At 42.1% G+C, this 63,034-nt stretch overlaps 2 protein-coding genes, 1 long non-coding RNA gene and 1 pseudogene across 3 annotated transcripts; 1 reads left to right on the forward strand and 3 right to left on the reverse strand.

Annotated features, from left to right (window-relative positions):
- The first annotated feature begins 656 nt into the window (after nucleotides 1-656).
- LOC116041254 lies at nucleotides 657-3,805 on the forward strand. The gene is made up of 6 exons (XM_031287143.2): nucleotides 657-941; nucleotides 1,750-1,878; nucleotides 1,965-2,158; nucleotides 2,319-2,466; nucleotides 3,120-3,324; nucleotides 3,412-3,805. Exons 1-6 carry the CDS (start codon nucleotides 657-659, stop codon nucleotides 3,717-3,719), a joined length of 1,269 nt encoding a protein of 422 aa, XP_031143003.1. The 3' UTR covers nucleotides 3,720-3,805.
- Nucleotides 3,806-3,885: 80 nt separating this feature from the next.
- Nucleotides 3,886-6,633, reverse strand: LOC116041242. The gene is made up of 6 exons (XM_031287130.2): nucleotides 6,419-6,633; nucleotides 5,740-5,993; nucleotides 5,203-5,393; nucleotides 4,836-4,929; nucleotides 4,499-4,698; nucleotides 3,886-4,324 (listed from the first exon to the last, which is right to left on the reverse strand). The coding sequence occupies exons 1-6, from the start codon at nucleotides 6,506-6,508 to the stop codon at nucleotides 4,137-4,139; spliced, it is 1,017 nt and encodes a 338-aa protein (XP_031142990.1). The 5' UTR covers nucleotides 6,509-6,633; the 3' UTR covers nucleotides 3,886-4,136.
- Nucleotides 6,634-15,629: 8,996 nt separating this feature from the next.
- On the reverse strand, nucleotides 15,630-19,139 carry LOC116041255 (annotated as a pseudogene).
- Nucleotides 19,140-32,225: 13,086 nt separating this feature from the next.
- On the reverse strand, nucleotides 32,226-49,339 carry LOC118493468. The gene is made up of 4 exons (XR_004895439.1): nucleotides 49,117-49,339; nucleotides 39,112-39,125; nucleotides 35,208-35,216; nucleotides 32,226-32,236 (listed from the first exon to the last, which is right to left on the reverse strand). It is a non-coding gene; the product is annotated as an uncharacterized LOC118493468 (long non-coding RNA).
- Nucleotides 49,340-63,034: the final 13,695 nt, after the last annotated feature.

The following is a 63,034-nucleotide window of genomic DNA, read 5'->3' on the forward strand; positions in this document are numbered from 1 at the left end:
TTTCTTTGATGTATTTGTAGATGGAACTCGGAAATTAAAATGTGTGTTTAAATCTTATTCCTTTGTCAGTACCCGATCTGTACCGCCTGTAAAATCCGTTCTGTGCACTGCCTGATCAGTTCTACGCTTGCGCGAGCACCGGCATACTTCACAGCTCTATGCACGCATTGGCATAAGGATGTTTGGACATTCCCGGTTACCGGAAGAAAACATTAGACAGTGACAGTAGACCGTTATGATGGCAAAGATGAAGTTTACAAGGTGTTTGCTGGAGTTGCCTAAAGTATCTGTTAATGATATACGGAGCGTCGTCTGGCCATCCAGTACAACACCATGTAGCAAATTAAATAAAGGCTTCAAATTTTACGTTTCGTCATTTCTTTACAACTTTGAAGGTAATTTGCTAACGCTAGCTAGCCTGAGCTAGAAGAATCCGTGTACCATTCGTTCATTCGTTTTTCAAAATAAAACCAAAACTCAAAAAACAAATAAATGACTTGTTTCCTCAAAATTCGTTTCCAAAACCAAAAGGAAAGAACGGATAACAACTCGTTTTTTCCCATTTACAATTTTGTGCTCAAATGAAAAATGGAAAAAACGGATAACGAGCGGTTCACCCCGTTTAATCCAATTTTTATATTTTTATTTGACGCAAGATGCATGACCCGGATGTGACCTTTATTAGGACCAGAGTCCGCCAAACAAACAAGAGGTCAAGACAAGAAGACATGGCCGGACTGGATGAATATTCCGACTTAATTCGCCAGCTTTTTGAGGATGGTAGAACGCATGCTGAGATTTCCACCGCGCTGCATCAGATAGATGTCCCGAGATGCTCGGAAATGTCTGTCAGAAGATTCTGTGTTCAACATCAGCTCAGACGAAAAAGACATGTGTCAGACGCAGAACTGGAAACGGCAATCATGTTATCGATAGATAAGGTAAGTGCTCACAAGACGAGGAAAGAAAGTACCCACCATGTTTACGTTAACCAAGTAGCCTATTAAGTTACGTTAACCTATCTAATAAGAGTGTGTAAGCAAATGTTAACCTTACACGGTGAGCACGGCACTCTGTGGCGGTATTACATCAGAGCAATAATAAGTGCAACAGGGTGATCACACTTTTAGCGTACATCATATGGAGATTAGGCCTACACAATAGTATACAGTATTAATTATAAAAGAGTGAATACAGTTTAAAAAATAACTACACATTAGAACAAGAAAATTAACATAATTAACGTTTACAAATATTGTTCTTTCTCACTCACTCAGAGATGGAATTTTTTTCAGTGCTATATAATATCTGACCAGAAGTTAAGCACACAGTGCTGGGCCTACAGTAGTCTAAGCTACACATTAATGTTATAGACTATTGTCTTTAAAACATTAATGTGGGTTAACTGAAAATTTTCAGTTCATATTGGTTAGGGTTTGATAGGTGAATAGACAATTATGTTAAACTTTTGTAGTGAGTGTTTTGTGACATGTAGAATTAAAAACACAGTTAGCCTGCCCTACACAATTAGTGGGAGAGGGTGGCCTGAGATGGAGTCAAAATCCCGACCTGAATTACTATCCCAGACCTCCTGCACACAACAAAGACAGCCCCAGGGAGCAGTGTAATGTTTCAGCTTGGTACTTGGTTATAGTTTCTAATCCAAGACTCATTTGTTTACAATTTTAAAAAGTTACATTTCAAATTTAATTATTGTTTAAATTAATCCAAATTTTTTTGTCTTAACAGACAGGTCCCTGTTACGGCCAAAAATTCATGACAGGATACCTGTCATCAGTGGGGGTAAGGGCAGGAGAATCTCGAGTGGGAAGAATTCTCAAAGAGGTACACCAGCCGTATAATGAGCTGCGTCGCCAAGTAAGTCACCTACATTAATTATATTTGAGAAAAAGTCAATCTTATTGTTATTACACCTTGCATTGATTGAATTATACTTGTTTTAGGGAGCACGTAATCTGAATCCAGTTCCTTACCACGCCGAGTATATGGGCCACAAACTCCACCTAGACCAGAATGAGAAGCTGGCAATGTTTGGAGTGACGCACGTCTTGGCTATTGATGGATTCAGCAGCAAAATTGTTGCTGAATCCACAATGCCAGTGAAAAACAACCTTATTATTTATGAGGAAGTTTACAGGCAAGTCAAGGTTAATAACAGTAACAGTAAATATAAGCACTATGTGGGATTATCATACAATGTCAGTATTTTTACATTACAAGCAGTATGTGCTACATAGGAATTTGAATGTATCATATCCACATATGTATCCATATAATCTACACATTTTCTATTACAGGAAAGCAGTTGTCCAAAACGGCATGTGGGACCAAATCAGAGTGGATCATGGCAGGGAGTTTTACTTGACCCTGTACATGCAAGAAAAGATGTCTCAACACAGACATAACATCAACAGGCTACCATATGTACAAACAACTTCTTCAAGGGTGAATTTTATCCTACTGATTACAGATAATAAGTAACCTTCGAAATTAATCAAAATATATTTACAGTGAAAATATTTTATATTTACAATCCCAAATCAATAAATGGTTGATAGTAATTATCTATCCCTGCCATTTAAGCCTGCAACACCTTTCAAAAAACGTTTTGACAGGGAATCTCAATTGCTAAACTGGTAAAACCTGTACCATATGGACAAAGTCTTTTGGATTTTTCCAAAAGAGAAGTAAGGGTAAGCATTAAGCCTATTCCACACTGCAGGCTTCTACTCAATGGCTGATTTGATTGCTTGCGATGTTGTTAACTTGTACAATCACTGCTGAAATTAGCTGTTTACCTATAGCATCATTATTCAGTTTTTCACCTCATCACTTAATGGTACTGTATGTCCCAACTCTTGGGATAAGGTACAGGCTTGAATGGCAGGAATTTATGTTTTACATATCAATTGAAAGCTTAAATACTTTGACTTCAAACTGTCTGCAACATAATTCAAGATCAAAGGACATTTGTAAATTAATGCTGTCTACTACTGCTTATACCTGTATTTTACACACCAGACCAACTTTTTCTGATTTGGTTTTTCTGATCTTAAGTGTTTCCAATCAGACCAATCAGTTTTATTGTGTTTAAGCAGAACCTTCGTGTGGAAAGAATTTGGCCAGAGGTCAACAATCGAGTGAACTATCCACTAAAACAGGCCCTGGTTCACCTGCTGGATCAAGAGCTGCTCGACATGCAGGATAATGTAACCAAATTTTGTGTCTCCAACCTGGCATGTCAAGTGAGTCAGATTGGACTTGCCAGGGTTGTGCAGTCCTGGAATGCCCATAGGATACCAGGTAGGCTATGCTAGTATTTGTATGTATGGAGCTTTACAACAATTGACAATTTTGTCCAAAACTAATAAAAATAATTACCCATTTTAGGCAGAGGGATACCAAACCAACTTGCAGCTGATTGTTGTCCAGCAAGAATTCCCACAGAGCTGCTGCCCAATGCTGCAGAGGCAGCACACATGTATGAGCAGGAGTTGGGGTCCTCCCTGACTTGGGTGTCTGCCTTTGGCTCTGACCCATTTTCATCAGAGCAAGACCGATGTCGTGCTGAGCAGCTGTTTGGAGAGAGGTTTCCAGACATGTCTCTTCTTTTTGGAAAAGTGGTTAACAATGACCATAGTGTGTTTCAGGAGGCACTGATCTATCTGATCAATATTACTAATAGACATGCAAGGTAAATACAGTTGGGGGTGTCGCAAACTAGGCCAATGGTAGACTAAATGAATGTAGTGGAGTAAAAGAATATTTCCTCTGAGATGTAGTGGAGAAGTAAAAAGTTATGAAAAGAAAATACTCAAGTATCTCAAATGTCACCAATGAACTATGCATATGTTTGTACAGTAGTTGTGAGAAACTGATTTAAGCTCAGCTGTAGATGAATAAATTCCAAGTTTGTTCAGATGTCTGCATATTTCTTTTAATGTGAAAAAATACAAGTAGAAAATCTTGTATAACAGGTAGAAAATCTTGTAAACCTTATCTAAGTGCCACAATTACACGTGACAATAATACTGTTAACATTAGACATTGTTACTCTATAAAAACAAGGCACTGAAGAACTGTATGAACATATTTGTTGCCACCATAGCAACATACTAAAGGAATAACTTCTCTAGTGGTGCCAGCGCCTCAGAGAGTCCAGCCACTTCATGAACGCTGTTCTCCAAATCCACAGCGCGACACTTCGGGCAGTAACTGTGGCTGCTGTTCCACTCCACAACACATGCCTTACACCCGATTAGGGTTCTGCAGCATGTTGAGAACATTGGCTTGTCTACAGGACCTGTAGGTTAAAAAAATATGCACTTCATTTATTTTCAGTACGTAGGCCAAACTACAATGACCAAATATAAATGAAATCCACACAGCATGTCAAATCTAGTAAAACACAAACAAGTGAAGTGATTTTGATCTGTAATTCCATCTTCCTAATGACCCATTGTAAAACAGTACTAACCTTTGCAGACAAGACAGGCAAAAACCACTCTTAAAGAAGCTACTTCAGCCTCTGAAAGAGACAGGGTTGTTGTCACTGTGGAATGTGCAAATCCACTCAAATCCTTAATCATCTTCGAAACTTCTTTTAGTCCCTGGGCTGCTTCGACAACCTCTTCAATGTCTGCCATAACCTCTTGAAGGCCGGTATCTTCTCTTCGACTGAAAAACATAAAAAATGTACAATGTAACATTTAATTAGACCTTAATAATTTGTTTTTCGCACACAGCATCAGGTCATCCAAAAGAAACCACATGAATGGTGTGGAAAAAATTAAAAATAGAAAATTTTCAGTTACCTCAACCTCTTCCTTTTATTGACTTGTAGCAGTTCCATCTGTGGTTCAGGCACTGCAAATACTTTCCTGGAATTTTGCTTCCAGTATGCTGACCCTGCAATGAAAACAATAGGACATTTTTTTAACCAAATATTTGCAGTATTTTTGATAACTTATATCCTATGTGGGTTATGAATTTTAAAAATAAGACACTATAAACAGATTTGAAGCACCCAAGAAAGCTATGAATGCACAATGTACTTTTAATATGAGAATATTTAGGTGTACTTCCCTAATTCAGATGTTACATGTGTGAACTGTTTGTGCACTTAAGTTCCTAATGTGGCTGCAGAAAATATCATTTACACAGCAATGATTTAAAACATACCCCTAGTTCCATCAGAGTCAATCATTTCGTTGCCCTGACTATCTGTTAAAATAAATGACTCCTGCTGTCCAAGGGCCTCTTTCACCTTACTGGTGATTGTTGCCACACAAGCCTCAAACTCTGAGAAGCGGACTGTAACCATCTTGGTGGTCTCTAGCTTTCCATTCAGGACTTCAGCAATGAAGACATTCCTGAATATTGATGGGAACAAATAATTTAAAAAAATGCAGTTCCTGTTATTTGGATAGTGCACTTGGCAATATTGCAATTACGATAATATTTGTATTAATTGTTGAACCCTGATATACAGTGATAACAATAAGCACTTAATGTAAGGCTGGTCATCAAGCTCTTGGATAAACAAGCTTAATTTTGCTGATAAGTTGCAGGTGCAGCAGGAACAGATAGTAAATATGCAGGATAAGGGATTACCAGTAAACAGAGTTGGACACACCTGCTCAAATAATGTAGCAAAAGAAAGTAGTAACAGTAGTGACAGATGTTTTAGCAAGATGTAAATGTTCTTTTTTCACTCACCTCACGAAGGTTTTGGTGGTGCTCCTTGGAATTGGACAGGAGGAGCTTGTGGCAGTGCTTGGTGGGCGGTGGAAAGTAAAGCGAGCAGCCTGGCCTGAGGGAAGTGCCCCTGCAGATTTTTCCACAGTGGTGCTGTCGCCATGCACTTCATAATGACCTCTGGCGATGAGGTCAAAGCAGTTGAAGTCACCATCAGGTCGGGGAAATATGGCCACGTTGGTGTCGTCCGTCAAATAAACGGTTTCCTTTTGGACCTATGACAGGAGTTCAGGATAGAACAGAAGCACCAAAATGTGTACAGTCCAGCCAACCACACCGCTTTTTGTGCTTTTATTACAAAATAATATATGGATTCACATTGTAGTCAGCAACATTTTCATTAGTAACTGTTATTTAATGACATATTCTCAGTCACTGCTACGAAAGCTAAAGTATAATATAACGTCACAGGTAAAACAGAGAACATATTTTAGTTCAGTTGTGTGGCATGCAAATCAGTGTTAACCTAAAACAAAGTAAATTAAAAACATAAAAAACATCACACCATAATCCTTTCGAACACACTAATAACTTTGAAAGTCCATAAACGATAGCCGTTGGATAGATTAGTGCGCCCACGAGTATTTAAACACCATAACGTTATATTATATCGCTTTATTGCTTTAAGTAAAATACATACCTGGAAAATAACTGATATCTTCTCTGTGGTCATGTCTTCAGGCTTCAGAGTAACCCTCTTACTTCCACTAAAAAGCACAAAAATGTCCATTTCTGTTGTTAGTTGCTACCTGCTACAACATAGGCTGTTGTTGGTTGTGTCGGTGTCGTTGTCCCACGAGTTAAGGTCACATCCGGGTCATGCATCTTGCGTCAAATAAAAATATAAAAATTGGATTAAACGGGGTGAACCGCTCGTTATCCGTTTTTTCCATTTTTCATTTGAGCACAAAATTGTAAATGGGAAAAACGAGTTGTTATCCGTTCTTTCCTTTTGGTTTTGGAAACGAATTTTGAAGAAACAAGTCATTTATTTGTTTTTTGAGTTTTGGTTTTATTTTGAAAAACGAATGAACGAATGGTACACGGATTGTTATCCGTTCTTTCCTTTTGGTTTTGGAAACGAATTTTGAGGAAACAAGTCATTTATTTGTTTTTTGAGTTTTAGTTTTATTTTGAAAAACGAATGAACGAATGGTACACGGATTTTTTCCGTTTTTTGTTTTCCTATTTACTAATGGTAATTGGGAAACTGGCCGTTTTTCGTTTTTGTTTTTTTCCTTTCAAAACGAAAATCCGTTGGCCACCAAGTACACGGACCTTTCACTTTCTTTATGTTGTAATTTTAAACTCCGGTGGATTTATGAGGACTATGGTTAACTACTCCTCAGATCTCTGCAGGGTAAATCCAGACAGTTAGCTAGACTATCTGTCCAATCTGAGTTTTTTGTTGCATGACTAAAACAACTTTTGAACTATACATGTTCCACCAAAACAAGTTCCTTCCCGAGGCTATTTTGCAGAGGCACCATGGCTCCGCTCTGTGCTTAGCGCCGCCCAAGAAGATTGTGATTGGTTTAAAGAAATGCCAATAAACCAGAGCACGTCTTTCTCCCATCCTGGTATGCTGTTTGGTCTAGCCAGACCCTCCTCTGCTGCGCCATGGAGGAAAGTCTGGCAAAGCGAGACTAGGTCGGGTCATATGTTGTGGGGAGCGAGGAATAGTGGACCCAAACGCAGGGAGAGGCAGGCAGGCAGGCAGAGGGTTAGAACACGAGGATTTATTCTAACAAAAAACGGCAGTACAACGACTGGAAAACACTAAGAAAAAATACAAAAAGAAGCACAAGGCTGAAACAAACTGGCAGAGAAAAAACTAGCAAAACGAGGAATACAAATTCACAGGGTAAAGACACAAACGGGCACAAGCTGACGGCACGAGGACACATAACAATCTGACAAGACACAAAGGGAAACACAGAGGCTAAATAAACTATGAGACGAGCAAACCAGGAACAGGTGAGACAACAGGTGAAACACATCAGGGCGGGGCAGGACAATCAACCAAGGCGGGGAAACGCAAAGTAAAGCTGGACATGACAAGACAGAAAACAGACTATCAAAATAAAACAGGAAACAGAACTAACAGGGAAAACGCACAACCGGGAACAGAAAAATACACAACAAAATATATACAGACAACATTAAACAGGATACATTTACAAGACAGGGAACAGAACCTACAGAAAAAACAGGGAGATAACTAAACAGAAATATACATACACAAATTTACAAACAAGGCAACAGAAATGTACAAACAGGTAACAAATGTCCAAAACAGGCAACTGAAATGTCCATAACCATCACATCATACACATTAACATTCTGATTAGTAGCAGATGGGTTGCGGGTAGGTGAAATAATACATCATAAATGAGGAAAATATTACTGACATTCTCTAGAGCTGCAGTTCGCTGCTGTGTCCCCATTATCAGGCTCCATTTCAGTACTATGGACAGCGACGCACACCCCCCAGCCCCAACACACAACAGACAGCGCTGTCCATAGTTCTGAAACCACAGCAAACAATAGACACATGGAGGCTCTGGATATTTCCCTGACCTTTTTTCAATAAAATAAATCATATTCCTGACGTCAAAATACTGAAGAGTGAAGTTTCGAGAGAATGAAGAACGCAGACATATCCCTGCTCACTATCACGTCAAGATCCAATGACATCATTGACGTCCATAATAATAAAGCCATTTGGATTTACCGCTGGTAGAGAGAGAGAGAGAGAGAGAGAGAGAGAGAGAGAGAGAGAGAGAGAGAGAGAGAGAGAGCGAGAGAGAGAGGGTCTGGTTTGTCTCAGCATGCAGCTAAGTTTACAAGAATTTTGCCAAATTTCAAGATTTGTGGCAAACTAAGATAAACAGACTGATCCAGGAGCTAGCTGAGCAACAGGAACTCGAGTTGTATAGGCCTACAGGGTTCTGATCTTTCTCAGCATTTAAAGGAAGGTTAGTGGTAGGTAGCAGTAGAAGAACATGAAGTGCTTCCTGAGCTGCAGTTTCTCCACCGTTACCTATCTTTGTGTTTTTGCTTGTGTATATAAATCTCCTGTGCTTACTAGGCAGATGGCACTTCTGAAGGATTACTTGCATGCGTTATTAACTGGTGGACACACTATGGGCCCTATTTTAATGATCTAAGTGCACAGCGTGAAGTGCATTGCGCAGGTGCATTTAGAGCGTGTCCATATCAACTTATGCTAGTATGAGGGCGGAAAAAATAGTCTGTGCGCCGGGGGCATGGTTCAAAAGGGTTGTACTTAGTGTCTTCATTAATTCATATGTGTGTTTTGGGCGCAACATGCAATAAACCAATCAGTGTCATCTCTCATTCCCTTTAAAAGCCAGGCGCGTTTGTACCTTGGCACATTGCTATTATGATGGCGAATTAGCACCGTAATAATTAGAGCCCAAGCACCAACAGCGGCGAAGGCCTTATTGAAAATGAAATTTTCAATTATCATTCCTTCTTTCTTCCAGCAAATTAATTGCCTTTTTGAGGGGCTTAACATACTTAATAACTCACCAAAATTGGCAGTCGCATCAAGTCTGGTGAAAAATTTAATATTTTAAGGGTTTCGGGAATAGGTGCACAAAAATGACTCGCTAGCGCCCCCTACAATATTTAGAAAATTGAGCCCCTGCAGTACATTTAACATAGACTAACGACTAACTTGTCAAGACGTACAAAAAAACGTCATTAGAGCCATACCCTGAACCCAACAGGAAGTCCACCATTTTGAATTGAAAGTTCGAAATTAGTGCGATTTTGGCCATTTCCACGTCGTACTTTAACAAAATCCTCCTAGAGATTTCATCTGATCAACTTCAAATTTGGTCTGTGCCATCATAAGACCTTAAAGATGAAAAGTTATTAAAAGAAAAAAATGTCATAGGGCGTGGTGGCCTTTTTGTGCGTTTCCCCATCAGGTGTAACTTGAGTGTACATTGTCAAATTGGCTCGAAACTTTTAGGATTCATAAGCGTCCAACCCTGATGACATCTATAGGCCGATATTGGCTCAAAGTCATAGCGTCCCCTAGTGGCAACAGGAAGTAGACCTAAAAGTCAAGGTGCTATACTTTAATGAACTCCTCCTAGAGATTTCATCCGATGGACTTCAAATTTGGTCTGTACCATCTCAACATCTTAAAGATGAAAAGTTATTAAAAAAATAACTTTTCGAGTCTTGTGTGAGGTATCATTGAACTCAGCAGAGAGTTTCTTTTTGATTGGTGACGGTTTGACCTGCCCCCTATGCTGTAGCCACGCCCCATTTCACAGCTAATGAACTGTATGACGTAGAGTCTTGTGTGAGGTATCATTGAACTCAGCAGGGAGTTTCCTTTTCATTGGTGACTATTTGTGTGGTCGCAAGGAGCGGCGTGGGCCTGTAACCCTGACGCGCGCAGAGGCACAAGGGCCTGTCCAATGCTGCTTGCAGCTTTAATTGTATTTGTAATCTTTTGCATGCTTGTGTGCTACTGCACTTCCCTGTGTGAGTAACTAGCATAGTGTGCGCTGTGCATAAGCCTAGGAGCATTTTACTAATGCGCTGTTACAATAACAATGAAATGCTGCACTATTAACTTTCGATCAGGTTTTTCAGGACAAGAATGCACCTGAACACACCTCGCTGTAAGACTAGCATGCCCATGGGCACACAGATGGGTGCAGATGCATTTGCTATTTAAACGACGCAGGCGCTGGACGGTCTTAAAGGGGTGATTGAATGCAAAACCGATTTTACCTTATCATAGTTGAATAATGACAGTTTAGTGGGTAACTAGGACATACATAGAACCTCTAGATCCCATTGACAGCTCTTTCCTATGCAAATCTCACAATTTGAAGACGTTGTCTCTGAAAACGGGCAAATCTCAATGAGCCGCCTATAGTTGATGTCAACTCGGCGGCTTCTCCTCATTTGGCTCTAGTCTCTATCTTTGTCACGCCCAAACATTTACATAGCTGTTGGGTACTCGTAGGTGTACAGATCAGATTATTGGTATATTATCAAAGATAATCAATATTAATAAAGTTATGAATATGGTTATTAATAACTTTATCAAATCAACAAACAATCAAAACAGGACACCACCCTGAAACTTCAGGGGCCAATATTGAACTGTGAAATAGTCTCATTGTCAGTGGAAGGGTGAAATTCGAGCACTACCCATGTTCGACCAGCAATTATTACAATAAGTACACAAATAATCACAAACAACTGCTAATTAAAGTATAGTAGAATTTATTAACTTCAAAATTATCAATGGCCAATCAATAATCCTTTGATCAATTAAAACCAATATACGTTTCTTTTAAGTACAACAAAACAAAGCAAAAACAAACCAACATGTGGGGAGACACTCTCTGTGTGCCTGTGTGTGTATGTGTGTGAGTGAGTGTGTGTGTAAGTAGGAGGGGGGGGGGGGGCGAAACCCGGGGGTTGCTTGGTTACGCCCTATGTGTTAGCTGCACAAAAGCTCTTTATTCCCCAGGAGGGCGGCAGTGGGCTGCGTTGCAGGCTCCACTTGGCTAGGCTAGCCAGTTAGCTCTCAAACTACTGTGTGGTTGACACAAAGGGACACCCTGAGGAGCGCAGTTGTTAAGCAGTATGCGTTCTGTAGCTAGCTAGGTGACTAGCTGTTGGCCAGCTGTTCACCTTAGCGCGTGTGTGTAACTAGCTATGTGTTCATATATGTGTGTGTGAGAGAAAGGTTAGAGAAAGAGATATATATTTAGATCTTGGTTACCGATAACGACCAGCCCTCTCAGTCAACTCATGTCTGGACTAACGTGGAATTAGGGCAGACTCTGAGAATTTTGTCTGACTGAGGGGACGTTCATTATAACCACTCCGGTGTACAGCACCTAAACTCCGTGGAAGGAGCTAGCAATGTAGCATTTACAGTTACCCTAGCTACATTAATGAACACATCATCAACAAATATCGTGATCAAATGATATATTCACAGCCAAATAATGGGACACAGCGGTCACCATCAGATTAATAAATCATAACGTGCAGCAATAGCACTGTATTAATCAGATCACATTAATGGTAACACAAAATAGCAGCAATAGCCAATTACTCGTCAATAAAACACACTATTTATCTCTGCCCAGACCGTAAGCCTTCTTACTGTGTGTTCAGTCCGTTTGTTCCTGTCCATGGATTTCCACAGAAATAAAATGGAACGGATTCGTGTGCTCGTCAGCGTTCACGGAGGAACTTTGCCTCCAAAAAGGGCAGAAGGAGGGTAAGCTATGTCGACGTTGAGAAGAAAAGCGAACTCTGCGTGTGGTCTGATTTCCTTGTAGAGAAGCGGTGTTCTCTTCTGCAGTTTTGAAACACGAAGTGCGTGTTTCAGGATCCAAAAGTCCACTTTTCTGGAAAAGTGGAAGTTTTTAGCACGAGCGCTTGGGCGCTGACCTGGTACAACCTGGAGTTGAGGTGGAAAGCGAAGATTTTGGTGTCTAAGCCAGTTTTATAGTCTCAGGCCCCATGCTGTGTTTGGAGTCTACTGGTCCAATGGGAATGCAGGACCTCCTGGTGTTTCGGCCATTTTGTGCTGTAACACCTGGGTGCGACTTGCAGTCTCCTGCTGTAAAATGGGGCTTCACCCTCTTGACTGAGAAGACATGTGCTTTCTTTGTCTCAGAGGTAGATCAGGATTGGAATTTTCCATGAAGAGCCCAGATTCCTTTGTCTCTCAGAGGCTGATCTAATCTAGGGCCTTATTGTTTAATGTCCAGTTTAATTCTTCCCTACTGTGGTCCCAACATAGCCTACACAACTGATCTGAGGTCAGCTTAGTCTTCTGAATAGGTCGCGCAGATCTCAGAAATTGTATACATTGTTCATCTGCTATTTTACGACTAAGTTCACTTCTGAGACTTTTTTATGCAAGAAATCAACTATGTAGAGGTCAAATATGGGCCGTTTTATGAAAATTTATGTCTAATTGCAAATTTTGTCCGACTGTTTTTCTGAGTTCAGCGGCCGGTGCTGCCTGTGTTGCTGCCTCGCCGCCCGGCCTGCCTTCCTTCACAGACCCCGGCCTGCTGTGAGGTAGATGGACCTCCGTCACAGCTGGCAGCCCACGGCACTCCATACCCGCGCAAAGTCACCGTTTTTTGAGTTAATGGACTACCAAACGCCCCTGCCCTGACAGAGCTCCAGGGCCTACAGCTCCCCTCTTCCTGCTAAATGGCCGGTGTGTGTGAGTGAGAGCGCGGTCAGCTAGAATACGTTATGATTGTGACACAATAATTACCCATTAATTCAAGCATTGCATCAGTATCACGTCATAATCCCCATGTTGGTTTTTATTGTTTTTTATGGAGACGCGCCAAGCCAGAACCCCTGCCGTCGTTGCTTGTTTCGCCGATACAACCTATCGAGGGCTGGGGGCGAAAAGGCTGAGCGGAAGCCTACGGAGGCTGCATTACGCACAGGCTTTGCAGCGAGGCACAGCCGAAGAGGCGGTGCGTAATGCGCGGAGACATCAGCCTCAAAACGCCGCAGTTTAGGAGGGGGGCACTCGCAAACGAGGCGTTAAGGCTTTGTGTGAGCCCACACAGACGGATGAAGAAAGGAGACGCTGAGTGCAGACAGAGGCGTGTATGCGCCGTCCACATGAAGCGTAAATTATGCCAAAATATTATTGGATAATTTTCAAGATCAGGAGAATGGGTCAAGCTCTGTGTCATATTTCTGTGAAGCCCGGAATGTAAAAAACAACACTGCAGGGCTGTGTCCTGTCTCCTATTTTTTACATACTGTACACTGATGACGAGTCAGTAGATCATATCAGTCAGTGGGATTAATTCTCTCGGAACCATGAATGTCTATAGTACACAGTTTCATGGCCATTCACTTGAGATATTTCGATCTGTACCAGAGTGGTGGACAGACAGACTGGCCGACAGTGCCATCTAGAGGCAACCACTTGCATGGCTGAAAAAAAAGGTTAAACTATCTACTTAGTCAAGTACGGAGGTGACATGGAGGAAAAAAAAAAAAAAAAAAAAGGAAAAAAAAAAAAAAAAAAACATGTACTGGGGGAAAACACTAACTCGAGATCTTGACTTTCAAACTCGAGATCTTGAGTTTGTGATGGAGGAAAGAAAAAAAAAACTCGAAGAAAAAAAAAAAAAAACGAAGAAAAAAAAAAAATATATATATATATACATACATACATACATACACATATATATATATATATATATATATATATATATATATATATATATATAAATAAAAACACGTACTGTGGGCAAACACTAACTCGAGATCTTGACTTTCAAAGTGATCCAGTCCAGATGTCAGCGGAAGGCGGAGATTTCCGGCCGGGGGCAGCGTGTCCTCCCCCGGGCAGGAACACAGCTTCGCCTCGTTGCTGCACCGGTCCCAGCTAATCCAGATGGCAGCGGGAGGCGGAGACTTCCGTGGCCGGCTGCAGCGTGTCCTCCCCCGGTCAGGAACACAGCTTCGCCTAGCTGCTGCGCCAGTCCCCGGTCATGTCCGCCAGACTCCCCTTAAGAAACCTGTGATTTAAACTTCAGCAGCCTGTGAGAGTCCGCTCTGCTCAATCCTGGTACTGGTTCTCCCGGGCTTCCCTTCCTTCCAGCGGGCCCAGCAGTACGACATGGGGCTCCAGCTGCGTGGTGTCGGTTTTGGCTCCCAGGAAGCAGGCAGTGAGCTCCAGATCCTGCAGCCGCAAATGGACTCTGCTGTCCGGCGCAGCAGCTAGGCGAAGCTGTGTTCCTGACCGGGGGAGGACACGCTGCAGCCGACCACGGCTACAGGCGCATATATATATATAGTCTTCTAAAAGAGCCAGATCTGCCATTGCTGATTAGTGATCAACTGATGACTTCTCCTTCTCCTATTAAACTGATTATATGCTGCATTGCAAGTCCACACTGACTCGAAAATGTGCGTACACAAGTTTAGACTTGATGTGAGATTTGATTGTAGCCTCCGCTCAGGTCCATATTGATAAATGCCGAGCTTTGCGTGGAAATGACGGTTTTACGCTTGCTTTCTATTGTACGTTCATTTTGTAAATGAGGGCCACTATGTGTTGTCTTCCACTTATTACAGCCAGATGTAAAAGAGCAAAATATTATCATGATAGGCCTAAATTTAAACACTTTCATCCGTCAGTCAATGGGAATTTCATCAGCATTTTAACATTATAATTTTTTTCTCATCAGTTATCATTTTTACAAACTCATAAAAATACACTTATGTCTCCAAATAGATACAGGATTTATTATTTGTGTGTGTGTATGTGTGTGTGTGTGTGGGTTTAATGGCCGTCTTTTTTCTCTCCACTGGCTGGGAACTGTGCTCAACACTGCAAACATCTTTGTCACACCATCTGTGGACCTTTTTATTAAGACAATACATAGAGGACCACTGAACTGAGGACATTTGTATATTTATTGCTAAGTTTGTTTGTGTGTTGCCTAATTTAAACTTTTTATCTTTGTGATCTGACTTGTTTCTGCCATCTAACTCGTGTTCCTGTGGAGGTTGAAAGCACTTATTGTAGTTTGCTTTGGACAGAAGATTATGTCAAATATTTGTTCAGTTATCACATCAGTAAATACAGTGAATGGTACAGTATACTGCACCATTACCCCAACCTTATTTATTCAATATAAACAAGAAGACATTTTGACACAGCTTTTTATCCCTAACTTTTATTCTACTTTTCCCAATCATAACTTGTGCATTCTACACTAGTTCGCTATCTATAGTGTAAACCCACACTGTAATTGTATAGTGTGTCTTCCAGTCATTAACACACGCAAATAATCCTTCAGAAGTAGCATCTTCCTAGCAAACCCCAGAGATCTACATACACGTGCAAAAACACAAAGATTGGTATCTTAACCGTCTTAACCGTGGAAAAAATGCAGCCCTTCAGGTTCTTCTACTGTTACCTACTACTAACCTTCCTTTAAATGCTGAGAGAAACATCAGAACCCTGTATAAAACCTGAGTTTCTGTTGCTCATCTAGCTCCTGGATCATTCTATACTCTGTATCTCCAGGATGTGCTCCAGTTTTTAACCTTTTGTTGTTTAGTTTTTCCCAGTAATGACTCCAGTTTCCGTCACTGTCTGCTCCATAACCAAACACACTGACCTAGGAAAACAAAAGTAACCAATGTCAGGAACTGAGGACGTAGTACCAGTCATTAAACAAGTCATTCATTATTTGCATCCACTTGTTAATTATTAGTGTTACAGCAACACTGGTGACATTCACAAGTAGAACTCTAACTTAAAAATGAACTTACCTCGTCACACATATGAAGGGCAAGAATCAAAGCCAGAAAGCCAGTGGAGGGGTAATAACCCTTCTTTTCCAGCCACATGTCATGAACATACCTCATAAAAGCTGGATTAAGGACCATCACCTGTTGTGAATCAGAATTAGGCTTTAAACCTATTTTTAGACGTTTACAGCCAAAAAACGTTTATTGTTAAATGCATTCAAAATAATACTCACCAATGATCTTACACCCCAACGTGGTCTGTTGAAACCAACATGAAATGTCACAGTTAATATCATTAGGGCCCGAGCGCCGACATCCATCGGCCAGCGAAGGCCCTCTTGAAACTGATGGAAATATTATTATTTTTATTATACTGAATCAATTGCCCTTTTGAGGGCCTAAACACACTCAAAAACTCACCAAGATTTGCGGCCGCATCAGGCCTGGTGCAAATTTATGTATTTCAAGGGTTTTGTGAATAGGCGCACAAAAATGGCTCGCTGGCGCCCCCCCCCCTCAGTCTATATCCACGACGTTCCACTTTCGCCAATGTCTGTTTCCTTCCGCTTTCTTTGTGTTGGCATTCTAAACTCCGGTGGATTTCTGAGGACTATGGTTAACTGCTCCTCAGATCTCTGCAGGGTAAATCCAGACAGCTAGCTAGACTATCTGTCTGCACGACTAAAACAACTTTTGAACATACACATTCCACCAAATCAAGTTCCTTCCAGAGGCTATTTTGCAGCGGCTCCGTGCGGAGCTTAGCACCGCCCATGACGATTGTTATTGGTTTAAAGAAATGCCAATAAACCAGAGCACATCTTTCTCCCATCCTGGTATGCTGTGTGGACTAGCCAGACCCTCCTTCGCAGCACTATGGAGGAAGGTCTGCGAGACTAGCGCTGCCCTAACAGTTTTCAAAGTTGAAGCCCCCCTGAAATGAAATTTAAAAACTTGAGTTTTCGTTGAACGGTGTGGGCGTGGCGGCCATTTTGAGTGTTTAGTGATGAATAACAAACAAGAAATGCCTTTGCCAAGGTGTCTTATAAAGTAATGCTGCAGTATTGTGCTATTTTTTAATAATGCTGAATGCAATCCACGATCTACTGATCGCTATTTCTAACACTGATGTTTGTACATGCTGCTGGGGTTCTCTCCCACTCTCATTTATTTTTCTTCTCTTCTCTCTCTAGCAGAGGCTTGTTCTGCTCTGTCCTTACTTCTGGATAACTGATCGACTCATTTTAAAACATTTTCTTGGTGTGGTATTTGGCTTGTCAGCAGAATTCTAGGTGCATATATTATATCTCATTCAGTCTGCCAGCATTACCTGAGGGTGTGTGACACTACGCAGAAAAGAGAGAGAGAGAGAGAAAGAGAGAGAGAGAGAGAGAGAGAGAGAGAGAGAGAGAGAGCGAGAGAGAGCGAGAGAGAGAGAGAGAGAGAGAGAGAGAGAGAGAGCGAGAGAGAGAGAGCGAGAGAGAGCGAGAGAGAGAGAGAGAGAGAGAGAGAGAGAGAGAGAGCGAGAGAGAGAGAGCGAGAGAGAGAGAGAGAGAGAGAGAGAGAGAGAGAGAGAGAGAGCGAGAGAGAGAGAGCGAGAGAGAGAGAGAGAGAGAGAGAGAGAGCGAGAGAGAGAGAGTGGAAGAAAAGGTGGAATTTCCTGAAAATGATGAGAGAAAAAAAATTGTATACTACATTTTAGTCTCGTCTTTTCTTTGTCAATGATATGGCATGTTGATATCGTCACACGTTTAATGACGGTGGTATCGTCTCGTCTTATAAAAGTTACAAAATAAACACTGCAAGGGACAAATGATCACATAGTCCATAAAACTCAGACTCACCGTCCTTTGAATCCTGTGGTGAGGACCCCTGTGAGCCAGTCTTAAATGGAGCCAGCACAAGATGAGTGGTGTTATCTAAATCCATAGAACTCTCTGGATACATGACACGATGAGTTGTTCTGGTCCCAACATCTGCTTCATAGCCTTTGATTTGACCAGCGTTCACTCTAAATAGAGAGCAGAGGAATAAAGTTCACATGTCACTGTCCTTGGCAGAAATACATCAGGGGACTGCTTGAGTTTTGACTTTTAGTTTCTGACATTGAGGAAACAACTTTGATGGTTTTTTTTCCACTGACTCAACTCATTGTGACAAAGACAATATTAGAAGAAAACTGCTTTCTTTCGATGGAGGATTTACCTTATGATGACATCATGGAAATCTATGAGAGGTCCATAATGTGATCTCCTCAAATTACCAGAATTCCCCACCACAGCACAAGTCCTGCAGCGGTCAGGGCTGGATTCTAGAACATCTGGACTGGGTGGGACCGTCAGAAACAGCCTGTCCACTGTTTGTCTGCAAGTTTACAACTTACCTTCCACCAGTTGAAAGCATCCTCTGAGAGATTGTAGTTTGCTGACAAAAATGGTTCAACAGATTTGTTGAAACGCTTCATAAACCACGGATCATCTTCAGATAAACATCGCTCACAAGCACAGGGGCTTTTCTCCTGAGGCAGGGAGCATGGCCTATATCCTCTCCATAACACACATATAGTAGTCACACACAGCAGGAACATTAGTGCCCTTACTTTTAATTTCATCTTGGCTGTGTGACGCTTCTGATTTGGAAACAACAGCTCCAATCTATAGACAAAATATGTGGTGAAATATACACAAGAGAGACTACAATCATAAATGAGGAAAAAATTGTCATATTGTTTATTTAAAGTAGTTAATAATAATACGTCTTTATTGTTTTTCCCTTGATTCCTGTAGTCATATTTCCATTTATTTATTAGGCCAAATATAAATAAAACCAATGAAAAATATGTTGGTTAAATTAATAATAATAGTCACAATAATAATGAGTTAAAATGGATTAATGTTTTATTTTTGTCCTACCTGATGAGAGTAAATCCGCTTCTACTCCAGTTATATTGAGAAAACGTCTGACTCTAAGAGTATCGGAGGATGATGATCAACTAGCTGAATGCCATATGTACAGTAAGCTTTGTATCCGTGCCAGGATAGAGTCTAAGATAATTCGCACATTGTGGTGGAGGGGTGTGGTTTGTACACAGATAGCATATGTCTTTCATGAGTTTACCTGAAACCCTATAATAATACATATATAATATATAATAGACCCAATAGACACCAAATACTACATTTTCCAATTAGATCTTATTAGAGGAAAACTAAAATGGTGTATTGTTACTACATGTTTTATGTCATATTTAATATCTCCAGATCAGCACAGTGTAGAGACTACATTTTTTTTGTTTAGAAGCAGTGATATGCTCTGTTTCAACCAAGTCCTCTAACAATTGGCATTTTAATAAGCATTTTAATCTGTCATCGAATTGCAGTGTCTTTGCAAAGTATAATAAATAATTATGAATCCAAAAATCAACTCACGTAATCTTCGATTTGCTCCGCGACCTTTGAACCCAGCGTCCCGCCGTGTTTTTAGCTTTCGCTTTTCTGCTTTCACAGCTGTCACCCTACGGTGTCATTGTAGCCCTTACAGAAGTTTAGTAATCCACCCTGGAATGTCAGTGACATTTCGGAGACTTTGCAAGAGTAAATCCAGAGCGATAAATCCACGACTGAATGGGTATTTAGTCATTGTTTTGTATGGAAATGAAATCAATTTAAGTTAGCTGCAGACAGAAGGCAAGATGTCACAGACTGAATGCTGTATCTACCAATCACATGCAGTTTTGTCAGCTGAGAGGGCATTTGGTCAGCTAACAGTGCGTTCCATTTGTACTCGGAAGTCGGATTTTCCGAGGTCTAAGTCGGAAACACGCCCCCTGACCTCGGAAATCCGAGCTTGGAACTTGGACTGCCTCACAGTAACCCGAGCTAAAAATCTAACATGGCTGTCCCCTGCATCAACAGCAGTAAAAGCTGTAGTAACATACAGTTATGTTGTATGTTGTATGCACAAAAAACAGCGTAATGAGTTGTTAACAACTGGTATTGCTAACAATGGCTAACCCAGCTAGAGCTAAATCCCCACAATCAAAATCCGACTTGTAAATGGAACACATTCAACTCGGGTGTGGCGTCATCCCAAGCTCCGGCTTCCGAATTCCAACACCCTGCACATTGAGTTCATGCTGTGGATATTGTAATGGCAAAAATGACCTTTAAACATGATCTGAATTATATTCTTCTACATTTGATGTTTAACTTAGAAGATTCTCCATGTGGAACAGCTGAGATTGTAAACCTTGGAGACACCTGAAGCTATTTTCTTTTGAGGCTTCTTTTAGCCATCTGTTTTAGTGTGAGCAGATAAGGTTTGAAGTGGTAACCATAAACAAATTGAATTGGGTCTCTTAGACACATTCTTCCTGTCCCTGGCAGCTGAGATTAACAGGTGTTGTGTCTTGTTTTAAAACCGGGGCAAATGGCGAGGTTGTAAAGAGATTTCGAACAGTTTATGGTGTTTTGTTTAACATTTGCTCCTGCTAAAAATATTAGGAGGAGGGGTGTGTTCTGACTGCTTATCTTATATATTGTGTACTGAATTTTAGCTCACCAGAAGACATTTTCCTCTGTGCTGATTGTACTGGTGAAACTGTGTTCTCTATATTTGCAAATATAAATAAATACTCAAAGACCAAACTTTGGTTTACATTCTCAGATAGTCTATTTGTTTCATCTTGTACTTTTTGAAATACACTCCGGCTGCAATAAGAAACTTCCACCACAATATAATGGTATAATCATAATACCTTTCTCCTGAATCATGACATATATACCATTCCAGATACTTTCTAAAGCAATACCTTTAAACTTCTCCTCAATTCTTTCCTTATACCTAAGTTTAGCTTTCTTATTTTAAAGTGCTCATATTATGCTCATTTTCAGGTTCATAATTGTATTTAGAGGTTATATCAGAATAGGTTTACGTGGTTTAATTTTCAAAAAACACCATATTTTTGTTGTACTGCACACTGCTGCAGCTCCTCTTTTCACCCTGTGTGTTGAGCTCTCTGTTTTAGCTACGGAGTGAGGCATCTCACTTCTGTTCCATCTTTGTTGGCAGTCGCACATGCGCAGTAGCTAGGTAAGGACTACTAGCCAGTCAGAAGCAGAGTATGAGTGCGTGCCATGCTAGCAGCTAGGCGAGCATTATAACGTGTGTTACAAAATGACCCACGTTTGTCTCTGAAGTAAAGGCTGGACTACAATAGAGCTGTTTGGAGCAGTTTGTGAACAGTGTTTTCTGTTGGAGATGGTAAGTCCCTTTGGGATTGACTTTGGGCTTTTTTACTTTGTAAACCTATAACATGCAAAAAAAAAAGATATACAACACAATTAAGGAAAGGGAAAAAGCCAAAAAGCATAATATGAGCACTTTAAAAGAGAGGTGGCTGGTGGGCTTGGCAAACTAGCAAAGCGGGTTGGTAGACAGGTATTCCTGCAGACAAGGAGAACAGGTGTACGTTTTTGAGTAAGCAGGCAAGCAAACAAACAGACAGAGAGGTGAAACAGCAGGCAAGATTAACTATTACCTCAGCTGTAAGCTCAGAACAGGTCAATGTGTTGGAACTGTACTCAACACTTGTCTCTTCTTCATTCTCTCTAAACTTCACTCAGTAGTTTGATGTCAGGAATATGATTTATCGACAATTGCTCAGGGAAATATCCAGAGCCTACATCGTCGTGTTGTTTCAGAACCATGAGGTGCTGTCTGTTGTGTGTAGAGGACCAGGGTCATTATAGTAGGACAATTGTCAGGACTGAGGACTGAGACACAGACGGACAAACTGACCCTGGCACTGGTGGTGTGTGTGTGTGTGTGTGTGTGTGTGTGTGTAGAGCTGTTACAATTACAAACTTTGCTGTATGATGAATTGTCTCAGAAATAATTGCAATTAACAATATAATTGTCTCTTGTATCAATAAAACATTTTTATTTATTTATTTATTACTTTTTTAAAACAATTCTACAATTTGAATGAATTCCAGGATACATATTTTGGCTATATCAGTGTTATGTGACCCAGACAATGTAATAACACAGGTACACGAGCACGAGCTCGAGCAGAGATATTGAACGAACATGTTCAATATCTCTGGCTTGAGTCAGCTACAGCCCAGTAGGGATCAGCCATAATTTTTCCAGCACGCTTCAGAGTTCTAGTGGCATATAGGTCCTGGAGCGGCGGCAGATTGCAGCCAATCACCTTCTCTGCTGACCGAATGACACGCTGCAGCCTGCCCTTGTCCTTGGCAGTGGCAGCAGCGTACCAGATGGTGATGGAGGATGTGAGGATGGACTCAATGATGGCTGTGTAGAAGTGCACCATCATTGTCTTTGGCAGGTTGAATTTCTTCAGCTGCCGCAGGAAGTACATCCTCTGTTGTGCTTTCTTGATGAGGGAGCTGATGTTCAGCTCCCACTTGAGGTCCTGGGAGATGATAGTTCCCAGGAAGCGGAAAGACTCCACAGTGTCAATTGTGAAGCCACAGAGGGTGATGGGGGCAGGTGAGGCTGAGTTCTTCCTGAAGTCCACAACCATCTCCACTGTCTTTAGAGCCTTGAGCTCTAGATTGCTTTGGTTGCACCAGGTCACCAGGTGGTCAGCCTCCCACCTGTAGGCGGACTCGTCTCCATCAGAGATGAGTCCGATGAGGGAGGTGTCGTCCGCGAACTTCAGAAGCTTGACGGACTGGTGACTGGAGGTGCAGCTGTTGGTGTACAGGGAGAAGAGCAGAGGAGAAAGAACGCAGCCCTGGGGCGATCCGGTGCTGATGGTCTGTGAGTCGGAGACGTGTTTCCCCAGCTTCACATGCTGCTTCCTGTCAGACAGGTGGAGTTAGGCACGCCTAGCTGGGAGAGCTTCTCCTGAAGCAGAGCCGGGATGATGGTATTAAAGGCAGAGCTGAAGTCCACAAACAGGATCCTGGCGTAGGTTGGCGTAGGGGTGGAGGTGGAGGGGGGGACCTTTAAGAAGGGCATTGGTGGGAGGGCCCAGGACCCTACTGAGGTGGGGGAGGTATAGGTGATACACTGTAGCTGGAGCTGTGGGGAGGTGTCGTGGGGGACGGTTTCAGGACTGTCCTTTTGTCTTTCAAATCGACAGTAGAACTCGTTAAGGTCGTTGGCTAGGTGTCGGTTGTTGAAGGAGTGGGGGGCTTTAAGCTGCAGACACACAGACCAGACGGCCGAACCTCGGCAAAAAAGGCAGTTGTACTGATCAGTGTCTCCGAGTTGGTCAAAAAAAGTGCCTCGGAACACACCAAAGCGACGAGACGTAATACATCCCCATAACAGCAGGCGACGCTAATCTGTAATGTCGCCCAAAAATGAAAACCGGCAGCTGATTGGACGAACGCGTCTGCTTTCTCTGGAAATTCAAAGACAGACTGTCATGGCGGCTTATTCAGAATACGATCTCATATTGTACTAAAATAGTTCACCGAAACGTGTTTCTGAAAACATTTTAAGAGACAAATAGGCCATGCAGTTGCTGAATCTGTCTTCATTTCAGATCGACAAAAGTCAGTTTAAAAGATTTTCGTCAGATTTTGAGAGACTCTAGTTACGCTCATTCCGCTCCCCGTTTCCGGGTTAGCACTCTACCAATCAGATTGGTCATTTGAGTTCGACTGCCGGCAGTGCCCGCCCCGCCGATTATACATGTCAAATCGGCCAAAATGAAGGCTGACAGCCCCTTGGACGGACGACGGCACGGGACACACCAAACAAACTCGAGTCACTGACCCCGCCAGACTGTCCAACAGCCGATTATCGGCTCTGTGTCTCCGGGCCTTTAGGCTTATAGGTGGTGATCTGCCTAAGTCCTTCGTCGTTTAGCCTCCATCACTGCCTTGCTAAACTTGTACTTCGACTTTGTCCCCACTCCTGAATGCCTCTTCCTTAGCCAGCCTTAACCTTCTGAGTTTGGCTGTGAACCAGGGTTTGTCATTGTTGTAACTCACCCTGGTGCTTGATGGAACACAGCAGTCCTCACAGAAGCGGATGTATGACGTCACAACCTCTGTGTACTCATCCAGACTGCTGGTAGCAGTCCTGAACACATCCCAGTCAGTAGAATCCAAACACATCTGGAGATCCTCCACAGCCTCACTGGTCCACTTCCTTGATGTCCTCACTACAGGTTTGCAGAGCTTAGGTTTTTGCCTGTACACAGGGATCAGGTGGACCATGACGTGGTCAGATAGTCCCAGTGCAGCACGGGGGACGGCGTGATAAGCATCCCTGACTGTGGTGTAACAGTGATCCAGAATGTTCTCCTCTCTGGTCGGGCATTTACTATGCTGCGCTGCACGTCCTGCACATTGGCCTGCGGTGAGATGTAAACACCGACCAGAATGAATGAAGCAAACTCACGGGGTGAATAAAAAGGCTTGCAGTTCATGATGAAATATTCCAGGTCAGGAGAACAGTGCTGCTGGGTTACTGTCACGTAGTTGCACCAGCCGCTGTTGATGTAGATTCCTCCACCTTTAGTTTTGCCGGAGAGATTCAATTCAATTCAATTCAATTTTATTTATAGTATCAAATCATAACAGGAGTTATCTCAGGACACTTTACAGATAGACTAGGTCTAGACCACACTCTATAATTTACAAAGACCCAACAATTCCAGTGATTCCCCCAAGAGCATGCATAAATGCGTAAATGCGACAGTGGCAAGGAAAAACTCCCTTTTTAGGAAGAAACCTCGGACGGACCCAGGCTCTTGGTAGGCGGTGTCTGGCGGTGCCGTTTGGGGGTGTGATGAACAGTGGCAATGATAGTCACAATAAAGATAATGACTAGAAATAGTAGTTGTAGTAGTTCATGGTGTTGCAGGGCACTGCAGGGTGCTACAGGGCATAGCAGGGCACAGCAGAGCACAGCAGGGCATAGTACGGCGTGGCAGGGCGTGGCAGGACGTTGCAGGACGTAGCAGGGCATTGCAGAGCGTAGCAGGATGTAACAGGGCACAGCAGGGCGTGGAGCAGGACCACGGCGACAGCTGCAACCATGATTTAGGTGCCATCCTAATCCAAGGAAACATGCTGGGCGAAAAAAAAAGCATAAGGACTCCGAGGAATAAGCTCCCCATAGCTAGGTTAGTAACAAGCATTTCTGGGACATGGATACACACAGATGGAAAGAAAGAGGAGAGAGAGAAGCTTAGTGTGTCAAAGGAAGTCTCCCGGCAGTCTAAAACTATAACAGCATAATTAAGAGCTGCAAAGAAGCAGAGATAGGGAGGCAGCGCACCGTGACTGTGGCTACACATCTTTCCCCGCCGGACTAGGGGAACGCTGCAACTCCTCACTCCCTAAATATACGTAAGTTTTCTATGAAGAGAAGCAGAGATAGGGAGGGGTGTGCCATGACTGTGGCTACACACCCTCCCCCGCCGGTCTAGGTAGAGCTTAGATCGGCCCAAAAAATCAAGCCCGAACCTGCCCGAGCCCGAGCACGTTGCGTCCGAGCCCGGCCCGGCCCGACACATTAACTGTAATTATGAGCCCGAGCCCGATTTAAACCCGACAATTTTTTTAATACGTGGGCCGTTATAACTGACGTTCTCAACTACAATTCAGAGTTGTTTGAACTACAGAAATCTGTTTAGAATAATACAACAAGGACGAAGCATGTAAACTGCGCTGTTTGTTTAGAATGGAACGGATCGCAAATGGATCTGAATAAAGAAACGTAAAAAAAAAAGAAACAATGATGAACTGCCCACGACTTGTTTAAACTGCTTCCATACCTCCGACTTTCCTCCACACTTGCTCAAAGTTAATTCTCCTGTTTTTCTTTTTTCCTTTACATCTTCAAGCTCCCGGTGTGATGCGTGCGAGAGGAGGAGACTCCGCGAATGAAGTGCTGCATTTTGTAACAGCAGCCTAACTTTTGTAGGCTACACATTTGTTACTTTTATATAGCCTATATATATATTTATAATATTTCTGATTATGGCATAGCTTTCTCCCCACCCAAATAGAATAATAAGGTAATGGATAAAAAAAAAAAAAAAAAATTGCTTGATCAAGGGTCCGGCCCGGGCCCGGCCCGGCCCGAGGATGTGGCGGAAAATAACTGCCCGAGCCCGACCCGAGGTCCGCTCTGGCTCGGGCTCGGGCCGAGAATCTAAACTCTAGGTCTAGGCGAACGCTGCAGCTCCTCACTCCCTAACTATAAGCTTTATCAAAGAGGAGAGTTTTAAGTTTACTCTTAAAAGTGGTGATAGTGTCTGCCCCCCGAACCCAGATTGGGAGCTGGTTCCATAGGAGAGGAGCCTGATAGCTGAAGGCTCTGGCTCCCATTCTACTTTTAGAGACTCTAGGAACCACAAATAACTCTGCATTCTGGGAGCGCAGTGCTCTAGTGGGACAATAAGGTACTATGAGTTCATCAAGATATGATGGTGCTTGACCATTTAAAGCTTTGTAGGTAAGAAGGATTTTAAATTCAATCCTGGATTTTACAGGAAGCCAATGCAGAGAAGCTAATACAGGAGAAATATGATCTCTTTTCTTAGTTCTTGTCAGAACACGTACTGCAGCATTCTGGATCAGCTGCAGAGTCTTTAGGTTTTTAGTTGAGCATCCTGATAGTAAAGAATTACAGTAGTCCAGCTTGGAAGTAACAAATGCATGGACTAGTTTTTCAGCATCATTTTGAGACAAGATGTCCCTAATTTTGACAATGTTACGAAGGTGAAAAAAAGGCTGTTCTTGAGGTTTGTTTTAAGTGGGCGTTAAAGGATATATCCTGATCAAAAATAACTCCTAGATTTCTGACAGTAGTGCTGGAGGCCAGGGCAATGCCATCCAGAGTAATTATATCTTTGGATAATGAGGTTCGGAGGTATTTAGGGCCCAGCACAATAACTTCTGGAAAATTGTAGGTCATCCATGACTTTATATCTTTAATGCATACTTGAAGTGTAGCTAACTGACTGGTTTCGTCTGGCTTGATTGATAAGTATAATTGGGTGTCATCCGCATAACAGTGAAAGTTATGTTTCCTAATAATATTGCCGAGAGGAAGCATATATAAGGAGAATAGAATTGGTCCAAGCACTTAGCCTTGTGGAACGCCATGGCTAACTTTAGCATACCTGGAGGATTTATTGTTAACATTAACAAATTGAGATCGGTCAGAGAAATAAGACTTAAACCAGCTTAGTGCGATTCCTTTAATGACAACTAAATGTTCCAATCTCTGTAACAGGATGGTATGGTCAATAGTGTTGAATGCAGCACTAAGATCTAATAAGACAAGTACGGAGGCAAGTCCTTTGTCAGCAGCAGTTAGAAGGTCGTTAATAATTTTCACTAGTGCCGTCTCTGTGCTATGATGCATTCTAAATCCTGACTGAAAGTCGTCGAATAAACTATTGCTATGTAGAAAATCACATAACTGATTAGCGACTACCTTCTCTAGGATCTTGGAGAGAAAGGGGAGATTAGATATAGGTCTATAGTTGGCTAAGACATCAGGGTCGAGGGTGGGTTTTTTCAGAAGAGGTTTTATCACAACTACTTTAAATGACATAACCTGTTAATAAAGACATATTGATCATATCTAGTAATGAAGTGTTAACCAAGGGTAACAGTTCTTTAAGTAACCTCGTTGGGATGGGGTCTAAGAGACAGGTAAATGGCTTAGCTGAAGAGACCTTTAACATTAATTGTTGGTCTATAGGATAAAAGCAGTCTAATTATATGTCAGGTCTTGTCGTTCTTTCTAGCAGTCTTTCGTTTAAAGGTGAACCGTTAGAAGTTGAGGGCAAAAGGTGATGAATTTTATCTCTAATTGTTATAATTTTTTCATTAAAGAAGCTCATGAAGTCATCACTGCTCAGAGCTATAGGAATAGATGGCTCAATAGAGCTGTAACTATCTGTCAGCCTGGCTACAGTGCTGAAAAGAAACCTTGGGTTGTTCTTATTTTCTTCTATTAGTGATGAGTAATAGTCTGATCTGGCATTTCTGAGGTCCTTCCTATAGGTTTTCAGACTGTTTTCAGAGATTTGTTTTAATTTGCGAGTTTGGGAGTTATACCAAGGTGCTAGTTTCCTTTGCTTCATCATCTTCTTTTTGAGGAGAGCAACAGAGTCTAAAGTCGTCCGTAGGCAGGCCGTAGCACTGTCTACAAAAGTATCAATTTGGGAGTTACTGAAGTTAACAAACAGGTCCTCTGTTTTATTAAAGCACGACATTGAGTTAAGTGCTGTTGGAATAGCTTCCTAAAATTTAGCTATAGCACTGTCAGATAGGCATCTAGTGTAGAAGCTTTTATCTAATTTCATATAGTCGGGTAGTAAGAAATCGAAAGTGGTATGATAATAACGGGTTCTGCGGGAATACTATTAAATCTTCAAGTCCTATGCCATATGCCAGCACAAGGTCGAGGGTGTGGTTAAAACAGTGAGTGGCCTTATGCACACTCTGACTGAAACCAATTGAATCTAGTAGTGAGTTGAAAGCAATACTAAGACTATTGCTGTCAACGTCCACATGGATATTAAAATCACCTACAGTAAGTACTTTGTCTGATTTAAAGGAGAATTCCGGCCAATTTTTACGTTAATCTTGATCGCTATAGCTACGCGAGTACTTTTGATAGAAAAAAACCGACCCGAATCAGTGCATCATTTCTATCGAAAGTACTCGCGTAGCTATAGCGATCAAGAGTAATGTAAAAATTGGCCGGAATTCTCCTTTAAGGAAGTACATATGATAAAAACTCAGAGAATTCTGATAAAAATTCTAAATACGGACCTGGAGCTCGGTAGACAACAACAAATATAATTGGCTGTAATGTTTTCCTTGTTGGATGTTGAAGATTAAGAACAAGGCTTTCAAACGAGTTATAATTTAGTTTAGGTTTAGGATTAATTAACAGGCTTGAATCAAATATGGCTGCAACTCTAATTTAGACTAACATATTCTTCATGGCCCAGCCATGTTTCGGTAAGACAGAATAGATCAATTTGATTATCTGATATCAATTCGTTTACTAGTACTGCTTTAGAAGACAGAGATCTGATATTTAATAGTCCACATCTAATTTTCCTATTCATTTGTCCTATTCATTGCAGTGGTAGTTTTAATTTCAATTAGGTTGTTAAGTATAGCCCCTCTTTTGGTTACCTTTGATTTAACTGATCTGAGTCGAGGAACAGACACCGTCTCATTTTTTGGGACAGGCTGTGGCTGATGGGGAATGGATGCTAAATTGACTATGTTTGCAGTTAGCTTCTTATTACTTAGGGGATTCGCCACTTTGTATGGTCAATTAATTATAACTGGAATAGTAGTAGTACTACATGTTACCCTGTAGAAAACATTTTCAGATCCATCCACATGTAAAGTGCCATTAGGATCAATACCTGGGGGGGGCATGAATATGTGATATTTTCTACAGAATGTCAATACTTAACTTTCAGTGTGGTCGTTATGTTGTCAGATAGCAGCCTGGCTCCATGTCGGTCTGGGTGGAGACTATCATGCTTCAGCAGGCTGGGCCTCTCCCAGAACAAGAGATCCATGTCTCTGTCCGCTTTGAAAAGCTGGAAGCCTGCCAGCTGCAGTGCAGAGTCTGGTATTAATCCACAAAGCCACGTCTCCATGAAGCACCACACAGCAGATGAAGAAAAGCCCCTGTTTCTCACCAACAGCAGTTGTAATTCCTCCAGTTTGTTGGGCAATGAGCGCACGTTAGAGAGGAATATTCCCGGTAACGGTGTGCGTAATCCTCGCTGGCGGAGACGCACAAGCACACCGGCCCGTTTCCCTCTCCTCCGGCGCCTCGCTGTGTGAGCAAAGGTGACCGCACCATTGACCAGAATGTCCAAAATTTCCAGTGAAGGGAGAAGAAAAGTAGGAAATAAGTCCGATGGTGTTGTTCCCCTGATGTTCACAAGCTCTTCACTGGTGAATGAGATCCGGGTACCATCGCAAGAAACACAAAAGTTAAAACACAAAACAAAACAATGCGCACTGTGTCACCCTTCTGCGGCGCCATCTTGCTATCAAGAGAGAGAGAGATTACTGATCTACAATTAAAAAGAACCTTGACAAAGGGTTCAGAGCAATGATTAAAACACTGGATTTAAGATGCCAAATGTTATTCAAACAACACCGAAGCAAGCTGACAGCGGAGCTACAGTCAGTCGCCCACTTTTCAACAACCTAACGTTACCTGTGTAGTGTTTATACAACTATTTTGTTTTGAAAAGAAAGCAATTTTAAAGTTGTTGGTATGTGTATTTACTTAATTTAAGTTTATTTTACCTCTTTGCAGTTTGCACAATAAAAATAGTGTAGATTCTGTAACTGTTTCATGCTTTCTCCTTCATATACCGTTATTGTTAAAGAGACAATCAAAGCTTTTAGTAGATATGATGACATTGAATTTTTTTTTTTAAATGCTATGTACTCCTGACAGTAGAATAGGCCATTATAAACCTATATAAAGGCCAAGTCAAGCAAAAGAAAGAAAATACCGTGATATACCGTGAAACCTACAGAATCTTAAAAAAATGCCGTGATACAAATTTTTGGTCATACCGCCCAGCACTATAGCCCACCACTGGCTTTATGGCTTTGGTTCTTGCCCTGCATATTTGTGACGAGGTAAATTCATTTTTAAATTATAGTTTTCCTTGTGAATGTCACAAGTGTTGCTTAATACACTAATGATTAGCAAGTTGATGCAAATTATAGATGGAAAAGCAAGTAATCTCATTTTATTTAACGAGATTTTGAGCAGGCTGTACGTCCTCGGTATCTGACATTGGTTACTTTTGTTTTCCTAGGTCAGTGTGTTTGGTTATGGAGCAGACAGTGATGGAAACTGGAGTCATTACTGGACTAATGAACAAAAAATTAAAAACTGGAGCACATCCTGGAAATACAGAGTATAGAATGATCCAGGAGCTAGATGATCTACAGGAACTCAGGTTTTATACAGGGTTCTGATCTTTCTCAGCATTTAAATGAATGTTAGTAGTAGGTAACAGTAGAAGAACCTGAAGGGCTTCCTCAGCTGCAGTTTGTCCACTGTTTAGAAAGATACCGATCTTTGAGTTTTTGTACGTAAGTCTCCTCTGTTTGCTAGGCAGATGCTACTTCTGAAGGATTATTTGCATGTGTTTATGACTGGTAGATACACAATGTGTTTTATTAAGAACTTTATGGATCAGCCAATAGAGAGAAAACAGACGCCCATTTAACCTACAAACAGACGCCCATATTAAACCAACACACACACACACACACACACACACACACACACACACACACACACACACACACACACCTGCCTGTATTTATTTCCTCATGGGGACATAGGCTACATGTAATTTTATGAGTTGCACAAATAATAAATGAAGTTTAAAGGTAATGCTTTAGAAAGTGTCAGTCATGACAGGTATGCAGGAGAAAAGTAATGTGATCATACCATTATATCCACAGCTTGAACTCGATGTGCAGGGTCACCTTCTAAAAAAAAACTTTTCCATCTCATATTTAAGTGTTCCTTAGAGCAAAATGTCCCTACAGGCTGTGGAAACAGCCAACAAAGTGACTAAGAACAAGTCACCTGAGGGCATTCGTGATTTTAGACCTGTGGCCCTGACATCACTGGTTATGAAGGGATTTAAAAGCTCATCAAGAGTTAGTTGGGGCCATGGAGGGTTCACTGGAGATTACCAAAATCAGTGGGATTAATTCTCTCGGAACCATGAATGTCTGTAGTACACAGTTTCATGGCCATTCAATAGTTGAGATATTTCGATCTGTACCAGGGTGGTGGACAGACAGACTGGCCGACAGTGCCATCTAGAGGCAAGCCACTAGCATGGCTAAACTATCTTCTTAGTCAAGTCACATCTACACATATCTTTCTTTGTGATTGCTAAAAAACCTCTGGTTTTTCACTGTTTTCATTTGTTTATGTCGTTATTATCTTTGTAGAACCTGTTTGGTCTTGGCAAGCACCTCTCCCTCTCTGAGGTGAGTGTCATTGGCTCTTGGGCGGCCTGGGGGCAGGGCAGACCGCTGCAGCACCTCTGGTGGATGGCCTAGGGACTTGTGGTCAGGAACGGTTGCCGGTGGAACTAGGGCTACAAGAACTGAACACCGGCAGGGCACAGGAACTGGGGACAACAGAGGCCGGCGATGAGGGCGGAACCCATCTGGAGGCTGGCAATGAAGATGAAACCTCTCCAGAGGCCGACGTCAAAGACCCTGTGGAGGGTCAACAAGGAGACCTGAGCCAGAAAAGTGGGTTGGAGGACTGGAGACCGGCTACAGGTCAGCTGGGCTGTAGCCCGGCGTCAGAGCAAACAAGGGGCTTCTGAGGCACAGCTAAGTCTGATTGGAGCTGCAACTCAACTGAACTCAATCCGCTCTGTGTGTGCGTTGCCGTTCTCAAAGTCCGTTCGCTTTGGGACACAACAAACATTGTGCTCACAAGCTACACGTTGAAGATGGCAAGTTGATGGCAAGAAAATACAGATTGTGCAACAAATCAGGCCTGCTTGTTTTTTTTCAGGAAGTGGTTGTAAAGATTTACAAAGCATGCGTTTACAGCATTTACACTCTAACATTGCTAGAAAAATGACTTACAAAACATAATACATAGTTGGATTAATCGACTATTCATGTTACATGCCATCCTTGGGTTGCCAGAGGTTGACGGCCACCTTCCTGAGACCTACGCGCCAGACTGTCACCGATAGTTCTCGGGAGCCAAATGTTACTAAAGATCAGACTTATATCATGATTCACAAGGCTCAGATAGTGTGACGAGTGCGTGAGTGAGTGTGTGTGTGTGTGTGTGTGTGTGTGTGTGTGTGTGTGTATAAAAGAAGAGGGAGGGGGTCTAGATCAAGGCCAATATGTCCAGCCGGGGTACTTAGTTGTTTTTTGTTCGCTGTCTACATCTGAGGGACAAAATGTCTCCAGTGCTGACAAATTGATGTACAGATAGCAGTGATGTCAGGGACCTGAGCACTGAAATATCAAACAAACTCTTGGTCTCTCTCTCACACACACACACACACACACACACACACACACACACACACACACACAGCCGGCGCCCGAAGATGAGTTTGTTATACCATTCTCTGGACTGCTGATCTGTAGAGCTGTAATGTTTAGGCTACACCAGACATGGTATGTTGCAGCTGAGTGCTGCTGGGGTGTGTTATTGCTCTTTTACGGCACCTGTGTTTAGCATGTGGATGTGGCATGTTAGTGTAGAAGGGAATTCTAGGTGAAACTAAGCTATATTAAAATATTTCTGTATTGTTCTTCTCATTGTATTTACAAATTGTTAAAACTACAAAAATAGAAAGTTGAATGAAGTCACAGATTTGGGAAGAGGCTGCCAGGGGTGTTTTCCTGTACCCTGACTCCACTGAACACATCAGTGGAGTCATGATGTCTTGTCTTCTACTTATTACAGCCAGATGTAAAAAAGCTAAATATTATCATGATAGGCCTAAATTTATACTCTTTCATCTGTCAGTCAATGGGAATTTCATCAGCATTTTAACATTATAATTTTTTTCTCATCAGTTATCATTTTTACAACTCATAAAAATACACTTATATCTCCAAATAGATACAGGCATTATTGTGTGTGTGTTTGTGTGTGTGTGTGTGTGTGTGTGTGTGTGTGTGTGTGTGTGTGTGTGTGTGTGTATGTATGCATGTGTGTGTGTGTGTGTGTGTGTGTGTGTGTGTGTGTGTTTTTAATGGGCATCTGTTTTCTGTTCAGATCATTAAACCAGAACAGGTTTATGTGTGAGAACTGTATTCATCACTGCACACATCTCTTTGTCACATCATCTGTGCAACTGTTTATAAAGACAATACATAGAGGACCACTGAACTGAGGACATTTGTATATTTATTGCTAATGAGACTTTTTTTTTCTGCCATCTAACTTGGTTGAAAGCACTTATTGTAGTTTGCTTTGGACACAAGCTTATGTCAAATGTTTGTTCACTTATCACATCAGTAAATAAGGTACAGTATACTTCACCGTTACCCCAACCTTATTTGTTCAATGTAAACAAGAAAATATTTTGACACAGCTTTTTATCCCTAACTTTTATCCTACTTGTCCCAATCATAACTTGTGCATTCTACACTAGTTGGCTATCTATAGTGTAAACACATACTGTAATTGTATAGTGTGTCTTCCAGTCATTAACACATTCAAATAATCCTTCAGAAGTAGCATCTTCCTAGCAAACCCAGGAGATCTACATACATGTGCAAAAACACGTATCTGTCTGAACAGTGGACAAACTGCAGCTGAGAAATCCCTTCAGGTTCTTCTACTATTACCTACGACTAACCTTTAAATACTGAGAGAACAAAATCAGAACCCTGTATAAAACCTGAGTTTCTGATGCTCATCTAGCTCCTGGATCATTCTATACTCAGGATGTGCTCCAGTTTTTAACGTTTTGTTCATGAGTTCTTCCCAGTAATGACTCCAGTTTCCGTCACTGTCTGCTCCATAACCAAACACACTGACCCAGGAAAACAAAAGTAACCAATGTCAGGAACTGAGGACATACAGCCTGCTTAATTATTTGCATCCACTTGTTAATTATTAGTGTTACAGCAACACTGGTGGCATTCACAAGTAGAACTCTAACTTAAAAATGAACTTACGTCGTCACACATATGAAGGGCAAGAATCAAAGCCAGAAAGCCAGTGGAGGGGTAATAACCCTTATTTTCCAGCCACATGTCATGAACATACCTCATAAAAGCTGGATTAAGGACCATCACCTGTTGTGAATCAGAATTAGGATTTAAACCTATTTTTATGAACCATGACCTTTGCAGCCAAAAAAGTTTATTGTTAAATGCATTCAAAATAATACTCACCAAATCCTTGTTAGCTTTGATTTTTGATCTTAGGCCGGTTACACACTGGAAGCGTCTCACGAGCGTTTCAGCCGTGTGGCGTGTCCGTTTATATTTGGGCTCCCATGTTAACAGGTTAGAGCTTACACACTGCCTGTGTGAGACGCGAGTCTCATGCGCGGCTCGAACCGTGCCAGAGACGCGTGCTTGCTAGAAATAGAACCGACGCCTATTTTTCACGCGTGACGCGAGCGTGTTGGAAGCGTTTCCAGGCAAAATAGAATAGGAAAATATGTTTATATGTCATTTAGACACAAATGCATATTAATAAATGACATCTTGTTGTTTGAAAGTCTCTAGGTTTTGACATCAATGTAGATATAAATGTAATAAAAAATTTCAGAGAAAAGATTTTCAAATATTGCACCTGTCATACAGAACGAAATATTCTGTAACATATTTTGCAATCAATACTGCCGACGTTGTCTTGCTTTAATCAAATCAGCAGGCTATATATTTATGTTTAACAACTCTCTCCCCATAAGTCGAACAAGCCTATATATAAAGGGTAGAATAGGCTACAATAACAACGTAGTGTGTTCTGAGTGACGGTCCAACATCAACAAACAGACAGCCCACTTACCCATTTTTCAGAGTTTGAATGTGTCGGCGCTATGTCCCGAGATCAGCCCTCCCTGTACCTAGCAGCAGGAGCAGCGCCGCGTCAGACACGCTTCTGGTGTGTAGGACACAGAAAAATCCACGCAACCGCCACGCTTCTGAGACGCAACAGAAACGCCACGCTCGCGCGACGCATCCAGTGTGTAACCGGCCTTACACCCCAACATGGTCTGTTGAAACAAACATGAAATGTCACACTAAACATCATTGCTTTCTTTTCTGTGTTGTTTTATTTATCTTTGCAACTCTGTCCTTGTAAATGTGGGCTGCCCCTCAACGATCTCTTCAGTATAAATAAAGGTTGAATGAATGGATAAATGAAAATGATGCTATGTTTTTGTCAGTTGACTCATACATGTGATTTTAGCAGTCATTGGCAATGACCATATTCTGTCGTTTATTTATAAGGATGTGTTACACACACACCCAACACGCCCACCCCACCCCACAAAATACTGTGAGTCTTAATTGTCCTCAATTATTATTTTATGGCCAAGTGTATGAATGTTTACCCTCAGAGGTGGAGGGAGTGTTAAAAACACATAAGCCGATTAAGAATGTATCCAAATCTATTTTTAGACGGAGGTGCAACATTGTCATACTGGGAGAAAAAGCACATTTCTTTGTCAAGGTGTCTTGTAAAGTAATGCTGCAGTATTGTGCTATGTTTCATTATGCTGAATGGACTCCACAATCTACTCATCTGATTCTCAACACCGATGTTTGTACATGTTGCTGGGGTTCTCTCCCTATTCATTTGTCTTCTCTTCTACACCATCATGGTATATTACAGCTGAACGGTGCTGGGGTTGTCTGCAAGGACAAAATGATCACATAGTCCATAAAAATTTGACTCACCCTTCGCTGAATCCTGTGAGGGCCACTGTGAGCCATTCAAAATCAACTGTCTTAAAGAAACACGCCAACTTATTGGGAATTTAGCTTATTCACCGTAACCCCCAGAGTTAGACAAGTCGATACATACCCTTCTCATCTCCGTGCGTGCTGTAAGGCTGTCTGACGGCTCCAGCGGCATCAGCCCATCACAGTACATGCAGGTGAATGGTTCCAGCAATCCTACTGCTCCCAATAACTGACAAAAACGGCGACATGTTCCAATTTACATGTTGTGATTTGTATAGTTACAGCGTGTACAAAAAACAACGTAACATGAGACACAGCCATCTTCTAACCGTAAACAAACCAGGAACTATATTCTCAGGCGGAAGAATATAGTACTTGGGTGGAATGATTTGCTTTGCAGCAAACCTGTCTGAGAATATAGTTCCCGGTTTGTTTTTGTTTACGGTGTGTTTATTTAAATATAAGTAGTGTACACCTAAATGTAGGCCTAAGCGATTGCAATATGAGCCTGTATATTACTATTAGGACTATAGCATACATATGTCTAGGATGTATAAATGAAATAAACTTCAGCTGGAGTCCGATTTACTACGGCAACACTGTTGACCGCATCAGTGATCTCTTTCCATTCCGCATTATTCTACAGCCTTTAATACCAGTTTTCAGACTGACAAATAGTACACACATAAGTGCAAGTGAACCTGAGATATCAGGGTTTCAATCTCCACCTCTGAAAAGTGCCGCTTCTTAGCCGGGTTACCTCTCACCATGTCGTAAATTGTAGAGGCGAGGCCTCAAAACTGAGAATATATTGCGGCGTGATATTTAAATTATAATATACGATTGTTTCCATCCGCTGCATTTATCAATGTACGACCATTCTTACTCTCTGATTGGTGTGATACGAACGTTTCATTAATCACACGTGAAGCCTGTCGTAAGATGATTTCTGCGCTCATATCTGCGCTGGTTTCTACGTTAGGTTGATAAATGAGGGCCAGTGGCAGGCGTTGTCACCATGGTGATGGCTGTTGATTATATTTTATTCCCTGATCTGAAGTGCAGGTTGAGAGACTGTTTTCTTGCAAGTTTACAACTTACCTTCCACCAGTTGAAAGCATCCTCTGAGAGATTGTAGTTTGCTGACAAAAGTGGTTCAACAGATTTGTTGAAACGCTTCATAAACCACGGATCATCTTCAGATAAACATCGCTCACAAGCACAGGGGCTTTTGTCCTGAGGCAGGGAGCATGACGTATATCCTCTCCATAACACACAGATAGTAGTCACACACAGCAGGAACATTAGGGCCCTCACTTTTAATTTCATCTCGGCTGTGTGATGCTTCTGATTGGGAAACAGTTCCAATATATAGAAAAAATATTTGGCGAAATACACAAGAGAGACTACAATCATAAATGAGGAAGAACTTGTCAGATTGTTCATTTAAAACTATAATCATCAACAGAAAATAAGGCAGTTTGGTAGCGGAAGACTCCACTTAGATGAACTCATCTTCAAGTGAATACAGCTGCCAGTCATTATGAAATAGATATCACAGTTTGCATTATTTCTCTGATGACGACTGGTTGAGGATTTAAAAAGCAAAAACTTTTGTTTTATTATCGTTACTGTTATTATTATAATAATTATTATATGTCTTAGTAGGTCTATAGCAGGAAATACACTAAAGAAATATATAAAAATTAAAGCTGCAAGCAGCGATGGACGTTGGGGTTACCGGCGTTCGCCGCTCCTTGCGACCGTGCATTTGCGCAGCACTCAGACGCCGCAAATCGTCACCAATGAAAAGGGAACTCCCCGCTGAGTTCAATGATACCTCACACAAGACTCTAAGTCATACAGTTCATTAGCTGTGAAAGGGGGCGTGGTCAAAGTATAGGGGGCGGGCCAAATCTTTACCAATAAAAAAGGAAGTCTCTGCTGAGTTAATTGATACCTCACATAAGACTCTAAGACATAAGACTACCTTAAATGGGTCACCATTTATTATAGGGGGCGTGGCTTAAACATGATGCATGGTTATTTTACAGGATAGATCGACCCATATTAGACCTGTACTCACACAGAGTTGCTGCGTGATATCTCTGCGCCCAAGTAGCAGTGCTTCGCCCCAATATAGTCCCAAATCAATATCTGCCTAGGAAATCGTCTAGTCTTAATCTGCATTGCTATTTGTACTTGTTGTGAATACGCAGGCCACAAGAAGTAATTAGGTAATTTGTTTTATCATCATCACCAAGTGCCTGGAACAGCTGGTCTTGGGTCACATCAAAGACTGCCTTCCTCTCTCCTTTGACCCCCACCAATTCGCTTACAGAGCAAATAGATCAACTGAGGATGCCATAGCCATCACCCTACACACCGCGCTGAGCCACCTGGAGCACAGAGAGAGCGATGTCAGGATGCTCTTCATCGACTACAGCTCAGCCTTCAACACAATCATCCCCAACATCCTGGTCAGCAAACTGTCTGATCTAGGACTACACCCACTCACCTGCTCCTGGATCAAGGACTTTCTCTCTAACAGAGCCCAGACAGTAAAATTCGGACCTAACCTCTCCTCCACCCGATGTTTGAGCACGGGCTCCCCACAAGGGTGTGTGCTGAGCCCACTGCTCTACACCCTCTACACCGCCGACTGCAGACCCGTCCACACCAGCAACAGCATACTGAAGTTCGCTGACGACACAACGGTGGTGGGGCTGATCTCTGAGGGAGACGAGTCAGCCTACAGAGATGAGGTCCTGAAATTGTCCAAGTGGTGCTTGGCTAACAACCTGGCTCTGAACACAGCTAAGACCAAGGAGATCATTCTGGACTTCAGAAAGCACAGGGCAGATCTGCGCCCCCTCAACATCAACAGAGACTGCGTAAAGAGGGTCCACACCTTCACCTTCCTGGGCACCATGATCTCTGCCGACTTCTCTTGGACGGCAAACACCACAGCTGTCATTAAAAAGGCACAGCAACGCCTGCACTTCCTGAGAGTGCTCAGGAAGAACAACATCGGCAAGGAGCTGCTAGTGACCTTCTACCGCTCCATTTTTGAAGGAGAATACAGCCACAATTATACTAGTAGAGGACATGTGTACACAGAGGAAATCCTTAATACTATCATTAGTGTAGCATGGAGACTGTACCATTATCCTTCTTTTCAGTGTTTCTCTTGATTCAATGAAAAAGCTGACTAAATTGACCAAAATATTCTTCTTTAAAACCATGTATTTATTTTCAAGTTGTTTACAATCAAGCCACAAGAATTCCTTAAAACATAATGACTTATTTTGAAAAAGTGTCCCCATATAAAAGAAATACAATACTTTTGTACACTTGTTAAATTAGCTGATCATAATGTAAATTAGTGAGCTACTGGTAAAGCTCATCTGTTCACCCTGACAGCCACATACCTCCAAAAATATGAACTGAGCTCAACACACTTACCTGAGACTCTCCACCTGACTGTCCCTGGTCTCCCTGAGACTCTCCACCTGACTGTCCCTGGTCTCCCTGAGACTCTCCACCTGACTGTCCCTGGTCCCTGTTCCTCAGTTCTTTCTGTCTCCTTTGCCTGTGACATAGTGACGTTAGTATTTCCATAAGCACCCATTCTTATAAAGATGTTACCAAATTGTCTTGATATGAGGACTCCTTGTACTTACTTGGCGTTTTGGTGTAGGCCTACTGAAAAAGGATCTTATGTCTGTTTTTCTTTTCTCTGTCATTTTATCTGGGCAACAACAACACAAATCTTTAACGGCAGATGTCTAAATATGAGTTAGGTTCATAGGTTCACCACGCGGTCATATTATAATTCTAAAATGATCTTGCGTCCTCCACATAAATATTAGGTTTCGTCTGGGACAGAGGATATATATTTAACTGATCAGCTACTTAACTTCATATTGAGCAAAACACAACTGTAGATCTTCAATATTAACCCTAATGTCAGTTCACACACATAACGTTAGGCTTATCGCCGTGGTAACGTTAGTTGTAGTGGGTGCATTTCTATCCAACAAACTATTAAACAAGCTAGGTAACGTTACATTATATTACACTAACATAGAGAACATTTTGTCATGACTAATTCATTAATTACTCAGCATCATTTCTATTTGAGAAAAGAAAAACTTCATCCAATGTTTAATGTGAATAAAATAGCCTTGAACCGCCTACTTACTACATTCCTGTCACTACCCGATGTGACTGACTGTGAGTCGAGTGCAGATCCTAACGTACAGCAGGCAGTGGACCAAACCACTGTGAGGCAAGGGAGGGGGAACTCAAAATGTTTCTAAACTTAAAAAGCATTTTTTGGGGTTTGTATTGTTTTACTACTTACACAGATATTTTAAGTATACATCATTATGTTATTTACAATGCACAGCATTGTTTTAAAGATATTTCTAGGGGGGGGGAACAACCCTTAGATGGAGGGGGTCCTGACCCCCCCCGCGATCCCCCTGGGATTTACGCCCTTGGGTCAACACCGGACAGAGGATCATCGGCTGCCCCCTCCCCTCCCTGAAGGACATCCATTCATCCCGCTGCCTCAGCAGAGCTAAGGCAATCATCACAGACTGCTCACATCCTGCCTACCCCTTGTTTGACCTGCTGCCCAATGGCAGGCGCTACAGGTCAATCAAGACCAGGACAAACAGACTCAGGAACAACGTGTTTTGCACACATGTGCAATAACCAATAACCAGTACTTTTAGTGTGTATATTTGTTTCTATTTTTGTGTATATATTTCTTTCAAATTCTGTGTGTATATACATTTTGTATATTTGTTTCAAATTGGATGTTATACTATTTATTTCTTGTCTTTTAGATTTAGATTTATAATACTGGGTGAACTGCTGCTAAAAATGTCGTTTATTTTGTACAATGAAAATAAATCTTCTAATTCTGATTCTGTCCACATGATACAAGCCTCCCGTGACGGCACAGGTAGTTGCTAGTAGCCAAGGAGGACATGGAAGGTTTTGAGTATCTGCGCAGCAAAGTCACCAGACGCCACAATCTTCTGAACATAGCCATACTGAGAAATACAGAAAGAGTTGTGTGGAGCTGTCTTAATTAGCTTTGTAGCAACTTATTTGACAATGGCTTGAATGTAACGGACGTTCATTAATATATAAAAAGTTACACACTAAAGCTTTAAACAAAATAGGGGATAGAATTCCCCCTTGTCAAACTCCATTGTTTACATGAAAAGGGGTTGACAGTGCATTGCCCCATTTAACCTACATTGTCTGATTGGCATACCAAAAAAACTGATATTCTAATTGTATACCTTGGGACACCTCTAGAATTTAATGAATAATTTTTAGTTTAGTTTTAGTTCAATTAGTTCTGTCGAATGCCTTGGATGCATTTTGGCTTCTATATTTGGCAACAATTTCCAATTTCAAAGCATGAATACACATAGCAGTGCTATGTTTCCTTTTAAATCCAAATTGGTTATCAGTAGTGAGAACAATCCTTTCCAACCTTGTAAGCAAATATTCTTTCCAGCACGTTGGAAAGAATACTTGCAAGGGCTGTCAATGCTATTTAGCTTAGCAGCCTTATCCTTGATGGCAGGCACTAATACTACAGACGCAATAAAATCAGGTAGGACACCATAAACTAAAAGACCAGTAAAACACAAGGACAGCAAAGAGCCGAGCCCATAACTGGCATGTTCTGCAGTAATGCAGTCTATACCTCAAGCCTTGTTATCCAGCATCATTATAGCATCATACACATCATTAGCCCGGACCATGTCCTCTGACATTATCAACTAATAATGACACATCTTGATATTATTATTATTATTATTATTATTATTATTATTATTATTATTATTATTATTATTATTATTATTATTATTATATATTTAAAATGTATAAATGTTTTCTATTTGACCTACCTAATCAGAGAAAAAATCTGCTTCTATTCCAGTTATATTGAGTCAGATGCCTGACTTATGAGTACCGCAGCTCGAATTACGTGGAAGCAACAAAGTAAAAAATCTGAGGGGGTCTCTCACATCTGAAGGTGTCTGCCATATGTGGCATTGTAATTTAATCTTAAACAACGCTCATTATCCATCCCTGTGCGGTCTCTTTCCATTAAATACGTTAAATTAAAATATAAAATATAGGCTACTACGGGACGTAGACCTGAGCCTACCCTACGCCTACTACGGGACGTAGACCTGAGCCTACCCTACGCCTACTACGGGACGTAGACCTGAGCCTACCCTACGCTCATGAACGCAGCATGACTGCACTTCACCACCACACCACTAGGCTATGTGAGCAAACCGCATAGGCTACGATCGATTTGACAGCACTCGCAAGTCCTAAGAAGTCACCTTGCTTTTAGCTTAATGTGCTTTTGAGGTAAATACCACCAGTACATCTTAAATAAATAAATCTGTAGCTATCCTCTGTCATTCAGAGCTCCGGAAAAGTTCCCAGATATTTTGAAACACCTGTCAGCAATACAATGCAATCTCTGATATACTGCGCAAAAGCGCCACTCGCGCCTAGACTATTTAATTGTATAGCCTTGTTAGGCTATGTGCAGGGCTAGGCTGTTAGGCTGTGTGCCAACTTTTTTTATGAGATAGAGAGACCCCCTTGAAGACAAAAAGATAATTTGAGCACTGCCGCAGCAGAGTGAAATAAGCTAGTTAAGTAAACTGGTTTATACCATTGGTTCGCTTGACATAAAAGCCAGGAGCAGTTCTTCTGAATGGATGTGGTTTCTACACAGGTGTACATGATGCATCCAACATTCATCAGCCTTCTTCTTACATTATGTGAACATAGACTATTCACCCTTCAAGAAGAAATGTAAACAGTGTCAAACAAGGTTATCTTTTAAATATATAACTACTAAAACAGGTTGTATTGTTGTTGTTCTTTTGTTCATTGTGTGCCCTAACTGCCATTTTGCCTTCATGCGGTGGAGCGACTGGAGGGGGCCGTGATCTGAACAGAGGGTGAAGGAGCGTCCCAGCAGGTAGTCACGCAGGGCCTCGACTGCCCACCGTATTGCCAGACACTCCTTCTCTACCGTGCTGTACCGTGCCTCCCGCTCGGACAGCTTGCGGCTGATGTAGAGGATCGGGCGGTCAACGCCCCGCACCTGCTGGGTCAGTACAGCTCCCAACCCTCTGTCCGATGCATCCGTCTGCAAAACAAAGGGGAGAGAGAAGTCAGGGGTGTGGAGGACTGGCCCCCACAGAGGGTCTGCTTCATCCTCTCAAACGCCTGTTGACACGGCCCCGTCCACTGGACCGGATCTGAGGCACTTTTCGGGTGAGGTTGGTCAGGGGGCTGGTCAAGTTAGCAAAGTCGGGTATGAAGCACCTATAGTAACCAGCCAGCCCCAAAAACCGCCTTACCTGTTTCTTGGACTTGGGCCGGGGGCAGGATGCAATCGCTGCGGTCTTGTCTACCTGTGGCCGCACCTGTAAACCGCCCAAGTGGTACCCCAAATACCGTACCTCCTTCCGTCCAACCGCGCACTTCGCCAGGTTGGCCGTGAGCCCCGCCTGCCTGAGGGACTCGAGGGCCGTGGCCACCTGCCGCACATGCTCCACCCAAGTGGGGCTGTGGATGATCACATCATCCAGATAGGCGGCAGCATACGCAACTCAGCCAGGTCAGTGCGCTGGGACGGGATGAGATGGCTGTCACAAAGGGGGGAGGTTGGATCAGCTGATTTTGGAAACTCCGGCCCCAGCTCATCTCTGTCTTTTATCACCATCACCACAGTGCCCGCCTCCCTCCATGCTTTCAGGAGGTTAAGGTGGTAAATCTGTGTGTCTCCTCCTCTATCAGAGCGCACCACCTCATAGTCCACATCCCCAACCCGCCGTGTGACCACAAAGGGCCCTTGCCACTTGGCGAGTAATTTAGAACTAGACGTAGGGAGCAACACAAGCACTTTATCTCCCGGCGTTAACTGTCTTAACCGGGTCCCTCTGTCATACAGGCGCTGTTGACGTTAGTAAATTTTCACGTGATAATTGCCCTAGTGTGTGAAGCTTTGCTCTCAGGTCCAGGACATACTGAACTTAATTTTTGCTAGGGCTTGGACCGTCTTCCCAGCTTTCTTTTACTAGGTCCAGCACCCCTCGTGGTCGCCTGCCGAACAGCAGCTCAAACGGGGAAAACCCAGTGGAGGCCTGGGGAACCTCCCGCACTGCAAGAGGGTCTAGCCACCTAACCCAATCACGTTCGCCCTCGTGCATAAATTTGTGGATCATGGACTTCAGAGTCTTATTTAGCTATCCGTCTGAGGGTGGTAGACGCTGGTCCAAACAGACTTGATGCCCAGCAGCCCGTAAAGTTCCCTTATAGTGCGTGACATAAACGAGGTGCCCTGGTCAGTCAGGATCTCTTTCGGGATCCCAACTCGGGAGATGACCTTAAACAGTACCAGTGCCACGCTCTTCGCTAGGATTCGGTACCGTTTGAATTTTTACAATTCCGATGCCGAACCGGTACTTTTAAAACGATTCCGATTCCTAAATCGATTCTTGGAAAACTGAAAAATGACATCAAAGAAAGGCTCTTTTATGGAGTTTTTTTTTTTTTTAATTGAAAATTATTTAAATTTAACAATATACGTATTAACGTTTTAAAGTACTTAAATATATAATAAGTAAATCTAAGTCACCTAACACACAACTACAATAATTTAACAAATAACAGTTACACTATTAACAAGTAACAACAAAATAAATGTTGTTGAGTTGGTATGCCAACCAGCTTCAAACTTTAGCAGTTCTTTTACAGAAAAATTACCACATTTGCCTTCTCTGGCAAGATAAGACACCTCTCCTGACTTGGCATGTCCTGCACAGGAGAAAACTCAGATGGTGTCCAAGAGGTCTGTACACATACGTATGTGTTTGAAAGGGCAGACAATTTGGGGAGGCTGTCCCGCCTCCCCCACCACCAGGCTACAGGGTCTTGTCTTGAACAATAAAATAGCAGAGCAAGTGTAATATGTTTACTAGCGATCACGTGCAGTGAATGGCTAATATGCCTTTATGTCCGTTTTGGTGAGCCCAGAGGGAAAATACGGCATTTTGAAAGTACACTACATTTACGATAGCTAGTTATCAGTAGACTACAGAGGAAGTGTGATATTTTTACGTCCGTTTCAGAGTGTGTACAAAAAAACGTCTATCAGCAGTGATAGTAGAGTGCATGTCCGAGAATAGCACGGACACGCGCATCACACCGCGAGCGGGCACGTGTGCCACTCGGCAGAAAAGGGAGAAAGAAAAAAAGAGTCTGCCGCTCTCCGGAGCGACAGAGGGAAAATAATTCAGTCGGAACCGAAATTTGCGTTCTAATCCGGTCCGAATACTACCGTTTCCATAGGAACCGGATCCATAGTGGAACCGGGTTTCGGTACCCAACCCTACTCTTCGCTGAGATCGTGCTCAGGGGCACTGCTTCGGGATAGCGGGTTGCGTAATCTATCAAGACCAGCACAAATCGATATCCATGCGTGCTCCGGGGAAATGGCCCGATGAGGTCCATACCGCTCCTTTCGAATGGCACCTCCATTAGTGGTAATGGGCGCAAAGGCGCTCTCGGCACGGCTGGGGAATTTACCAGCTGGCATTCGGGGCAGGACGCACACCAACGGCGTATGTTCCCCCGGATGCCAGGCCAATAGAATCGGGCCATTATCCGGTTTGGTGTCTTATCGAACCCCATGTGTCCCGCCATTGGGTTATAAATCATTTCCCGACGGCTTTTCGGCACCAACAATTGGGTGATTATTTCTTCTGTTGAGTGTCACGGCTCACTCGGTACAATCTGTGCCTAATCACTGAGAAGTGTGGATACGTGAGAGCCGCATCAGGGCGCACCATTTGACCATCAATCCTTATCACTTGGTCTAAGGCTGAGCGTATCGTCACGAGACTGCTCGAGTGGAAAATCTTCCATGGAGTCAAATGCAGGGACCAGCAGGGCCTCCAGAGGGCTCTGCTCTCCCTCGTCAGCGTCGGACGACCTTGCGTCACCACTGAGTACAGCACACATTCCACATGTCCCTATCGGCCGTACACGCCCGGCCGAACATTGCCCCACCAATTTATCAAAACCCTGCCAATCCGTGCCCAAAATTAAGGGGTGCGTCAGGCGGGAGCTAACCGCGGGCGGGAGCTAACCGCGGCCTGCACTCTATATTTGTTCCCCGCGGTTCTGATTTCAAGCGACTCCACAGGATAACGGTGAACATCCCCATGCACACATTTTATCTCCACCCATGATGCCTCTACCAAAGCCACGGAACGAACCAGGTTCTGGTGAATTAAGGACTGCATGCAGCCTGCATCCACCATCGCCTAATATGTACCCCCTTGGATCCTTACCGGAACACGGTACGTCCCTCTGGCATCGGGGAGGGGGACCAGAGGGCCCGCAACCCGGACCACCTGCCCAACCTCCATCAGGGGGCACTCTCGGCGGAAGTGACCGGACTGCCCGCACCTTCAGCACTCCTGCCCAGGCGTCTGAGGGACCCCTTGTGGGTCGTGAGCAACGCCAGTAGCGACCGGAGCCTGTTGGACAGAGGGAGAAGCAACAAAATTAGTCTGTGGCGGAGCGTTCCTCCTGGGAGCAGGCGCCGGTCGGGGCTCCCCGGTGATGAGGGCTGCTGGCGGTGGGAGCCGCCTGGCTTGCTACTGCTGTTAAAAAAGGAGAGCATGGTTAGACAACTCGCTACAGCTGTGACAATCAGTCCCTCCCTGCCTGCTCACCTGAGCCACCACCTCCTCCCCACACTCCCTCTCCCCACACCTCCACAGACCTTAATCAAAAGAAAAGAGATGCAACGACGTCATGTCCAGTTGCAGAGAGTGAGCGTGTGGAACACCAAGGACGCTGAACTCCTAAAACAAATTAAGTAATAAAGGTTCCAAAGTTTCCTCCTGAACTATTGATGTAAAGGAAAATCAGTCTAGTAAGACGAGGAAAAGGATCACTGGATGCCGAGGAAAAAAGCACCGCAGGTTACCTCCAACCCTGTTGTTACCTCACCTGTTCCAGCTGGGAGAGGATCAGCTGAGAGTGAAATGGAAAGTGACGCTGCGCCTGTGAATGAAGCTGAATTAGCTGCCTTGATCCGTGCAATAATAAAGGAAGAAATAAACGAGGCAATGAATAAATTACAACCTCAGTTTGATGCACGAAAACTCGGACTGAAGGACTGTAAAGATAAACTCGTAGATGTGGAGTCGGGCCTGTCCGGCATGCACGACAGAATGGATGAAGCGGAGCGTGTGTGTAAAGCTCTCCAGAAAGAAAACAAAGAACTGAGAGACAAAACTAAAAAGCTGGAGAGTCACAGCTGAAGATTTAACCTCTGAGTATTTGGCCTCGACAAAGATACGAAAAAAGGAAAACCCACTGAGGGCCGTCAACCCAAGGAAGGCGGCTGGTCCTGATGGCGTCCCGGGTCGCATGCTGAAGGACTGTGCAGATCAGCTGGCAGGAATCTTCACAAAGATCTTCAACCAGTCCTTGGCACAGTCCACTGTACCACCCTGCCTGAAATCCTCAACTATAGTCCCCCTGCCCAAGAAACCTCAAATCTCTAGTCTCAACGACTACCGACCAGTGGCACTCACCCCAATGGTGATGAAGTGCTTTGAGAAACTGGTCCGTAGTCACATCACAGCAGCCCTACCCCGCAGCCTTGACCCCCACCAGTTTGCCTACAGAGCGAACCGATCCACAGAGGACGCCATAGCCATAGCACTCCATGCTGCACTATCACACCTAGAGCAGCAGGGGAGCTATATGCGGATGCTCTTTGTGGATTATAGCTCTGCATTCAACACCATCCTCCCTCATAAGCTAGTGGTCAAACTGGGGGACCTAGGGCTTCCACACACCACCTGCATGTGGATAAATAGCTTCCTCTCTGACTGCAGACAGAGGGTTAGAGTGGACCACCATACATCCATGACCCTAAGCCTCAGTACCGGCTCTCCCAGGACTGTGTGCTGAGTCCCTTGCTCCACTCCCTCTACACACATGACTGCTCCCCTGTCCACCACAACAACACTATGGTGAAGTTTGCAGATGACACCACAGTGGTGAGGCTCATCTCCAGGAGGCGGGGCGAGTCTGCCTACAGAGATGAGGTGGAGCAGCTGTCAACATGGTGCAGGTACATTGTACCTGTGACAATGACAATAAAGACCTATTCTATATGTGGTTTAATTTAGTCATTTTCTGTAAACTGTTTTGCTCCGACATAGAATCTAAAAGTATGAATCCAAAGAAAGATAGTGATCTTTGGTATGTTACATAAACTACCAAAGAAAGGTCTTGAAAGTGCCCATATAAATATATGCAGTCTCAGGAATAAATTGAGTGATTTAACAGATATACTATACAACCAAATAACTTGCACATATTGGCAGTGTCTGAAACTCATTTAGACTCTACATTTGATGATGCAACTTTAATGATTGATGGATATGTAAAGGCGCGTGGATAAAGTTGAAACGGGGGCCGACAACGCCACCTAGGTTTTGGCTGAGGCCTAGGACCTCTTAAAACTACCAAGATTCCAATTTAAAGATAAAAGATTAAAACAGGTCCTTTATATTGGGGGATAGCAGTTAAAACCAGTGGTGTTTAAAACAGTGAGTAAAACCAGTTAGAGGAATAACAAATTTATTTAAAAAAGGAATAAAACAATTAAAATTCCTCCTTAAAAGAATTTAAAAGCAAAAAGCACAACAATTAAATTATAAATTTTTTTTATTATTATATAAATAATTAAACAATTTAGGACAATCCCAAAACATGTGAATTACAGTAGCTTGGTGCAGCTTGCAGTGATCACAAATAGGGTCTATATTGGGCAAAAACTGTGATAGCTTAACCTTGGTCCAGTGCAAGTGGTGGATCATTTTAAACTGTATAATAGTATGTTTCATACATATTGAAGATGAGTGTATTCCCCCTATCATCTTTGACCAAAGGGAGTCTGAGATCTCAATACCCAGATCCCCTTCCCACTGGTCTCTGAGGGAATTAAGGCTGGTCATTTTTCTGTAATTAACAAGGAGTATATTCCACCTATCTTTGCCTTTCTGGATGAAGTAATGTCATTGATTGAATGTAGGAGGGAAAGTGAGCTGTGTTTGAGGTTAAGAAGCCACGGATCTGAGATATCTAAAGAAATGCGACCTGGGAATATTGAACTTCTCAATTATCTCCTCAAAAGAGGTGAATAAGCCATTCATGTACATGCTTCTAAATGAACAGACCGCCTGTTTTTGCCATGTACTGAATAAGGCATCCGTCATAGATGGCAGGAATGACAGGTTTAACTGGGTTAGAAGTGTATTTGGTTATAGGCTCAGAGAATGGCAGCCCTGAGCATAATAAGGCAAACAATGAGGTATTCTTACAATAATCTCTCTCTAGAAGTAACCAAGGTACGGCTGTTGCGTCGTTCTTCTCCATCCAATAGGAAATCATTTTAATATTTGCTGCCCAGTAGTAATGCTGAAAATTTGGCAAACCGAGATCTCCCCCGCTGCTTAGGTCTCTGCAGTATAGCTTTGTGTATATGTGGATTCTTTTTATTTCAAATAAAAGGAAGAAAGCTTCCTGTCTAGGGAAATACAAAATGACTTAGTTAGGAAAACCGGCACACACTGAAACATATAAATAAGCTTCAAGTTCATTTTTATGGCTTTAAAGGGATATTTCACTGTTGGAAATATGAATATATCTTTAAATTGGGTCACTTATGTAGTAGAAATGTGAAAATCTTTAAGATATTGGCGCCTTCTAGGCCGTGACAAGCCAGAAAATGTGTTTATGGCTCATATGGATGAAAGACATCAAATCCCAGAATGCACTTGCTTCGCAGCTTTAGAGTCCACTCCCAAGCCACGCCTACCGTTTACAGACAGACAGACAATGAGACAGCATTCAACTCAACAAAAGTGTGTTTTAATGTCATTTCAACCATATACACGAAACAATGTTTCACCGTGGCTCAAGTGGTGTTACACATTTAAAATATATAAAAACGACATTATACAAAAACGACACACGTGTAATGTTGTAATCTCTTTTTGTTTTATAAAATTGGTCCCGAAAATCGTTCAGCAACTGGTATCAAAGTCATGGTATCGAAGTCACGGTATCAGTACCGGTACTGAACATTTTTTAACGATACCCAGCCCAATTCTTAAGTGATAATATGACAAAGAAAAGAACAGAGTTGTGTTCCTTCAGGACTTACATATTACCTCCACCCTTCCAGGTTGTCACCCCTGACTCATCTTCCCCCACCTGGTCCATGCACCTGTCCTAAAGGCTCAGTGCTTCTCAAAGACCACGCCCCCAAGTATCAGTATGAGGTGGTGAAACGCAGACCTAAGAAGCTCCAACAACACAAAGCCAGGTAGTTGATAATTGATTGATAATAATAATAATACATTTTATTTAAAACCCTTGTGTTGTCTTCCTGTCAACCTTGGAAAAAAACACTTTTTTTTCAACGTTTTTGACGCCAACGTTTTAAATTTTTAAATTTTTCTTCTACACATTTTCAGCGCTTATTTCTACGTCCCACATTTTCTGATATAAAACAAAAATTTAAAACGGGTCAATGTGACCCGAAGTCAACACAAGGGTTTTAAAGGCACCTTTCTCTGCACTCAAGGACACCGTACAGGAATACATAAGACATTTAAAAGCAGCAAAAAAATATAAATATGAAATAAAGAATAAAATAGAAACAACAGAGAGAGGCAGAACAATTGACATCAAGTGGAATAGGCAGTTTTAAACAGACTGTGGACAAGGATGGCAGCATAGGTGGAAGTAGGCAGACCGGGTAATGTTATTGATGTGGGGTTGAAAGGATAGTGTGCTGTCAAGGATGACACCCAGACTCTTAACCTTGGGGGAGGGTGAAATGGAGGAGTTATAAATAGTGAGAGAAAAACTGTCAGTTTCGGATAAAGTGGATTTGGTGCCAATGAGGAGAACCTCAGTTTTATTACTGTTTAATTTGAGGACGTTTTGGGTGAACTAGGTTTTTATTTCAGAGATGCAATCAGTAAGGGAGGTGGGCGGAAGAGTGGACGAGGGTTTGGTGGAGAGGTAGAGCTGGGTGTCATCAGCATAACAGTGGAAGTGAATGTTAAATTTGCAGAAGGTATTGCCAAGGGAAAGGAGGTAAATGATGAAGAGTAGGGGCCCCAGGATAGAGCCCTGGGGCACACCTAAAGTGCCGGAGGAGGGAATGGATTTAAAAGACTTGAGTTGAATGAACTGAGTGCGTCCAGAGAGGTAAGATGTGAACCAGTCTAACGGTGTGGGTGATGCCGATGGAAGATGAGGGTGTTGAGGAGGGTGTTGAGGAGGGTGGTGTAACAGATGGTATCAAAGGCGGCACTCAGGTCGAGGAGGATGAGGATGGTGAGGAGTCCATAATCAGCTGCCATAAGGAGGTCGTTGGTGATTTTGATAAGTGCTGTTTCAGTGCTATGGAGTGGGTGGAAACCGGACTGGAACTGTTCATACAGGTTATTGTGGGATAGGTGAGAATGGAGTTGAGAGGCAACTGTTTTTTCAAAGATTTTGGAGATGAAGGGTAGATTGGATATAGGACGGATGTTGTTTAAGTTGGAGGGGTCGGCACCAGGTTTTTTCAAAATAGGGGTAATGGCAGCAGTTTTGAAGGATGTAGGGACAGTTCCAGTGGTGAGAGAGGAGTGGATGATAGCAGAAATGAGGGTGACCAGGGAGGGACGGCAGGCTTTAATAAGTTGTGTGGGGAGGGGGTCAAGTTGACAAGTGGATGGCTTGGATTTTTGGATGAGTTCTGTGATTTCTGAAATATCGGGGAGCTGGAAGGAGGAGAATGAGTGTGTGGATGGGTGAAAGTCGGCTGAGATGCTGAGGTGAGGGATTGATCCAAGGTGCTGGTGGATGTTCTTGATTTTTTCTGTGAAAAACGACATAATGGAGTTGCAGAAGCAGGTTGTATACATGTGAGGGGGGAGAAAGTCCTGTGGTTGGGTGACATTGTTAAGTAGGGAAAACAGTGACTTGGAGTTTCCTTTGTTGGCAGTGATTATACTGGAGTAGTAGTGGGTTTTGGTGCTAGCAATGGAGTCCTTATAACGTAAGATGTGGTTATTGTACATTTCTTTGTGAATAGTGAGACCAGTTTTTCTATGAAGACGTTCAAGTTGCCGACCTTTGGCTTTCATGAGACGAAGATCGGGGGTGAACCAAGGGGCGGAGACAGAAAAAGAAACAAATCTGTTTTTTAACGGAGCAAGGGAATTAAGAATATTATGGAGTCCAGTGTAATGAGAGACCAGATCATCGTGGAAGGATAGATTGTGAGTGTCAGGAAGGCAGGAGGAGTGGATACTTGAAGTGAGAGTGGCGGGGTTGATATTCTTTATATTCCGAAATGAAATAAGGCGTGGTATTTTAGAGATGGAGAGAGTGAATTTCACTGTAAATGAGCGAAGAAAGTGGTCAGTTATGGGAAGTTCATCAGCTGTAAGGTCAGAAGGGGTGACACCAAAACAGCAGATTAAGTCCAGAATATTTCCTTTGGAGTGTGTGGGAAAAGTGGTATGTTGCTGACATCCAAAACTCTCTAAGCAGGAGGTGAAGTCTTTGGTGAGAGGCAGATTTGGTGAGAGAGAGGATAAGTGGGTGAGAAAAGCAGCAAAGTCATTTAAAAATTCACTGTTCGGTTTAGGGTGGCGGTAGACAGTAGGAATGATGGTTGGAGTGGGACCAGACAACTTGCAGACAACAGATTCAAACGAGCTGGAGACAGGCACCGGCGAGACTTTCCACTTCTCGTGGTAGATTATCGTGAGACCTCCTTCCCAGCCGGAGCCACAAGGTTGACAGATGTAAACAAACCCACTAGGAGTGGATTCATTCAGCTGAGAAAAGTTGTTGGGCTGTTGCCATGTCTCGGTTGAACAAAGAAAGTCTAGCTTACGATCGGAGATGAAGTCCTGGATGAGATGTCCCTTGCCTGTCAGTGAGCGGATGTTGAGCAGAGCGAAGTTGAGTGAGGTGTTGTCACAGCTGGTGGTGGTGCTAGCCGACCTAGCTAGGCGGGCTAACGTGCTGTGGTCGACAGCCCGTTTGGTGGAGCGTGGAGGGCGACGAGAGCTGGACCAGATGGACTTTATTGCTGTTGAGCTGTTGTGGTGGAAATTCCAGCGGGACCCTCGGTGGATGTATCTCCGGCGGGGCTGGAAGGCAATGTCCGGGTGAAGGTGGAGAGCCTCCGGCGCAGGTCCAGGCAGGTGACAGTGCAGCCGGAGCAGGTCAATGGCCGAGTACGGCGAGCAGCGGCAGCAAGCTGTGCCAGCGTTCACTTGTCGGCCGTGACAAGCCATGACCAACTTGCATCCTCTGGTCATCAGGCATCACGTCAGACTCCAGCCCCGTATAAAACAAAATATGGCGGAAAGATGACAAAATGCATAGCTATATATAACTATTGAACTTTGCTAATGAACTGAGTATGAAAATCAAACAAAATGATCAATGCATTCACGAAAAAGAGTAAAATCACTGAAAGTAAACAAGCCAGATAGAGCGGCGTCAATCTCTCCAGCGTCCCCGTTACTAGGCAACCTACGATGCGATGTTTCATTAAATTTTCTAGTTTTTCAGTGGCACTTAACACTTGTTGGTGATCCTGGGGTAGCGCTATGGTAATTAAATATAATAACCTGGTATTATCTTGGTAAATTGTAAAATCAATGAAAATATTGGTTTATTTTCTGATATAGGGTAATAATGATCATCAACAACAACAATAATACATCTTGGTAGTATTGTGGTAATAACTGGGTATAGCATAATCAACTCCCCATAATCGTTTGTTATGAGTATGTTCACTGTGAAGTGAAGTATATTACCCTTTTTTAACCCCATTAGTTCTTGGTTGCAAGCATTGTAGATTAAACTATTTTAGCCACAATTAATAATATTAATAATAGTCAAAAAAAAATTCTGAAACATAGGCTTGCACAGCACCTTTTCAATTTGTTTTATCACCTTACCGCCTCCTCACCACCAACCCCCCATTTCCTCAACCAGACTACATCTGAATTATCCAGACTGCTGTTTGCTTCACCTAACTCTCCTCTGCAGTATCCTATCCAGGGTTTCAAAGTAAAGCCTTTGACCTCCACTCTCATACCAGGTATGCTACTATATATATATATATATATATATATATATATATATATATATATATATATATATATATATATATAGCTCAGAGAGCATGCTTATCGATTTGAAGTTTTCACATTGCACTAAATGACACAATAGCAAGTTGGAGAAAGTAAGATTGGGTGGGTAATGGAAAGATACAGTAAAGAAATAATGCTGTATCACTTAGGGAGCTAAACCTGGGACTAAAATGTGTCAAAGCAACCAGAACTAGCTGCTAGCTTGCTGCTACCTGAAGAAAACAGCCGCTAACATTAGACCCAGCGCTTCTGTTGCTGCTGTTAGACCACTGTCACTGCCCGATGTGAGTCGAGTGCAGATGTGAGTTGCTAGGATTTAAACGTTTACGGCATAACGCCAAGGGATCGGATCCGGCAAACGTTTTAGCTATCTATGATTGTTTGATTGCTAACGTTAGCTCAAAACGCCATTCAAGTGACAGCCTTTGTTGTGTTTGATTGCTAACTTGTAGAGTTTGGCAGAGTGTCCTCCTCAAGCAATTTACCTCAGACTGATATATTGACAGCTCAGACAGCAGAAAGTTATCTTTGAGTTGTTCACAACATCATTAAAAGACCCAATTACCTTAAAAGGGAACACTACAATTTATTTATTGTTATTATTATTATTATCTGTATGCCTGTGTGTGTATGTATGTGCATGTATATATATCTATATATATATATAGATATATATATGTATATGTGTATGTATGTATGTGTGTATGTATATGTATATTTGTGTTTTTGTTTCAAATCTTTTGCATTTGTCTCTTCCTTGTGTTGCTGGAGGATTGTCGCTCGTCCCTGCGAACTGTGAGTGGATATTAAGGTGATACTGAAATCTATGGACTGATCTCCCAAGACATTTATGCCTGTATTGTGTCTCTGAACAATTGACTGCACTGTCTGCTTGATTGCAAATGAAATAAAAAAGAAGTTAAAAAAAAAAAAAGACCCTAATTACCATCAAGATTAGCTTGTTACTGGGGAGAAAATACACTGTAGCAAGTACACATCGTAACAGTACTCAATAACATTGCCATTTGCTTGACACGTCAAATTGACCATGACGTTTTTTTTATTTGTATCTGGGGAAAGAAATGAGGATCACTGTCAATCACAAACAACTCACAAGTCGTCCTCGTCATTGTCGCAAAGTGACGCATGCGCAACTCACATCTGCACTCGACTCAAATCGGGCAGTGACAACCCCTACTGCTGGGTCTCGCTGCTGTCATTTCTCTTAGTAGCAGCTAGCTAGCAGCTAGCCACCAGCCCATTGTGACCCGGTCCCCGGTGCTGGGGATTGCACTGGCTCTGGTCTAGAGCTGGCATGACTCGCTTTCCTCCTTGCAAAGCGGTCTCAGCGGCAGGGATCGCGGCCATGCACTACTAGCTAGTTATCCCGGGGACAAGTCAGATCTGCATATCTCTTATTTTATTTCCTCTGGCAGATAGTGATATGCGGGCGATGCCAGGCTACTTGCTTTTGGTCTGAATCTGTGAAATAACCTCGCCCCCTCTTTTGAATATAAGAAAAGGAAAGGAAATAAATGTGGACTAAGAAATAAAAGTCCCCTAAATTTAAAAAATGTGGACATAAATAATAGTCATTTGAAAAATGTATATATCAAATAATTCTTTATTTATGGAACTCATCGACTCATTTATATATTTATATTTACATGTATTTATACAGTATATTCATACATGTATTGCCTAATTTATTGATTTCAGGATGTATTTCATAGGCATCTTTATGTATGTATTTATTTATTTAATATTGAATGAATGGCATTCCATATATTTTTAGGGTAGAGTTACCATAGTACATTTACAACTGCTGGATGGGGATTTTCAGAAGTTAAACAGGAGAAAGTTACAAAGTCGTAGTGAATCTTTCCTTTTGTAGAAATATGAAAGCATGAGGTCATTTTGATTTCAGGTTTAAAACTGCATACAGGATCCAGAAGCAGCTACAAGGTTGGTGTGATCCCATAGTAGCAACAAATCAACTGGTCATTTCCACACGGATCAACGTGGTAGAATGGTAGTGTTTGGCTGGTTGATACAAGACGGCTGCTGAACGTTTGGAAATCCATTAAGATTAATTATATATTAGATATACTAGATATAAAACATACCACATGTAGAACACAGTGATGGTATTACCTTATAAAGCACACAATGAAGATAACACATTTAAAGATGAAACATACAGAAAGCAATATAATAAAAGGCAATTGTGGAAATTGTGTCATATAGCTTGCTTATAACATAAATAGCATTCAAAAATACTTGGCTTGCTGCTGATAATACTACAGCACGACATCATTTAACATTGTACAGCAGATATCTTGGTTTTAACCTTGGAGGTTTGGGGCAGAAACCTCACTGCATCTATGTGGTAAAGGTTTTGAAATTTGCATTTGGATTTGATTTTGAAAGCCATGTAATTTTAATTTGATACGTTGTCTATTCTTTATTTTATGCAAAACAGGTCCAAGTATTATTTTGTCCATAATTGTATTCTTGTCATATAGTCAGGAAAACACTTCTGTTCCCTGAATAGTCAGAATTTAAAAAGGTGATGAAAATCGTCTTAGAATGTATAACCATTGGCTTTCAAAATATCTTAGCCAGTGGTGTAGCTGCTCACCTTGTTCTTGCAGCCTGTGCTAGCTGTACACAGGAAATCCCTGCACAGCAACACAGCTGCTCTTTCCTGCACAGACAGCAGAGGGTGTCGTTGCTTTCTCTGAGTCTCTGATTTGGTGGCTGTGGTGTGGGACTGGTCTTTGAATGAATTGAATATAAATTAAATGAACAGATATATTAAAAAAACAAATGGATACTAATAGCCCGGTGCCCATCCTTAACTTTTTGTATTGCTTGCAAAGTTTTGTTTTGTAAACAAAAATATTACATTCCAAGAGACATCCTTAGTAAAGATTTAATAAACTTCCCTCTAATCTTAACCACATTTCATGAAATATTAACACAAGCTAGAAAAATTATTGTTGAGGAGGGGAGGGTCAAGTCTTTTTAGGTTAGAGGCCACAAGACTCCTCCGGTGGCCCCTTAATTAAATAACGAACAGTCCCTAAGTAACTATATGGTTCTCTGAATTCCTGATGACTGGCAGGTTGAGATATCATATAAACAAAGTTGTGGGCATTAAATGTTGGCTATCTGTGCATCCCAGCTGTGAATATTATGTGGTAGCCTCTCAAAATATGCCCAGCAGTGCTTAAACTCCTCCAAAAAAAGCAGGTGAGAGTGGAACTTCAAAGGTCTGTCAACTTGGTGGGCAACCGGTGCACCATCCAGTAGAGTGGGCAGGGTCCCTCTTCCAGCACCATTCTTACAGAGCTCCTGACGGTAGTCTCTGAGGAAGACTCTTCACTCACAGGCTCAGTTCCCTGGCATAATTGTTCAGGAGATGTATCCTCACACCAACTTTGCCTTTTTGTGTTCTGGGCTATTTGTATTTTACATGCAGCCTGCCTCTTGGCTTCTCCAACTGTTTGTGGGAACCAGAGCTTTTATGAGGTTCCCCAGAGGGTGGAAGGTCATCTCCAAACAAGTGGCATTCACCTGAGGTGGCTTTTCCTTCCTCACAGGCAGAGAGTGGCAGGATGCTCAGTTAATACAGAGATCAGCGAGAGTTCACCTTAAGATGACCACACACCCCACGATGACATTAGGGGCACAACTCTGGCAATCCTCAACCTGAAGTTAAGCTCCACAAGAGCTATGCACCAGCATCACTGCTTTTACTTCAATTCAGATGGAAGGCTGGAAAATGACTAGGGATCAGGACAATAATCAGCATATGTCAGCAGTTAGATAAAGACCAACCAATCTCCAAGCTAGCTGAAAGTCTATAAATTATTATAACAACGTAGGCTGGAGAATCCTGGTGAGATCTGTGGACTGACCACTGCACATCGAGAACTTCTAGCAACCAGAGGAATTAGCCGTAGCTAGTGTGCAAGCCATCCCAAAGACAACTATTTACTCAGGTGTGTCTACTCTAGGTGTCCTTGGCTGTGTCCAAAGGGGTCCTGACCACTGCGAATCCAGCTAAAGAAGTGAATGTCCAAGGTGAGTTTTTGATATCAGAAATAACTTCATATTACTTACTGCAAACAACGTTCTCAATAAACTCCAATATGCTGCACGCCTACTTACCAGCAGTGCCTGAAATAGGTCAGTACTCACCAGTACTGAGTACAGGCACTTCTGATTTTTGTCCACATTAGTACCCTTACTTCTAATTGTTATTAACAGTAGTATTAATAGGCTGATATTCATACCAGTTATCAATTAATCAAAGTAAGTCACTCATTAAAATCATATAAAATGAACTCTTCTTTTATGTTGTGGCAAAAAATTACAGGTGATGGTGAGATCAAACTGATTATGGAGTCTAGCTGCCTGGCAAATCTCAATGACGAGCTGGCTACAGTGTCCTATACCAGCACTGTCTACCATATACACACCGGAGACCTTGGTATGCATCTAAGAAATTGGTGTTATGGGGTGCAGGGAATAGTGGACCCAAATGCAGCGATAAGGCAGGTAGGCAGGAGAAGGTTTGAGCTTGAGGATTTATTTAACACAAAAACAGGGAGCAAACCAAAGGCGATCCAAAAATGAAGCAGGCAGAAACAACACAGGGAGTCCAAAGGGAGCAGGTAAAAAACTAATGTCCAAAATGATGAAAAACACAAGGAAAAAAGGGTGATAACAAAAACAGAGACTGGAACAAACTTACAGCAAAAAACTCACAGGAACAAAAGATTGCAGGGGAAATTCTAAATGCAAGCACATGGGTGAAACACACTGCCAGGAACAAACTGACCAGGCAAAAACAGGTGACACTAGGGCTGGAGAACAGGTGAAACACATTAGGAGTGGGCAGAGTAATCAAGAAGGCAGGAAAACACAGGAAGTAAATATCCATAACCACAACAATTGGAACTGAGCTTGAACATCTTTATGTAAAAAAATTGTTGCAAACGAAATGCACAAAATGGCATAAGTTCTGATACAGTAAATGTAATTAAAAAGAATTAGTGCAGTTGTCAATGTTTTGTACAGGTATGCATGGGCATACATGTGTGTTTCTGTGTTTGTTTACTACAATTGGTAAAATGAGTTACTGTGAAAAAAAGGTTAATTCACTGGCAGCTTAGTTTAAGCCCACTTTGTTTATAAATGTCGTTATGTATTATGAGTAAGAAACTACTTAGCTGTCCTTTTTTGTACTTAGCATCCTTCCAGTTTGAGAACCATGAAGCTGTGTTTCCTATTACCATCAAACAGACTCACCTGCCAGTCCTGCATGACATTGGAACAGGTAAAAGTGCACTCAACATGCTGGTCTGGGGGTTAACTATTAAGTTAACATTCAGTTATTTATGGCAGGAAAGTGATGCTTCTCTGCGTTGTTGAATCAAAGATTCTCTATAACTAAAGATGGTGCATTACAAGCTGCGCCAAAGTTTGAAACGGTACACACTTTCTGTCTCCTAAATGGACATGACCTCGTTTGAAAGTGTAGTGATGGATGGATCAAAAGTTATATTTGCATAATTGTTTTATATTTTCTTTTGCTAACATTAGATATTAACACAACTAAAAGCTATATTTAGCATTACAAAAATGTGTTGTGTTAGGGCGTTCACAAACGTTACTTGATGTTAACTTCTCTGTGCCGCAGATCTCGCAACAGTTTTGTTCCTGTGACAGAAACAGGTCTCGAACAAAGGCTAGAGGCCTTAATTTTCTCCTGATTTGGCTGTCTGAAAAAGATCATTTTAGTGTCAGAATGTTCAGGAGATATGTGGCTTTTGATAAAATGGTTCCAATATTTACTTTGGTGACTATGGGGCGAAAGGATCTGTCATAATCTGTGTTCACATTCATTTCTCCCATTGGAATCAGTACAATCACAAACCAATGTGACACAGAAACAGGAAATGACTCTGAGTTGGGATAACTGTACTAGTTCTGTCTTTCAGAGATCAGCTCTCAGGTTACCATTACCACAAAAAAATGTCTGCGCTACACACAACTCAAGGTGTTGTTGAGTAGCATCCAGAGTTTCTATTGCAACATAAAAGTCAGCATTGCAGATGACAGCTTTGAACCAGAGCACATGGCTGGAGAACACATCCAACGGTACTTCATGCCTCCAGCGCAGGTAAACACACGCACACACATGCACACATTGTAATTAGGGCTGTCAATTGATTGAAATAGGTAATCGTGATTAATCGCAATTGCATGTACCGTCCATTGTCTGCAGTTCATTGACAATTTTAACATTTTCTGGGACCGCAGACATCTTTTTAAAGCAGATGTTATAATGTTCGGTTTTGCGTTACTGTCCTTCCGAGGAAGGGTGTGACATGCTGAAATCGTGTTTGTTTGTATATAAATACTGTGGCTTTCAAATAACTGAATCACTTGTTTTTCCAAGGACTCTAGCTCACTGGGTTTCCCTATCTGTCACTTGAGCGTATAATTGATGTTTTGTCACAAGTCCACTTATCATCAAGTCATTCAATCGAGAATATGGTCCCATGTCATCTACTCGTTGCTCCAGGTCTGTAATTTTCTTATCCTTTATTATTAACTTGAGCTCCCGTATTTCCTCCACTAGCCCAATTAGTTTTGTTTGTTGGTTTGTCACTTTGCTTATTTCCTCTGACATAAAGTTAAAATATTTTCTTATCTCCTCCATCTAAGAACCAGTCTGTTTTTTGACTTTAAAACAATTTTTGCTTGTAGTCTGTATAGTGTCTTTGAGTGTTGTAAAAGGCGCTATATAAATACAATGTATTATTATTAAACTATTATTGAAGGCCCTGAATGGTTTAGCAGCTTACTATGGAAGTCCATAGGGGACTCAATTAAAAATAAAATGTACTTCCACAATACCATTAAAATTTTACACAATTGTGTTTTTTGAGTAAAAATTCAAATGAAAATTCAATAATCCAATTTGCATTTACATTTTTTATAAACTTGTGTGGGCCCCGCTGTGCATGGGGTACGACAATATTCAAATGTTAGTTTAAATTTGAAAATGAAAAATGCAATATAAACAACGTAGCCCTTTTTTCCCATTTATGCAAGCAATATTTAGGTCACAATTAAATTTAAAATTAATTTTCTAACCATTTGAAAATGAAAAGAAAACTCCTTTTTACATATCATTTTTAAAGACTTGTTCTAGTGGAAATTTTTTAATTTAAGAATTTGTAAATAGTACTTCAACAGGTTCCACATCAGCTGCAGCCATATTTGTTTTTTTGTAAAATGCCTTAACAGCACTCCTCTTTGCACGAAGGCTATATTAGATAGGCTATATAGCTATATTAGATAAACAGTTGTGATTGGACAGACCTGGGCTAGGTTGGCTGGAAATCTGTCATAACAGCTGACTCGGCGACTTTCTTGCTAGAAAGACAATTTTGTGACTTATCAGACCCTCTTAGCGATTTTATTTCTAAAAAGCAACTTCAGACCATCAGGGGAAAAGAGAGATAGAGACAGGGGCTGCACAGTGTGTCGCTCATGTTTTTCTGCGAGCCAAGGAAAGATCTGTGTATGTGGTAAGAGTAAAAACTGTCAGCCATGAAATTATCAAAATAATTATAATTGTTGTGACCTCTCTGAAGTAAACTAAGAAAGAGTTTTTTTTTTTTAACACAATTGTGTGTGCAGCATTGCCCCCTTTTGGCTAACCAGCAGCATTAGCTTTAGCTTAAGTTTCACTTTCGGTTGTAAATTTCCATCAAAAGTCAATTGACCCTTCGATAAGCCACGCCCGAAAACCGCCACAGGCCAATCGTGGCTTAGCAACCGTAACTAGGCGCGGGAGATCTGTCAAGCTTTCGAGCGAGGGAAACACCGTACGCCGAAGCGTTGTGCAAATTCCGATACCCAGTATCCTAAAAGTTGGGACGGGTCAGTGGAATTTGTTCCCTTCCTGAAACCTAAAACCCAAGGGGAGAAAGGCCGGGCGTGGATCAGGCAGTGTGGGAAGCCCCATTCACAACTAGCTAAATGTTGACTACAGTTTATTAAAAAAATATATTTGTAATAAACTGTCTGTACACTTACAATGTTCTCAATGCTTCGGTTAACATT

This window comes from Sander lucioperca, chromosome 16 (genome assembly GCF_008315115.2).
Source record: "Sander lucioperca isolate FBNREF2018 chromosome 16, SLUC_FBN_1.2, whole genome shotgun sequence".
Classification (NCBI taxonomy): Eukaryota; Metazoa; Chordata; class Actinopteri; order Perciformes; family Percidae; genus Sander; species Sander lucioperca.

Coding starts and splice junctions, on each gene's coding strand:
- LOC116041254 (XM_031287143.2), top strand. CDS start 657: ATGCATGACCCGGATGTGACCTTTATTAGGACCAGAGTCCGCCAAACA. Junction 942..1,749: donor TCATGTTATCGATAGATAAG/GTAAGTGCTCAC, acceptor TTGTCTTAACAG/ACAGGTCCCTGTTACGGCCA. Junction 2,467..3,119: donor TACAAACAACTTCTTCAAGG/GTGAATTTTATC, acceptor GTGTTTAAGCAG/AACCTTCGTGTGGAAAGAAT.
- LOC116041242 (XM_031287130.2), bottom strand. CDS start 6,508: ATGGACATTTTTGTGCTTTTTAGTGGAAGTAAGAGGGTTACTCTGAAG. Junction 5,994..6,418: donor AGATATCAGTTATTTTCCAG/GTATGTATTTTA, acceptor CTCCTGTCATAG/GTCCAAAAGGAAACCGTTTA. Junction 4,325..4,498: donor TGCCTGTCTTGTCTGCAAAG/GTTAGTACTGTT, acceptor TTTAACCTACAG/GTCCTGTAGACAAGCCAATG.